Source organism: Zeus faber (assembly GCF_960531495.2).
Source record: "Zeus faber genome assembly, chromosome: 5".
NCBI lineage: Eukaryota > Metazoa > Chordata > Actinopteri > Zeiformes > Zeidae > Zeus > Zeus faber.
Window position 1 is genome coordinate 21,120,088 of NC_137192.1, and position 72,089 is coordinate 21,192,176.

General features: G+C 44.9%; 1 protein-coding gene across 1 annotated transcript; it reads left to right on the forward strand.

Annotated features, from left to right (window-relative positions):
• Positions 1 to 10,164: 10,164 nt before the first annotated feature.
• On the forward strand, positions 10,165 to 51,437 carry tafa3a (TAFA chemokine like family member 3a; the record flags this gene model as incomplete). The annotated part of the gene is made up of 4 exons (XM_080001034.1): positions 10,165 to 10,276; positions 47,424 to 47,573; positions 49,686 to 49,814; positions 51,361 to 51,437. 4 exons carry the CDS (start codon positions 10,165 to 10,167, stop codon positions 51,435 to 51,437), a joined length of 468 nt encoding a protein of 155 aa, XP_079857160.1.
• Positions 51,438 to 72,089: the final 20,652 nt, after the last annotated feature.

Below are 72,089 nucleotides of genomic sequence, written 5' to 3' on the forward strand. Positions count from 1 at the left end.
TCTGCCGTGCCGATTTTTTTTTCTGCTTCTTTTCTGCAGGCGCTGATGATACCACAAACACAGCGGATATCACAAAGTGCAGAGGGAAGTCTCAAGTCGAGCTTCCAGCCGCAACCCAAATCAAACTTTCCACCACGGCTGCTCGTGCCACTGCTATTATTTTATTATTTTCCGTGTCAGCACGCAGCGCGGGGCTTTAACCACTGAGTCTGTGTTTTCAAAACGCACCCTACGTCGCCAAGTAGAGCCAGCGTGGAGCTTATTTTGTGCCGAAAAACCTGTTGAAAGAATGAGCAATGTTTATTTGCTACCCAGGCAGAGCTTCCCCGCTGTGACAGCACTTTTCATCAAGGAAGGCTTGGAAGTTTAAAAAGGCGTTTTTCAAACGAAATAATGTTTGATTTTTATTTGAACCCAAATTGCAGTTTGTTTGTTTTTTTTTTCCCCAGCTGGATGCCTCCCTTTTACACCTGGTAACATCATCCGGCTCATATCTGTATTTTATCGTGATATCATTTTTTACAGATCATGTTTACATCCGGAAAAAATGAACAAAAACAAAAAAAACCCAACCCTAACTTGTGCGTTTCACATGAGTTTGGGTTTTGCATTATCAGTGAGCACTATGCACGGGAGTCATGTGTTTCTCATGTGAATCATATGTCAAAACAAGTACAAAAAAAATAAAAAGACATAATTCACATGTGGTTCTCATATGTGAATTCTTGTGACTATTTTTTGTACGTGTGGGATTCATCAAAGGGCAATATTGATATTATTGGATTGTGTAGCTTGTTGGGTTAGGCTGGGTTGAATAAACGATCCTTACTTCCGAAGCAGGCCAGGCTTGCCCGGTAGCATCGATACGAATATCTATCGCCGATGGACGATAACCAAGGAACTTATCGACGGCGAAAAAATTGCACCCCATCGCAGCCACGCTCTCTTTAGCGGGGTTTCAGGAACAGCCGCTGCCGGCCAGTGTTAATGCAGAGGGGTGTCCCGCTCACATTCACTTTGTCGCGCGCTCACTTTATTAGAAATCAACTTTTATTTTGGAGACGAAAAAAAAAGCCTGTCTCTCAAGTAGAAAGTGACCTATTTAAGACTCGATATAGTAACTGCTGTGGAGTGCAGCGTGCTGCTCACTGTCGTTCCTCCCAGAGAGATAAGAGGTTACCTCATGCATAATTGAATCTCGGTGCAAAACAGGGGTCAGCCAAAGTTTGGCTCGGCTGGATTAGAACCACAAGGATCTGTTAAAAGGTGCAAAGGGAGAGTGTTGGAACAATATTTTCTAGTCGGGCGCCGTTAACACGTTCAAGAATGAAATCGGCCCCAAGTAGAGGTTGGTCTCAGTAATCAGTCAAATTATGACTGGAATCGTCCACTATAAAATTAAATGTAGACTTTTTTTTTTTTTTATTAGTTTAATGGAGAGATTGATGAGAAGGTGAAGTCATTCTAACAGATTAGTTTCGATTCGATACACACCGCCATTTGATTTTTTTTTGGAGGGGGCAGAGAGGGTAAACTGCAGCTTTTGAAATAGGACCCACTTCACTTGCTCCCAAAATTGTTAAAGGGTAATGTTAACTACACATGCAGAGATTGTTAGCCTACTGGTATAGTGCCATCATTAGTCATTTCACTGAAGCACATTTTGTGATAGTTGTTATCTGCTCAGTCAGTCGTTGGATCTTAATTGTACGAATATGGGGACCTGGGTGCACTGTGTTTATTCTAGAGTGACTTGTATTGCTTTAAAGCGGCGGCATCATTTTCCGCCTCAGCAGACACATTGTTGGATCAAATATGGAAATAAAGCCTGAAGAGCCACTTAGCATTGCTTTGATCTTATTACAGCTTATGCCAGGCTCATGCATTCAATTTATGTCAAAGTTCTTTTCATGCTTTTGAATATGCATTAAAGTCATAAAGCGAAAGAGTGGAAAGCAACATTTTCTGTGTGACTTCATATCAGAAGTGACAAGAGCACCGTCAAGCAAACCTTCATGCACGGAGGATGAACAAACCTATCTCTGTAAAAATGTCACTGCTTAAAATGCAAATAAAATGTCCACGAAAGTCTGTTTAAGAATTTCGGAAATCACCTGCTTTCAGAATTCCCATCTTATTAATATGGTTTATATCACTCCATTTTATTTGTCATTGGTATCATCCCTCTCCAAAAGCCAAGAAATATAAACTCATTTGGTGATCAGGTATTGATTTGTAATCCTCGGAAACCGCACAGCAGACACTGAATGGGTGAGCCTTGTGTCCTGTCCGGAATCTTTAATATCTGTAAAATAATTTTCTGGATTTATCTGAAAGAATGAGAACAGAATGCTCTCACAATACCTCATCCCTCCAGCTTCGTTTTTATTTTATTTTTTACAATAATACTTGATTCCTGGGGAAATTCAATTTTTCTGTGTCAGACAAGTCAACCCAACTGGCAACCCAACAGCACCAACCCATGTATTGAGAAGCTGGATGTATAAGGTGTATTATTCACCTATTTTTTGGGGTTGTACTATGAGAGTGAGACAATTCAATTGTTCATTGCTTATTTAGCTGACAGTTAATTATCTCAGATGCCATAACCTAATTATTGCTTATTCTCATCAAGGAATTGTACACTTGTGTGATGCTTATTCGCACATGACCCCGGCAGTTTGTGTTTTAGTTCCTCTTTTCCACAATAGGACAGGACAGGACAGCTCCCTGATCCCTGCTGCGCGGCTCCGTGGGTCCAGTGGCACAGAACATGCTACGAGGAGAAAGGATGAGTCAGAGAGACGCACCTCAATGGACCGTGACAACAGAGAGAGAGAGAGAGAGAGAGAGAGAGAGAGAGAGAGAGAGAGAGAGAGAGAGAGAGAGAGAGAGAGAGAGAGAGAGAGAGAGAGAGAGAGAGAGAGAGAGAGAGAGAGAGAGAGAGAGAGAGAGAGAGAGAGAGAGAGAGAGCGAGGGAGAGCGCGGGAGGGAGACATAAAGGGAGGCTGGCCAAGCGTGGCAGTGAACTCCAGCTCGACTCGGATGACCTCTGCCTTGGCACTGGAGGGGATGTTTTCCAACAGGTCTGAGCCTGATGTTTGCTTCTGGAACTAAGCACTTGGCCTTCCATGTACTGCCACCATCAAAATAACATTACACCAATCCCAGCGGGCAGAAGCAACCCAAACCTCTGCCACGCTCTCCCATCCCGGCCCACTAAATTCGCTGCCATTCTTTATAACCCCAATTTTCCCCGTCAGACGTGTTAGACACAATAAAGGTTACGAGGCGCATCGCGTTTGATGGCTGAGAGCTGTTGAGCCAAAAACAGCTATGCAAATCAGGCTTTTACCAAATAGAATAAAAACATTTTCCTCTGTTTTTCACTTCCTCCTCTCCTCCTCTCCTCCCTGGCCTCCTCCTCCTGTATCTTTGTAACACACAAACACATGTGCGCACACACACCCACACACAAGCACACACACACACACACATCCCCAAGGTCTGTCAAGGGTTGGTCCTCACAAGTATAGCAACACACACACAAACACACACACACGCACGCGCACACACACACACACACACACACACACACACACACACACACACACACACACACACACACACCCACACACACACACAGAATACACACAGGCTAAATTTCTACATCTTCACACTCAGAGAAAATCTTTGCCTGTGAAAGCAATTCTCTTGAAAATGGTCTTAGTGCCAATATATTTTAAAGCGAGTTCACAGCGTGTTCCACGGAGCAACACCACGCTAGCTGCAGTTTATTGGTGCACAGACGAACCGAACAGGAGCCCTTTGCCTCCCAGTGTTCAGTCTTTGACACTGGACATCTTTCCAATTCCCTACGTTCTTAAAGACCAGTTTGGCATCAATCGGGAGGAGTGTAACATCTTTGTCTCTCAGTTGTGGCTTCAGCGAGCTGGAACCCAAACGTTTAATTGAAAGTGTTTTGAAATGCATTTTCCCCTTTGAAGGGAAAAAGGAAAATGATGTAATTCAGGGAGTGTAGGCTTGGCTTTCCAATTTGCTGGCAGCCGCTGTTTCTTTTTTTTTTTTTTTTTTTTTCTTTTAGGTAGGTTGCTGCTGGCATCCTTACTTAGATAGAGCTCTCCCCGGCTGCCAAATGAACCATATGCTCTTATGTTAATTGCATTTAAGCTCCAAATGTTTTGTGCTCTTGGTTACATACCATCGGGCGTTCCTTAAGAAGCTGATCATTATATTTGGGAATCAGTCCTGTTGAGCCAGGGCCAGGACCGAGGGGATTTTTTCGAAGTTTGTATCTCACTTGATCTTTGTTTTCCCACGGCAGTCAGATGTGTGATTTGTAAATCCTTTGCGTCCTCCAAGTTATCTGTAGGATTGCAGATTCGCGGAGACATAAATAATGCTCTGGGGGAAATCAAACATGGTCGTGTGGAGCTGTCTCGGGCTTTTCATCTCGCTGAGCGCCGTGGCAGAACGGGTTTGTGACTATTCATCGGAATCCTCACCAGGCGGCCGCGGTCTTCCCGCCGCCGCTTGACCGTTTATTCTGTAGCGGATAATAAATGCACGGCATCCAATTAAAATGTGCGCTCGCTTGCAAATAAACTCTCCACGAGCGCCGTCCACGGAGATATTTCACAGAGAAGTGAAGACGGCGAGGAAGGTATTACCTCTTGATGGACCGAGGGAAGGAGCACTGCAACTGGAGGAGACTTTTAAAAACTGCATTTCTATTGGCCCTAGAAGTCATGATGTCATTTCCTTCTCCCCTGTTTGCTTTTAACTTCTGTGTCAAAAAATGGGGCTTACGGGAGAAATTAATTCGGTTTTTCCTAAATCCCTCAGAATATACAGTATATGATGTGCAAAGTATGACATCTTGCATTTTTTGTGTGTGTATATATATATATATATATATATATATATATATATATAAACATTTTTACAAATTAGATAAAGAAAATATCACTGTTAAAGATCACTGGGTTGGAGTCATTGGATCAAGTTTAAAATTGCTTTAATTTGTATAACAAAAAATATAAAAATGAAGAACTGTTAAATTTTTTCATGTTTTATCACTTTAAAATGTGTATCCTTATTTCTCAATTTCAAGTTGAGGACAAGGACGAGGACAGCTAAGAAATTCAGATTGTACTAGTTTTAAAAATTCTCTCTCCTCATCAGACCATGAGCACAACCACACCCACAGATTTAGAGGTTTTCTACTCATTTGAACTCATTCAACTCTGATATATCATCCAACACCAGACCTCACTCTAACCTTGGTCACCAATCCAGAGGTCAGGAAGTGTGTGTGTGTGTGTGTGTGTGCGTGCGTGCGTGCGTGCGTGCGTGCGTGCGTGCGTGTGTGTGTGTGTGTGTGTTGTAATGGAAAAGTATTGAGCTAACCCTATGCCCGCTTGTAACCCCGTATCTGCTTTACTGAACAAGAGCGTTTCGTACTGCAGGGCAGAGTTGAAGCTGCTGAAACCGCCTTAAGACCAAAGGGGAAGTTGCCTCATGCACCCCACCAGATGGTCTGGACAAGAAACCAGGCTACACCCTCTTCTAAGTAACGCTCCATGTGACGTAGTTGATATATGCCCTCGAGCAAGTTGTTTTGGAGAAGATGCTCTTTGTTACTCTGTGTGACATGTAAAGTGCTTCCCGCTGATCCATGATCTATACGATAAACTTAGACTATATGACTGTGTGTGTGTGTGTGTGTGTGTGTGTGTGTGTGTGTGTGTGTGCGCGTGCGTGCCTGTATGTGTGCACAGGGGTTAAATTGCGGTGGGTGTGGGCGTGCGTGATCTCATACCTGACTGAAGAGTGAGACATAGCACCACGTGGAGATTTGACGGCTTTTTAAACCAACAAAAACAAAGAGGACGAAAAACACAAGGAAACAGAAATAAATATGTCAGATGTCTTCGCACATGCAGGCGAGGATTCCAGAGGAACTAATTAGCGGCAGCAAAGAAGCTGTGAGCGCCGGGTTTGCGGCGCATCGCACCTCCCGAAAATAAGGCGGCGTTAGATGCAGCAGCCAAGGAGCATCAGTTCATCACTGACTCACTGACTCACAGCAGCGCCATCTTTAACACCCGTGACTTCTTCTACAACACACACACTGAAAAGGACATTGTTTTTCCTTTTTCTCTCTGTTTTATTTTTTTGTCCGTGTCCAAGCTGCAACACTAATAAATCCAGTGTGAAAAACAAACAAAAAACCCTGACAATAAAATCCATAGCTGTGAGCCTTACCTACGTAAATCTATTTTACGAGAGCACTTTTTTATTTCTCATTATTGGGGGAGATCTCATTGATGTATTCCTGAATCTGATATACTATATCTGGTATAAATCAAAGTGTTTTAAGGCCCAGGTAATGGTGCCGTGCGGCGTGTGCCTCTGAGACGTCGATCCATTAAGTTAAATCAACATGAAAGGATTTGCGAGATATTCATACTTCTAATAATAGCTGTGATGATAACAAACATGAATTCAGCAGAAAGAAAGCCAGCCTCTGGAAGCGCTGGCTTCTGATAGAGTTTCTTAAAAGATATAGTGTCACTGTTTGATCCAGACCAAGAATTCATATCATAGTTATCAACGTCAAAGTTAATATTGCTACCATATTGATATTCGAGGTATAGATAGAGAGATAGATACATAGATAGCCAGACAGACAGATAGATAGATAGATACATAGATAGATAGATAGATAGACAGACAGACAGACAGACAGACAGACAGACAGACAGACAGACAGACAGATAGATAGATAGATAGATAGATAGATAGATATAATTAAATAAAACATATACACACAATGATCAATTAATATACAATAAGCCTAACAGTTTCAATAAAAATATACAATACCAAGAAAAAAAAAATAATGAAAGAAAATAATGAAAATAATACAATACCATTAATACCACGTAATTCAAAATGGGATGCAGAATTAATAATATAATGCATTTCGTTTTTGATTGTTCAATTTAAACAACCCTATAAACCATCTAATCACTGCGTTTCATGCCAGTAAACCAGATGTGTTGCCCATTGCTTTGACCCCGCCCTGCTAGATGACAGCAGGGGCAGAATACAGGATAAGAGAGGACTATGTTCTATTAATAACAACTCCAAGAGGAGCTGAACTCTGGATTGAATTCAACAGGGCTGACATGCTAGGTTTCACACCGCTTGTGATTTTGGCCATGTTTTGCATGTCATTTTACAGTCGTGCATTCATTATGTCTGTGAAGCGGCATCTTGGCCGCAGCACAGCCGAACGGTGTCACGTTTAGGGAAGACATGAACAAAAGTGCCGAACACCAACAACAGCGGCAGCATTTTGTTTTGCCCTCCTAACAAATGCCGGACTCCTGCACTCTGCAGCAGCACAATACATTCCTCTGTCGTATGGGTTCCATTAGCTCCTCTCTGCCATTAGGAAATAGCTGCTTTGGGAAAAGTGGCCTATGTGGGTTAACATGCACATTAAAGTTCCGATTTTATTACAAATAAGGCAATATTTTTAATATTACGGCTGTCTGAGCTGAATATTCATGGATGGTGAAATGATGATGCAGATGATCTCTGTAAAGAATGTACACGTAACTCCCTCTGCTCCTAACCCCGATATTTTCGACTGACGGCTGGTTGAAGGAAATGCGCACTGGTAATTCTGTGGCTAATCTCTGGCAATTCACCTTATTCTGATGAATGTGTGCATGTAAGCATGCGTGCGTGCGTGTGTGTGTATGTGTGTGTGTTGTAACTTGTGTATCAATATGCACATTTTAATTCTCTCCAGCTTTTAAGTGCATGTGCGTGCGCGTGGTGGGCACGTTCGGAGCAGCCCCAGCCCGATTCTAATGGGTTTTCCCTCCTCAGACCGCGGTGTGATGAGCCACCTGGTCGCAGTTTCATCTCCATCAGGTGGAATAATTTCTTCGCTAACCAGCTCGCTCCAGCCACCTGAACACGCAGCTCCGTCAGATGGCGGCTGGAGATTCCAGGGAATCGCCGGTTGAGATTTTTAAATCCTGGTTGGATTCGAGGGCCCTCAAACTGTGCCCCATTAATGCAACATTCCTCCAAAAGATTAGAGCGCATATAGTCTTAAAGAAACATTTTGACTTTGACGTTTTTTTTTTTTTCCCTTCTTCGGCACGTGTGCCTTAATGGAAGTTCAGGAAGCGTCAGAATCCCTGCGGAGACGCTGTCACTACCAATATCCACCCCTCACCCACCCCCCACCCCGACTCCCACCCCCACGTCCCCCGGAATATAGAGGCGGAATATGGATCCTCAGTGACGCGCTGTACTGTCTATTGTAGCGGGAAAGTACAGTGAAAAATCACTTTAATATTATCTAGACTTTACTACAAAAGATTGCACATGAATCTTTCTCTTTCTTTGCCCGGCCTTGTTGAAGAAGCAAGAGTTAAGCTCTTTACACGGAACCAATTGTCACTGTTTGAGTGGCTGCACTGGAACGGAGTTTAGAGGGGGACCGTGATTTGCAACTGTTCTCCCCATGAGAGCAGCGAGCTCTGTTGGCAATGAGATGAGCCGCTGATTGCATTGTTTGTTCAGCTCTCTCCGGGCCCCCTAGATAGAGCCACGGAGTATTACTGGACACAACAACCCTCCGAAAGTACATGAAGATTACTGGGCCGAGCGGGGCAAAGACAGACCACACAAACAGCATTACTCACCTGCCAGGTAGAGGAGGATGACAGCAAATGGCAGAGGAGGGACGCAGGAGGAGGAAAAATGGCCTTCATTTGTGCGCTTATTCTCTCCAGATCCAACATGGCCTTGTGTTTGAAATTTTCTAAACTCAAGGTTCAGAGTTTTTGTACAAATAACATAACACATTGAGTTATGAAAAAAAACAAAAAACGAACAAAAAAAAAAAAAAGCCATGGCCAAAAATATCTTCTTAATAAAGCATGAATTATCAGAGGTGGGTGGTAACTCGTTTTTTTCCAGAAACAGCCTCTTCTTGTTTGCAGGTTGTCTTTGACACATGCAAATTCAGTGTTGAAGGGGATCCATAAGGAGTGATCAAGTCTCAAATCTGTACAAACTCAAACTTTTTTTTTTTTTTTTGCCGCACATTGATTCTCCCAGGCAGTAAACGCCATCCCGTCAGTGTCCCCTGTGATGTAAATGTACTCACAGTGGGTCACCACATTTGGCACATGACGGCAACCCATGTTGTGCCCAGCTTTCCGCCACCGTATAACATAGGTTGCAAAGCCCGTTGCAAAGCTCTTCAGATCCCCGCACTCCCGTTCCCACAGTTAATGTAATTGACCATCATCATCATCATCTGCCCATCTTAGGTTGCTTGGGTGTGGTTGGCACTTGCCCTACTGCGTCAGCCTAAGTGCTTTTCATCACATGATCTTAATGCCGCATTGTGTGAAATTATGTCTCAGGTGATGATGGAACAAGAGATCAAAATATGTCATTTAGTGTAGCAGGAGAACAGAACGTGAACTAAATTAGGGAACCATTTAGGCCTCAGCCATCCCCAGACGAACTGCTGGTTGCCTGCCCATCACACCTTCAATCCACGGAGATGCAAATCAAGAGGAGGTGATGCCAAACGTGTGACTGTTAGGTTTGATACGTTATGTTTTCGACGTTTATCAGTTCCAGTTACTTAACAACAATACAACAATAAAATAAGTATAATAAAACAAAAGAAGCGAGGGGAAGCAAGGACAATGCTGAAATGGTGACCATGGCGGAAAAGCCCCGACTGTGCACTTACTTGACAAAGCAATTGAGCACAAATTATACTTTATGCTCAACATGTCATTATAAACAATATTCATACATTTCAGTTTGAGTACACACTGTTGCTCTCATGTCTGTCATCAAAATACACACTGCATTTAACAAACACTGCCCTCTCGCAGAGCGATGATGAAGGGAGTCTCAGGCCCTTTTGTCCGCACGTTTCAAAAACACGATTCCGAAAAAGCATCTCACATTTGACTTTTGCGTGGTCGAGCAGGCGTCTTTGTGCCGCTTTACATCAGACGTGGCGGTTGTTCCAGCTTTTCAAGCCTTTGAATGTGGCAGAATCTGATTGCGTTCCTTTGCTTTTGCAGAATGCGGGAGAGGGCCCTCCAGAGCGCGTGCAGACGGGTGCTGCTGCTGCTGATCTGCCTGGCGTCGCTGTGGGGGCAGCTGAGCAACGCGTCGTCACACAGGAGCCACATAGGTAGGACGCCTCGCCTGCACCGCTGTGAGAGAATCAGCAAACTACCACTTGTTTTCCATAAGTTTGATACAATGCGATGAGTAAAACCATCTTGGGCTGGACTGGGCACCATTTAGAAATGTTTAATACCTCCCATTACCAATGCAATACATACCATACGCGCCCATACCAATACCTTGACCTGGACCAAGTACCTTTTAGTTTTTTTTCAATTTGTTATTGCTGAGTTTTGTATATTGGCATTTCAACCTTTTTTTATGGTTATTGTATATTTTTACTGTTAACTTTTAAACGTAAAAGTAAACAATAAATTTAAAATAAAATCTGTATATTAATTGATTATTGTATATATGTCTTCGTTCATTTCTAATTCTATAATCTATCTATAATAATTATATCTATCTATCCATCCATCCATCCATTCATAATCTATCTATCTATCTATCTATCTATCTATCTATCTATCTATCTATCTATCTATCTATCTATCTATCTATCTATCTATCTATCTATCTATCTATCTATCTATCTAGATACCAATTTCTTTACAATACATTTTTCATTTTTTCATATTTTTCCTGTTGTTTTGAAACAAAAACACTGTGCTGAGCTACAAAAAAAGATACAACTTTTAAACAAACAGAAAATTGCTAGGGCTGCCCCCTGAAAGTTGACGAATCAATCTGAAACCTCTTTGTCGACTGAGACTCTTGAAGTCTTTTTTGTTTTTATTTGTTTTTTTTGTCATTCAGTTTGCATTACAGTAACAGGATAAATCAGGTAGAATTTTACAAAATGCACAGGGATAACATTTCAATGAGGAATTATAAATAAGGGGAATCAGAAATATATTTTTATGTGTGAATAGAACACGGCTCTCCATGCGCACCAATGGCCGATGGCCGTGCCCCGTCCCTCCAAATAAAACAACTAAAAACAGCGTGGGGACGGAGGAACGGGGGTGCGCAGGAATTATTTATATAACACATGGAGAGGGGTCGATCGGAGAGAGACTCACGGAAAAGTGTCCCCATTACGCACGGTTTCCTTCCATACAATTCCATAGGCACCGGTCTCATTCCATAAGGAGATGTAAAATAAAATAACCTACATCCCAAATAAAAACACAGTTTTGGCACGCCAGTCGCTGGCACCCCGGCGCTCGCCCGTCCATCGTCGGTACCATCGGAGATGGGGCAAAATGAGCCTCTAAAGCTCCCTCTCCACGCCCCGCCTCGGGATTGCGCACTGTGGGGCCGCCTATCTGGCCTACAGGAAGAGCCTGTATATAAGAAGAAGGAGAATCTTTAATTGTCACACAGCACACCACACTACAACACATGCACGCACACACACGCTGGTGAAATGAGGCCTCTGCATTTAACCCATCCTGGCTTATCCTTTCTCCGGGGGCACAGCCAGGAGCAGTGGGCAGCATTCGTGGACGCGCCTGGGGACCTGGTGATGAGTGTCCATCGCTGGTCAGACGATGATGTGTGCATGTTTTTGGTGGGGGTCCTTACTGACGTTAGGTGGAGGAAACCCCATGTGAGCACAGGGAGAACATGCAAACTCCACACAGAAAGGCTCCTATTTGGGAGATAACCCGCCCGGAGTACGGTGCCAACCCAGGACCTTCTTGCTGTGAGGCAACAGTGCAATGCACTGGGCCACCGTGCCAAGGATCAACAATGATGATTAAGGGAGAGCGAGGGATCTGGTCCGCTGCCCATCCCGGTTCCAGTGTCTCCAAACAAAACAAATAAAAAATGACTGTGTTCTTTTTATTATAGATGTATTTGTTTTCCTCTGTTTCCAAATTAATACCAAACAAAATAGCCCTGTGCGTCGCAAGTCGTGTCAGACACGTCTCCCTGTTGCTTTGGGACTTAATTGAGTAAAAACCAGATGAGGCCGAGAAGCCATACCCTGTCATTGTTTGGCTCCTTATTTGCAAGTTTCTGAACAGCTTAACCGAACCGGTAAATATAGAGCACCCCGTTTGCACAATTTTTAAGAAAATATAGCCCTGAGAGAAAACAAAGGCTTCTAACATTTAAATGAATGAAATGAATAGTAAGGGAAATTAAATGTTGGAGAGAAAACTGGCTGGTTAAATGGAGGGTGAGTTGAGGTTGCTTTGCTAAATAAAGGCAGATCGTTGAGACGTTTTAACGTTCACCATCTAACCATCTACATCACATCGCATCCCCCATACTCAGTGGCATCAATGCAGTCTAGTTGGCTGGGTCGATACGCAGCACCTGACGGCTGCTCAGCGTGAATATAATCTGCTAGTGCAGCCATAACAGAGAAGATAGGGCTGGAAGCGCCTTGCTCGAGGGAACCATGGACACGGAGTAAACTGGGACCACTTGATCATAAGCCACGTATGCAGAATCTTTGAACCCGCGATGGGAGTAGTTCACTCCAGAACAGCGCTTGAAGTGGAAAAAAAAAAGAAAAGTGCCGGTACTCCCCGGGGTTCTTTATAATAAAGAAATATATAAAAGTAAGCGTCCTTTGGTGTGTGTTTGGAACAGCTAATGTTGGAATTTAAAACACGTCTACTGTCGTCTGCTTGCCTTGACCTGACGCGAACTTGGAGCGCTTTCGAATCCACCTAAACCGGAGAGCGTGGGCGGCAGTCTTTACCAACAAGGGAACAGGACTGGTGGAAAAGATAATGAATGAAAACAGCAGTTTCCACCAAAAAGGTGCGAAATGGAAAGCTTTAGCAAGGACGCCCACGATCTGAAGAAAGAACTCCCGTCCGTGTCCATATATGGTCAATGACGTCATGGCAACCCTGTGCCAGAGCTTGCATATTGTCCCTTTATAATATTAAAATTAAATAAAATGGTGTGCGACGATTCAATAAAATACGATATATTTCACCATCTGCCCACTTGATTTGTCCACTCAAGACGGCAGCACAGACACCGACAGCTTGTGAGAAGTGCCGGTGCGCAAGAAAAAGTCACGGTAAGCCAAAGAATAAAACGTAGAACTACAGGTACTGTGGCCCACTTGAAGCACTGCTTCAGAGAGTTGGCACTTGACAGAAGAACCTATCTTAAGGAAACAAAATGTTGCTGCAGCCAAAGCTGCCTGGTTAAGTGAAACACAGAGACACATCACATTTTATAGATCCTTTATTTTTGGGGGGCTCTGAATCTTATCAGTATGTTGTGCTCTGACTGACATTTTGCCGGGAAACCGACTGACTCGGCTCGGCTGTGGCTCCATATTCAGGCAATGTTGAACCCTTTGTTATTCATTTTTGTTCTCTACATATATTATCCATCCATTTTCCACCGCTTATCCGGGGCACGGTCGCGGTGGCAGCAGGCCGAGCAGGGAGCTCCAGGCCCCCTTTTTTCCAGTTCCTCCTGGGGGATCCCGAGGCGTTTCCAGGCCAGCTGGGATATATAATCCCTCAAGCGCGTTCTGGGTCTACCTCGTGGTCTCCTACCAGTTGGATGTGCCCGGAAAACCTCCATTGGAAGGCACCCAGGAGACATCCTGATCAGATGCCCGAACCACCTCAACTGGCTCCTTTCGACGCTCTACTCCAAGCTCCCTCCGGATGTCCGAGCTCCTCACCCTATCTCTAAGGCTGAGCCCAGCCACCCTATGGAGGAAACTCATTTTGGCCGCTTGTATTCGCGATCTCGTTCTTTCGGTCACTACCCAAAGCTCATGACCATAGGTGAGGGTTGGGATGTAGATGGACTGCTAAATTGAGAGCTTTGCCTTCCGGCTCAGCTCCCTCTTCACCACAAGGGTCCGGTACAACCCGCGCATCACTGCTGACGCCGCACCGATCCGCCACACCACACCGATCCGCCTGTCCATCTCACGCTCCATTTTCCCCTCACTTGTGAACAAGATCCCAAGATACTTCAACTCCTTCACTTTGGGCAGCAACTCGCTCCCAACCCAGAGGGAGCAATCCACTGTTTTCCAGCAGAGAACCATGGCCTCAGACTTGGAGGTGCTGTCTCTCATCCCGACCGCTTCACACTCAACTGTAAACCGCCCCAGTACATGCTGGAGGTCACGGTCTGATGAAGCCAACAAAACAACATCATCTGCAAAAGCAGAGATGCAATTCTGAGGTTCCCAAACCGGACACTCTCCTCACCTTGGCTGCGCCTTGAGGTCCTGTCCATGAATATTACAAACAGAATCGGGGACGAGGGGCAACCTTGGCGGAGTCCAACACCCACTGAGAACTTTGTGCCAAGAATGCAAACACAGCTTTCACTTTGGTTGTACAAGGCGCGGATGGCTCGTACCAACGGCCCCGGTACCCCACACTCCCTCAGTGTCAGCCAAGACAGCCCAACAATGTCCAGGTTTCTCCATCGTTGCCAACATGAACGTTGAAGTCTCCCAGTAGAACTATAGAGTCTCTAGGCGGAGCTCCTTCCAGGACGCCACCCAGAGACTCCAAGAAGCCCAAATACTCTGAACTGGTGTTCGGTGCTTAAGCACACACAACAGTCAGAGCTTTCCCCTTAGCACCTTGTAGTCGCATAGTGGCGACCCTCTCGTTTCCTGGGGCGAACTCCAACACAGCGGCACTCAGCCGGGGGCTCGTGAGTATCTCCACACCCGCCCGGTGTCTCTCACCCTGAGCAACTCCGGAAAAGGAGAGAGTCCAGCCCCTCTCCAGTGCTGTGCATAGAGGTGAGCCAAACTATATCTAGTTGATACCACTCCACCTCCCGCACCAGCTCCGGCTCCTTCCCCTCCAGAGAGGTGACATTCCCTGTCCCTCAAACTAGTCTACAGTGCCGAGGATCAGCAGGCCCTGGTGCCCGCCTTTGCTTGCCGCCCGGCTGACATTGCACCTGACCCCAGCGCCTATCCGTGTAGGTGGTGAGTCCACAAGGTGACGGCTCCATGGTATATTTTGGGCTGTGCCCGGCCAAGCCCCATGGGTCAAGACCCAGCCACCAGATGCTTGCCGGCGAGCTCCCCTCCCAGGTCTGGCTCCAGGGGGGGGGCCCGGTTTCCCGATTCCCGGCAAGGTGCCATGTTGCCTTGATTGTCGTTGCATTAGGGTCCTTTGAATTGCTCTTTGTCTGGTCCCTCCCCTGGGACCACTCTGCCTTGGGAGACCCTACCAGGGGCTAATGCCCCCAACAACACAGCTCACAGGGTCACAGGGACACACAAACCCCTCCACCGCAGTAAGGTGGCGATTCCTCTCCTTCCTATACATATATTATACATCATATTATATATCATATTAAACATTATACATAGTTAACTGTTTATATCTTGTATATTTCCACAAAATATGCAAGCTTTTTCTTTGAGATTAGGAGATCTGCACTTTTTGTCAGTATGTGATATGTATGTGACAAATAATCTCTTGAACTTGAACAGATATATTGATTTGCAGAATATATATATTTGTATTGTATAATGTTATATAGTATATACAGTATATAGGTATATATATATATATAGAATATGCATTGTTATTAATAATCATAATAATAATAATACCATGCTTAATATTGTAAATATAACTTTTTATTGTTATTTCATAATTCTTATCATTATTTGTGCAGCCTCATTTTTCACTTCACACAATATGCACAATGTTTATTATAGGCAGATTTTATATTTTGGAAATATGTAATGCTCCTACTGAAATGCAGCAAGGAGTTAAAAAAAAGGAAGGGAATGTAAAAACGCCATTGGCCAGTGAGTCTGTGTGATGCAACATGGCAATCAATGAACAATTAAATTGTTATTCGTCTCTGCATGTTACTGTGTATTGTGTGTGTTTCAGGGTCAAAAACCTCTCAGTTAGTGTGTGTGTGTGTGTGTGTGTGTGTGTGTGTGTGTGTGTGTGTGTGTGTGTGTGTGTGTGTGTGTGTGTGTGTGTGTGTGTGTGTGTGTGTGTGTGTGTGTGTGTGTGTGTGTGCGTTCCTAAAGGCTGGAGACCTTTCAGTTAGATTTCTCTTGATGGAGAGATGGCCTGATCCATTGGAATTTAGGTAGAAACTGTGACTTCACATTGAAATAATGAGCCTTGTTCCTCTGGAGGGTGGAAGGCACCTACCAATATGCGTCTACAAGAAAATGTCTTCAAATTCCACAAAAAACATAAAAACATCCAACTCTTAATGTCTCTGGTGCGGTGCCGAAAAAGCAGGGTGACGAATTGAGAGCATCTGTGGAGAATAAGCATCATCTGGATAAACACACTGAATAATAAAGTGCATGCCTCCTATTCTGAGTGTTTCAAACCACCCGCAAGGTCAAAGGAGGGAAAGCAGGAATCCTTCCATCAACTTTCACTTTTCACGTCAGCAGGTGCTGATGGGGATGATTTTGACATTCCCTTTAGCATTAATCGAGGGCGCAGAAGGATTTTTCTGATTTTCAGCAGTTTTTCCTTATTATTCGATGACATCATACATATGATATCACTTATGGGGTTTGAATTTATCCATTATTCTAGCGATACCTACAGTATCTCGTGAAACCCTTTCCTCGTCGGCAGCCACGCCCGACGCATCAGTTGATCTGATGTGTGGCGCTTTTTGCATTTGTTCGATTATCATGGCTTCTGTGCTTATTCCTGTGATTCATTAGGGGCGAGAGACATCCAATCATTCAGCCTTAAGGAGCGGCACTTGATGCCTGGCCCCAGTTCCCTGCTCTCCTCGGGCCCGGGCTGACACTTAGGTAATCACACAGTGTGTCCCAAAGCGACGCGGGTCAAGCCAAGGTGGGACCAATAAACAAACCTCTTTAGCCCCCCTGTTTATTGAGGTGGTGGGCTTCAGCGAAGCAATTGAACCTTTCACCGTACCCTGACGAGATCACGCTAAGCTTATGCCATGTGCACAGACCCGCACGCTTACACACACACACACACACACACACACACGCACACACACACACACACACACACACACACACACACACACACACACACACACACAAAAGACTACTGCATCCCCCAGAGCACTATCCACATTCATTAGCTAGTCATGAAAGAGTGGAGAGGGAGAAGAAGGCATGGAGACGGTACAGGAGGGAGATGGGTTCTGGGGAAGGAAGGGGGAGATGTGGAAGAGAGCGAGAGAAAGAGAGAGAGAGAGAGAGAGAGAGAGAGCGAGAGAAAGATAACAAGTGCCTTTCGGCAATTCAATTTGTTTTGGTATCGTTGATACAATTTAGACTGATGACTTGACCGGGTCAAAAGACCCTGAGTACTTAACTCCACTATTCGGATCATTTTCTTTAACAGGAGCTCAGTCTAACAATCTCATAAAAAAAACAAACAGAAAACCCCAAAATGACTGGGTAATCAAGCTTCCTCTGCTTTGTTGATTATTTGCTCTGAGGCAAAATATTGAAATGCAGCAAGGAGTTCAAAAAGAAAAGAAAAGAAACGGAGTGTAAAAACGCCATTGGCCAGTGGGTCTGTGTGATGCAACGTGGCAACACTGTGGAGGAGCGTTTCTATTCTTGAGATGAAATGCTGCCGGCACTGCCGTTCGCACATTGTAAACTCTGTTGGATTTTTTTAAACGGAAGGCATTAGTCCACATAGCTCATGGATAGCGCCACAAATTGGGATACAAATGGCCCCGCGCTTCATGTCGATGCCAGCTTTAAACCAAGGTCCTCTTCTATACGCACACAGGCGCTATGCTGCCGTCTTAATAAGATAGAAACTGAGCACCGGCTCTCATTTGAATTTAGTGGGATATTTCCATATTTGCTTATGGTGGAGACTTTCTAAAAACTGTGTCATGCACACTAATGGCTCATTCCCAGGCTGATTTCCATGCTTCAGGGGATTTTTTTTTGTATTCTCTGCACTTTTTGTTCCCTCCCTCCATATTTCAGTGTCTTAAAATATGATCAAACTCATTCTTTTGAGTCCAAATTAATGGAAGGATCCAATGTTAACTTTTTTTTTTTTTTTTTGGTATTCTCCGCATGCTCCTTCAAAATTATTTTAGGAGTCATACTTTAAGATGCTGTTAAATAGGAGATGCTTACTAATCAAATTTGAATTGCAGCTGTGTTACTGTGTTAGTTTTGGACAAATATTCTATTAGAAGTTATTTTGTTAGATTAACCCAATTGTACCCCAATGAGTAGATAAATAGTGCTCAGAACACATTTTAGGCAATTTAAACTAAAGTGAGTTTGGTCAACTAGGTTAATAATGCACATTTTGGAGTGATTTTGTTTTTGGGTTGTAGAAACGATGGAATTTTCTGGCGTCCTGGCAAATCTTCTCGTCATTCATAAGTTGAAAAACATACATTAGAACAACTAAAAAACTAAAACAAGGAACAGATTCAGTTTGCTTAAAATATCAGCAGCATTTGTTGCAACACCTTGATTTAAAGATAAATAAATATTAATAACTTGAGGCAGCCAAGAAAATCAAGAAAATCGAAATACATTCTAAACTCTTTTTAAGAACATAAAAGGATAAAAGGATAAAGGATGAAAACATAAGGATAAGGATAAAAAATAAAATACGGTTTTCACAAGACGTCTACATCCGAGACACCTGCACTGGGTTTATCAGAGTCAGAATCAGAATCAGCTTCATTGGCAAGGAATGTGTTCTTCTGCCCTCGCCACGTGTAGCCGTACATGGCTATGCAGCAAGCTAAACACTCTCCCAATAAGTACCCGGAGGCAGAAGATCACGTTTGGTATCTTTAATGGAAGTGGTGTAAAACTATGGAACAGTACAGAAATATGTAGATTACGGACCAGTCTCTATGCAGATGTAAAAAGCCTGTTAATGCATTGTCATAGCTCCTACACTGTATGCATACACGAATAACATAAATAAACTCACAAATTGTGCTTTCTCAAGGGTAATGACGTGGCTGATGGAAGAGATATTAGTCTCAGTCTGAGACGTGTTTAAATTGACTAACTGTGTTTCTGTCTTGCTATCTTGAATGCCTGTGTTCCCGATACCATCAAAATGCTATGATGTCACAGCACAAACTGGGGGGACGGGACCCTACTGCCCAGCAGCTGTAAGATATCAAACCACCAGGATCCTTGACCTTGGGAAGTCGTGCTTCACCATCCTCTGGCTTGGAGTCATTGGACAGAGAAAAGGGCAACCTCCGAGACAGGCCTAAGGAACAGCTTCGCTGTACCGTCCTTGCTTATCATTACCTCGATCTTCCTCACCTTCCCATCATCGTTGGGAAAAACCCTTGTGACAGGCCCAAGGGGGGCCAGTCGTTCCTCTAGACTTGGTTGTCTCGCAGCAGGACAACGTCCCCTTCCTGCATATTTGGCCTCTCGCTCCTCCATATACAGGGTCCCTGCAGGTCACTGATGTATTCTCGTTTCCACCGTTCCTAGAAGGTGTTTGCTAGACTCTGGACATGTTGCCAACGGCAGTTGAACAGGGCCCTCTCATTGAACTGGCCCGGAGGTAACGGGGGTGTGTCAACTTTCTGGGTAAGCAGAGTAGCTGGAGTGAGAGTGGTCTGGGTCTGTGTAAACCAATGTCAAAGGCCTGGCATGACTATCGCTGTGACCTCCAGCATGAAAGTTGTAAGGAACGCGTGGGTTAGCTTCGCAGTCCCATGTTTGAGGAGCATGGTGTCCAGTATACGACGCATGACTCCGATCATCCACTCCCAGCTGCCGCTCATGTGTGGAGGATTGAACTGCCATGTGCATCTGCGCTCTGTCAGGTAGTTCTCTATTTGCTTGTCGCTGGGCCTGATGGAGTCTTATCTGGAGCTCCTTGCTTGCGCCCACAAAGTTGGTTCTGCAATCTGACCTGAACTGCCTCACAGGACCCCTGATGACGAAGAAGCATCTGAGGGCATTAATGAAGCTGGAGGAATCCTTTGACTCTCGCACTTCGATGTGTACTGTGTGTAAACTCATGCTTGTGAAGATGGTTGACGAGGTCAAAGCCTGCCTCAGGTGGTTGACCTTCCTGAGCCTCTGTGAGGAAAGCAGGTCAGTTTAGTCAAGAGGATAGGGCTAACTGATTGCTGGGATGGTTGTTGTAGCCTGATCAGCAGGATAAGATCTGTGGGAATGTAATGCCACTGACCCGCCTATGTTGATAGTCTGATGTGCTGGACTCTGTTGTGAACATAGAAGTAAAACCGTCTCGTCTCATTGGTAATGTAGCCTAGCACCTACTTGCTATTGGAGAAGAATCTGACACTGTCTAACTTGTTCAGCTACTGTTGGATGACTTCTGCCATCTCGACTGCTAGAACAGCTGCACAAATTCAAGTCTCGGGATGGTGATATCAGGTTTTGGGGCCAGTCTCACCTTGCCCAGGGTAAATCCCAACTCAGTCTGACCTTCCGCACCTGACACCTTGAGGTATGTGACAGCACCAATTGCCTTTGTGGATGTGTCGCAGAATATACACATCTCTCTCTCCTCTGAGCTCTAGAAATTGGCAGTCCCTGAAGATCTTGGAGCGAGTCCCTCCACCTCAGCCACTCCTCCTGTCTCTCGTCCGGTAGAGGGGTGTCTGATAACTCAGTCAAACGCAGGATTGACGAGATGGCAGAGAATGTGTCAGCAGAACAGCTGATAACGAGCGTATGAGAGTCGTTTTTATGCCCTCCAACTGGATGAATTGACAGACATCACAAATCTGTCAAACCTGCTTGCCTATGTAAGGTATGAAAACAATGGGGAGATAAAAAAAGAGTTCCTGTTTTGCAAATCATTACCGTTCAACTGCAGAGGTCATTTCTGACATTGGACATGGTTTCAAATGGGATTGATTGGTCCAAATGTGTGGGAGTGAGCACTGATGGCTCCCCTGCGATGCTGGGCCAGCAGAGTGGAGTCCTCACCCGAGTGAAAGCTGTTGCTCCACTCATAGCATCTGTCCACTGCAGTATACACAGAGGAACGCTGGCTGTAAAGAAAATGCTGCAGATCTAAAGACTGTTCTAGGTGAGGCGATCAGAGTCAACTTCATCAAAAGCCTCCCACTGCAATCACCTTTATTTCCCGTTTTATGTGATGAGATGGGCAGTGGCCATAAGCAGCTTCTGTTACACACCAAAGTCCGGTGGCTCTCAAGGGGGAAGGAAGGTACTGATGCGACTTTTTGAATTGCGTGATGAGGTGAGGGTGTTTTTTCTCAACACAAAGTTTGAACTTGCACATCGCTTCAGTGATTTTGAGTGGATGGCCAAAGAAGAAAGAAGAAGAAAGTCTTTATTTGTCACACAACACACCACACTACAACACATGCTTGCACACACACACACACACACACATGCTTTGGATGGTGGCCGGTGAAATGGTTCCTCTGCATTTAACCCATCCTGGCCTGTCCTTCCTCCGGGGCCACAGCCAGGAGCAGTGAGCAGCATACGTAGACGCGCCCGGGGACCAGGTGATAAGTGTCCATCGCTGGTCAGACGATGATGGGTGCATGTTTTTGAGGGGGGTCCTTACTGACGTGAGGTGGATGAAACCCTATGTGAGCACGGGGAGAACATCTAAACTCAACAGAAAGGTTCTTATTTGGGAGATAACCCGCCGGAGCAAGGTGCCAACAGCGCCCCAGGCGGGAATCGAACCCAGGACCTTCTTGCTCCGTGCCTAAATTGGGATACCTGTTCAAAAGACAAATGGATATGTGGGCCAGACGAGTTAACCAATCAAACTTTGACTCATTTGAGAATCTGTTGGATATTTGGAAGGAAGAAATGCGGCTTCCTGTCACCATGATCAATCATGTCAATGAGTACCTGCATGGTTTGAGGACCAAGCTGTGCGAATACATCCCCATCCCAGATGTGCAGTGCAGCTAGATTGAAAACCCCTTCGCCAGCCACAGTGACGAGACCCTTGCAGGCCTGAGCACAAAAGCGAAGGATAATCTTGTGGATCTCTCCTAAGACAGCATATTGAAACTGGCCCTTCAGACAGCGCTTACTAGATACCGTTACTAATGTTACGCGAAAGTTCCATAGATATAAGATTATTTTTAACCCACCTCTTTTTTGTTTTACCACTACTGCACTGTATGTATGAGAATGCATGGCTGTTCGAATATACGTCCTCTGAGAACACACTTGGCTCCCATATTACTTCTGGTCAGATGTGAGCCGCCAACACTTTTGAGGTTTTAAAGTGAGTCCGAAAAGGTTGGGAACCGCTGGGCTGGATGATGTTCACGAAACCACAAGAAACAAAGATAGTCACGGTGATCCTCCCTGACTAGGAAGCTTTGAAACATCTGCTGGATGTCAGCCATGATCGCTGTCCGAAATCAAACTGGTGGGAGAAGGCATCAGGCTTGATGTTCTTGGAACCCGGGCAATTCGTGATGGAGAAATGTAATCATCCCAAAAACAGGGCCCAACGGGCTTGACACGAGTTCAGTCGTTTGGGGGACTGAATATAGGCAAAGTAAGATACACTGTGCATCCATTTGTATTCTGTGCCCTGAAAAGCATATGGCCGTTTCTTCACAATGGGGCGCATCCCTTTGGCCGAATCTAGATAGCTGAGGCCAGCTAAATACCCTTCGCGCTTAATCAAATCTACTTCATGGAGCAGGTCCACAAGGGACCTCAGCTGTTCGAGGTTCCTATCCTGGATCACTGGGAAGTTGTCTAGCCTTACAAAAAGCGACCACTCTATGGCCTCTGGTGAGCCACCTCACCTCAGCTATGATCCGGCTGGCAGCTGGATTGTTGAAGTGGGCCCCTCTGACCCTCTTGACATACTCTAGTGCCTGACAGATTGACTGACCATGTTTCTGTCTTGCTATCTTGTATGCCTGTGTTCCCGATACCATCACAATGCTATGATGTCACAGCACAAACCGGGAGGGCGGGACACTCCCCACCTGGGAGTGGAACATGTGTACAGTACACAAGGAATTTGACTGACTCTTTGCTCTCAATGTACTTACACAGAATAGACATACATCTAAAACAAGAACACAAAGCTGAACCAAGGTAAACCTAAACATTTAACTACAGATATAAGAGATATTAATATATAATAAAAACTGTATATATATAAAAAAAAAACAATGAAAAGGGTAACATGAAGACAGTAGTGCAAGGTGCAAGGTGCAAAGATGATGGAAAAGATATGAATGATTAACAGGTTACTTTATATATATGATGTAAGTTGACATGATACAGTATGCATGAATGCATGCTTTGATTTATAAACTACAGAATATATAATTTAGAATTTGTAGGTATAGTGGATGTGGATGGATACTGCACAGGGATTGTTTTTGACATTGTATGACTGATTTACAGTAAGTGTTCAGAGTGAGTTTATAGTGAAACATGCTGGTCTGTTGTACTTTGAAACTCTTTTCTTTGCGTTAACAAAACCTTTTCCAAGGCTCAATCTGTCCTTCAGACACCAACTATGGCCTGGATAAGTGGTGAAAAATTGTACGAAATAAAAACTGCTTCAGAAAGTATATGGGTCCCTGAAGTGTCTGGAACAGTGGTCTCAAACACAAAAAAATGGCCAGGTTTTCTCGTGGTGCTGTGTTGAACTTAAAGTCACAACCAGCATGTTTTCTGTTTGGCAATTACTACTTATTCTGTTAGAAATAGCTCTCTTATGATCTATTTAATTTGGTTTGGTCATGAACACGGCACCCAGCTCTGTTCCTCAGGACCGTAGCCCTCCCAGTCCACCAGGTACTGGAGGCCCCGGCCGCGGCAGAGGACGTCTAGGAGCCGGGCCGACATGTGGGCGGGTGGTCCTCGATGATCCGGGTGGGTGGCGGAGGAATGGTCAAAGGGTGCTGGTGGAGACTGGTTTAACCTGAGAGATGTGGAAGGTTGGGTCGATGCGCATAGTGCACAGGAGATAGCGCTGGACTGCGGTAGGGTTAATTAAGCGGGTTATTTCAAAAGGGCCAAGGAACCAGGGAGACAATTTCTTGTGTATGGATTTCAAATGGATGTCCTGTGACGAGAGCCAGATCTGTGGACCGGGTGCGTAGTTGGGGGCCGGGACCCGTCGGTGGTCTACAAGGCACTGGTTCTGGGCAATCTGAAGCAGGGTGGTGGTATCCCTCCAAACCTTGTGACAGTGCCGGATATTGAGCAGCACCGAGGACACTGCCACTTCCTCCTCCTGGGCCGGGAACAACAGGGGCTGGTAACTGAGGGAATACTCGAAGCAAGAGAGACCAGTAGCAGAGGATGAGTGGGAGTTGTGTGCGTACTCCACCACACCCCAAAGTATATTTCACCCACGCTAACTGGGAACTCCAAGAGGGGGTGTTGGAGTGGACCAACACAGCGGAGAGCTGCCTGGAGGTCAGATGAGAAGCTGACTCTGGCTCCCAAGGCCCAACAGAATGCCTTCCAGAAATGGGAAACAAACTGAGGGCCTTGGTCGGAGACTATCTATAGGAATAGACATGGCGGACCATGAGATCGGTGGTCCCATGGGCGGAGGAAAGTTTGAGCACGGCGACGAAGTGGGCAGCCTTAGGGAAGCGGTCGACCACCGTCAAGACAACTGTGTTGCCCTCAGAGGGGCAAGCTGGTGACAAAGTCCAGGGCAATGTGTGACTAGCCACGGCTGGGAGTGGGTAAGGGATGGAGGAAGCCCGCCAGGGGACGGTGCAAGGCCTTACTCCGATGATGCACGCCAGGACAAAATCCCGGGTGTTCTGTAGCCAAAGAGGGCCACCAGAAGCTTCTTCTTAGAAGCTAAGGTTGCAACTCAACTGTAGTCCATAATTAAATGCCCGTAGAAGTTGGCAAACCCCAGGAACTGCTGCAGCTTCTTGCGGGTGGAGGGAACAGGCCATTCAGGGACCGCACAGATCTTCTCTGGGTCCGTCCTCATCTGCCCAGACTCAATGATGTAGCCCAAGAAGCCCACAGAGTTCACATGGAACTCGCACTTCTCCGTATTCACAAAAAGTAGATTCTCCAGGAGCCTTTGGAGCACCCGGCGGACATGGTGCTTGTCTTCTCACAGGTAATGGGCGAAGATTTGAATGTCGTCTAAGTAGAGGAAGACAGAGCGGTTCAGGAAGTCCCTCAGCCCATCACTGACAGACTGGAAGACAGCGGGTAGTTGGAGAGGCTGCAAGGCATCACTAAATACTCAAAGTGGCCTAGTGGGGTGTTGAATGCAGTCTTCCACTCATCTCCCTCCTGGATGGGGACCAGGTGATTGGCGTTACACAAGTCCAGCTTCATGAAGACTGTGGCACTATGCAGGGGTTCAAAGGCAGCACTGATGAAAGGTAGATGATACTTGTTTTTAATTGTGAGGGTCATAGGGACCTGTCCTTCTTATCCACAAAGCAGAATCCTGCTCCTACTGGGGAAGAAGAGGGTCGGATGATACCTGTAGAGAGTGACTTGGTGATTTACCTCTCCATGGTTTCACGCTCAGGACGGGACAGGTTGTAGAGATGGCTGGAGGGCAGGGAGGCACCAAGCAGTAGATGAATTGCACAGTCGTACGGGCGATAGGGTGGCATCTCCCATAAATACTGATATTCAGGAGGTACAGCAGACAGGTCATGAGTAACAGGAGAGACAGAGGTGGGCTTAACAGGGGGAAGAGAAGAACACAGACATGTTGAATGGCATAGGGAACTCCACCTTGCGATCTTGTTGGTAGACCAATCGATGTGAGGGTATGGTAGCTCAGGCGGTAGAGCTGGTGGTCTAGTGATCTAAAGGTTGCTGGTTTGATCCCAGGCTCCTCCTGCTAGCATGCTGTAGTGTCCTTGAGCAAGACACTTAACCCCTAATTGCTCCTGATGGCTGCGTCCGTCGGTGTTTGAACAATTGTAAGTCGCTTTGGATAAAAGCGTCGGTTAAATGTAATGTAATGTAATGTTATGCAGTCCTAGCCAGGGGTGTCCAAGGACCAGGGAGGTGTGAGATGAGGAAAACAACAAACAAAAAAGAAAGTGAGCAGCAGGGGTTTGGTCTGGTGTGTGACCTGTGCCAGAATGCTACCATCCAGGCACCAGCGTTCATGGGACAATCAAGGGGCTCCACAAAGATGTTGCGAGGCGAGAACTCTGTTTGGCACCAGAATCCACCAAAGCTAATAATGGAGGTGCTAGTAGGATGTGGCACAGGGGGGCTTGGATCTGCAACCTAGAAGGTGGGGTCTTAGATTCAGTAGTTTCACTCACCAGTATCCCCACAGCTACATGTGAGCGTTGTCTTTTGGCCGAACAGGACTGGAAGACCAAAGACCAACGTACACTCGAGGAGAAAACCCCGGCACCTCCGCAGATCCCCTGCATTGGGTTCGGGTGCAGGCACACAGGGCTCCCTGGTGGAGGAGGGTGGCTGAAGAGAGCGTTCTTGGGAGGGTGTAGGAGAAGGGGTTATCTTAGTTGACAGAATCTTTAGCATTTCCCCAAGTTGTACTCCCTGAGCACCAACAGCATGTGTGTCTATGAGTACTCGAATGAGCTGGTGGTGCCGGTGGAGGACCTCGTCCTGGGTTGAGATGGTCTGATGATGGGGTAGTGGCTGCTGGGTCCATGTTGGGGGTCTGATCGTTCTGTCGTGAACGAGGCGGATAAGACCCAGATGCAGCACACAGTACAGGGAAAGTATAGAAGGTTTATTTACAAAGGGGGAATAAGATGATGTGGGAATGTAATAAAGGGCAGGTGGCAGGATCCAGCCCTGCCTTGATTCCCTGTCTGTCTGCCTCTAGGTCCCTTTGCCCCCTGTCACTGTACACCTGTCCCCAGTTAGTAATCTCACCACCTGTCTTCACCTTCCTCGTCACTCCTTTTGTATGTAACCTAGTCCCATTCACTCTGTCGGGGTCTACGAGCCGGCTGACGGTGTAGGCAGGGTGGTCCTCTATGATCCGGATGGGTGGCTGGGGAATGGTCGGCGGGCAGAGGGTGCTGGTGGAGACGAGTTTGACCTGAGACACATGACACATGACACATCTGGCTTTGACCATGAAGTATAACGCTTATAGTAGACCACCAATAATTTGGAATTTGGCTTAATATCGAAGCTGTTATACAAACATATGCTGGGATATACAGGTAAAGATAGACTATGCATCTGTCGAAATATATGTATTTCTGTAATTGTTATAAATTCAGAGGCCAATGTTTTTGCTGCATCGGTCATGGGAAACAATGATGCACAGGTGTCAGTGCTTTCAAAAGATTCCATCCCACGGTGATGCCGCCGGATTTTGTCCACTGTTTCTTCTTGCTAACTGTAGACACTCGGTGGCAGCCTACTGTAGTTCACCATGTCCACCATTGATGTGACGCTATGAAATGGTCACGGTATGGTTATCGTACTACAGTAATCAAGATCACTTTTATTTATTCCTTATTTGTAACTGTATTGGTGTTTTTAGGAGCAGAACACCTAACAGTACACAAACCGCTAGGGGTCGGATATTATGTCACGGCAGTTATATCTCGTGAAAAAGAAAAAAGTGTCGCTTTATTTTTTTTCCAAACGTGTTTACATTTTATGTATGTTATAAAATTGCTTTGTTTCACTTCATATAATTTACAATAAAAGAGTAAACATCTAAAACTAATAACGGATGTTTTCCAACTTTTGACGCGCTACATGCTTGGCTAGCAGCTAGAATTGGGCGGCGGGCGCACACCACAACCACGACCGCAGGCCAGTGCTACTCCGTCCCTGGCGGCCAATTAGAGCCAGGGACGCGGGTGTGGTTGTATCCTGCTGCAGTTTCCACCTCAGCTCATGGTTGGAAAAAATAAAAAATTATTCCCCGTGAGAAAATAGCTTTTGTCACGTGATCTACTATCGCGTGACGAAACATGCTACAGTATATTCACAACTTTGTGATGTATTTTATATATTTTAGTTAATGGGATGTCTTTTGACAATAATGAAATTACTGCAAAATATTTCTTTCCATATAAAATCTTCCTTTTCTAAATGAAGTCTAACAGCCACGATATCTGGTCAGACTTTCAAGCAATACTATTTGCCCCTCATTTGTTGATGAATAAATCAAGCAACCAACCACCAATACCTAACCAAAGGTTTAAGTATCTTGTGAAATGAAATGTGTTTATTTTCATGGAAGAAAATTGTGGCTTTCAAACTTCAATCAAAGAAAATGGTATAAAATGATGGAAACACGTTTCAAGAGACTTCCATTCTTCTTTTCGCACGGTTAGTGTTTCCCCCTCGGATACGGTCAGCCAGCATGGAGAGGTTCATTTGAATGAAAAACCAGTTAGTCCAGTGACTCCAAGGCCTCCTCTGAATGCAGGAATCACAATGTCTCGTGAATTTAAGAACGTGTCTTTTGCTACTTAAAAAGACACTTATACTATGATAAACACTCTCTGCCTTCTTGACTTTACGTACAGTACCTCACGGTCGCTTTCATCATAATCTTCATAATTACTTATATATACAAAATATAACATGTGTCTTACTCACGACATATGCAGTCATTGTTACAAAAACACACTGCTTCAAAATCGATTTATACATAATAAAATAATACAAAATCATTAGAATACAAATTCTAGGAATTAAAAACTCTTTTTTTTTTTTACTCGTATCTCATTGAGTTTTTACTTTATATTCTGTACTTAAGTTTTGTCTTTAGTTTTGACAGTTTTTGTCTGGGCCAAATAGTATTGTTTGAAAGTTTGACCAGATGCATTTGTCGTTTGAAAGGGTTTGAGCAATTGTAAATAACTGAGTAAATATTACGCAACGTGTATAATAATTTGTTTTTGCTCCATTTTCAGATGTTTCTTTCTCTTTTTCTTTCTCAGAGATAGAGAGGGAGAGGGAGAGAGAGAGAGAGAGAGAGAGAGAGAGAGAGAGAGAGAGAGAGAGAGGAGGCGACCTGCGGGGGCCAAGTGCTAAATGCCATCAGAGAACTGCGGGCGGCTGTGGACGCGCAGACAAAGTGACGAGAACTCGTTCGACGAAGTTACATGTCTTTGTTGTTAGATTTTATTCAGAAAATAAAGTGAAAAATCTCCATTATACACTGAGAGGGAGACAGGGCGCACATTGCTTGCAGCCAATATTTCTCTCAGACCACGTCTTAAGGGAAGGTATACTTACACATAGACCATTATTTATTTATTTGGCGCATACCATTAGATAGAGAATGAAATAGGGATGTTCTTGAAAGGAGGACAAATGAGCGCTGGCTCAAGGCTGCGGTGGTAGACGGACACGGTATTTCAAAACCGTCTGTCTGACCTAAAAGCGGACGTATGGCCACCATACCCCTATTGTCAGGCTTATATGGGCTACTGTGATTTACGTTCAAATGTTTTTGCATTTTTTTCCGAGATGTGACATGTAGTCTGAACCAAGAATCCAAGATTCAAGAGGTTTATTTGTCACATACATATACATGCGTTCATACATATACGCAGTGAAATGTCTTAATTCTTGGTTTTCTTGAATTGGAGTTCTTGGTTTTTGGAATTCTTGGTTTTATGTATATGTTGATTATATTTATTGGTTCCATATAATGTAATCACACTCCATGTAATCTGACAAAAAAAAATCATCTAAATTAGGATCTGTCCGTATCTCTGTATCCCTGATGATACAGTGATAGAGATAGATATCGGGGGTGGTATCTCAGGAGGTAGAGCTGGTCGTCTAGTAATCTAAAGGTTGCTGGTTGGATCCCAGGCTCCTCCTGCTAGCGAGACACTTAGCCCCTAATTGCTCCTGATGGCTGCGTCCGTCGGTGTTTGAGTAATTGTAAGTCGCTTTGGATAAAAGCGTCTGCTAAATGTAATGTAATGTAATAATAGTGCTGCTGAGAACCAACCGTAAGCTGAACAGTGGAGCGGGGAGGCACAGCTGTCTGTCTCGACTGCTCACATGTGCCACCCGGTGGTGGTTGGTGTGCACTACAGCTATTGTTTTCTTTCGTCAAAAACAAATCTCAAGTGTTTTCGTGAGAATCTTGGCAACGGCGACAGGGGTGACAAAAACAAGTTTTTTAGTAACTTCTACTACAAATCTCTTCCGATGTGGATCAAACTTGGACCACAGTGTGTGTGGACTGCTCGTTATTCATTCGTGTCCATGAGTTTGATGGTTTCTGAGCGGCAGATACTTTGACATGTGATAACAGATCCGAACAAAAACAGTAGGGTTCCCGTCCTTCGGGCTGGACCCCCAACCATACATCTCCCTCACGTCGTGTAAAATCACAATATAACAAATTAATCTGAGCCCTGACAAGATTCGTAAAGGATGAATAAAAAAACAACCATAAATATAGCTGCGGGTAGCAATGCACAAGGTCGAAGTTGGTTAGTGTGACGTGTGTGACGGGGTGACATCTGTGACATAATGATGTTCAAGGCCTATTAGCAAGGCTGTAGATTTTATTAAGGCGAATGTTAAAACTAACTACAATTCAAGATGACATATAACTAAAGAAATTGTCTATAATGGAATATATATATATATATATATATATATATATATATATATATATATAATATGGAACAAATCTGAAGTTGTTGGTCATTCTCTCTTTCTCTAGCACCCTGGTGCATGTCGCATAAGTTATAAATTAATGAAGTAAAAAGATTATTATGTTACATTTTCAGCGTTTCAAACGCAACACCTGCCTCCTAGTAAATGGCGGGTATCCCTTTGTTTCATCTATTTAATTGTCTTCTGGTTAGACTCGAACGTAACTTTTTCAAACATAGTGAAGGTTAATAGAAATAAAGTTATAGGTGTCACTGTGTAATTTTGTAAGGTTTCCATGACAACTATTCAGGAAGGAAGGAAGACTGTAAACCACATTATCCATGTTCCCAACGCAACACCTACCTTCTGTGCTTCTTAGTTTGTGTAGTCTGTCAGAGTTTGCGTCTCATATTCCTTTCGTTCTAGTCCAGTGGAATAATGCAGTGGAAGTGAAAAATATCGAACCGGTGGAGTTGCTGCATCTGTGCGCGTCGCCATCTTGGGGAGGTGCTGATTGTTTATGACCAATCGGTAGACTGCAGTGCTATCACGTGACCTGCGTGCGCCTATAAATTCCCTTTTTAAAAAACCCCAGAGGACGACAGCTAGAGCTGCGCGCCGCCATCTTAGGAAATGACACGCTTGTCTGTGACCAATCAAAGGTCTGCAGGGCTATCGCGTGACCGTTGCGCAGATGAGAAACAAAGTGTTTTTTTTTTTTTTTACTTTTTTCCTCTACTAAACTGGACCAATTCGGATAAAACTCAGAAGAGGGCATGTCGGAACTGCCCCGAATCCAATATCGGTTCCAGGACATCCACTGACATCAATTTTTCATGAGCAAAAACACTAGGGGTCTCGACCCCTAGATATAGCTGCAGGCAGCAATGCATGGGACCCAGGTAAGTCGCAGCAACTGCACCAATGGCAATAATGGGATCAATTGAAGACATTTTGATAAAACCGTGGTTTAATTGGTTATTAATGCGCTGGGCTTTGGTTAATGGAGAATAAAACAAAGCGCAGCGTGAGTCATACTCTGCACATACTGTATATACCAAATCGGATGACTATGTCACAAGGCACTCGGCTCCGCGTCTTCCGGTTCCTTCCGCTTATTCAAAAAAACGTAGAGTTCTTCCTACCTCCTCCTACAGATATGGTCCGATGTTCATCAAACTTGGACCACAGCATGTCTGGACTGCCCCAAATACAACTTATTTGTTTTGTGTCCGTGGGTTTTACGGTTTCTGAGCGCCAGGAACTTTCAGCGGAATAATAATAACAACAATCCGCTGCATCGTAATGAAAAGGACCAGGGATGGATGAGTGGCCTCGGCCATCCCTGGTGAAAAGGCGTTGTTTGGCGAGTGTGAGATCCAACGTGTCCCCGCTGATATGATGTGTCACAAGTGGAATTAGAAGCTGCGGCTGCCACCCACAGTGCTTCAAATCTCAACATCAGCGACCGGGCGACAGAGAACGAAGCTGTGGAGATGCCGATACTCTTATAAATAAAATAATGCGGGAATTTTGATCAACAAAAACCAACGGCGGCTCCCTGCTGCTGTTGTTGTGTCGCCCGTGATTCAACATTTGAATGTGCACGATTGTGCTTCTGTCCAACCCAACACCTGACTTCAGACAGGGGAATACAGAACTAATACAGAAATATAATTTTAATAATTCTGGCTTTGACTATGAGGCATAACATTTATATTACAGCACCATCCATGTGGAATTTGGCTTAAGATCTAAGTACTATTACAAATGTGTGCTGGAATATGCAGGTAAATAAAGACGTAGAGGCGTTTTCACTCTGATCTCTAAACGTTTCTCGTCTTTAAACTCTGAACTGTTTTTAGTGTTTTTGGTATGATGTAATTTTGAACCCAAATACAATAATCCTACAAACGACGTAAGATTCAGCGTCTGTATGGTTTCCAGGGCTTATTACAATCACATTGACTTGCGCCGAGTAAATTAAATAAAGACGTAACTAGTCCAGGCACTCACGCAGCTCCTCCACTGCTCCGCTGCTCCACTTATTGGTTCTCCTCCTTGGTGCAACTGGTTTATGCAGTTTGACTCTCTGCCTGTACTGCGTGCTGGGATCAGGTGGAGCGAGACGCGCTGCGAGTTTCCCAGCGCAGTGCGGGGAATGATACGTGACGTGTTGTGGATGGTGGTGTAGCGGTGCTCCAGCGTGTTCTCCATATTTTTAGTATTTACTACACTGTTTGTATTTGGGGAGTCCGATATCTTAAATTCCCTTTTTTTTAAAAACCCCGGAGAACGATAACTAGAGCTGCACCCCGCTATCTTTGAACAATGACACGCTTGTCTGTGATCTGTACTATCACGCGGCCGTTACGGAGATGAGAACCACCGTGTTTCTTCACTATCTGCTCCTACAAAAATGGACCAATTTGAACTCAGAAGACGGCGTGTCGGAACTGACCCGAATCCAAATTGTATTCATCATGTCCATGGGTATGTTGGTTCCATCCATGCATCCATGGCCCAGGCACCCAGGCATCCATGACCCACTGACAGTAATTTTTCATGTACAAAAACAATAGGGGTTTAGGTTCAGGCTTTAGGGCCTAAATAAAGCTACAGGCAGCAATGCATGGGGTGCAGGTAAGTCGCAGCAATTGCACCAATGGCAATGATGGGATAAATTGAAGACAGTTCAATTAAGCCTTGTTATTGATGCCCTGCGCTTTGTTAAAAAGGAGAATGAAACAAAGTGCAGAGTCCTACCCTGCACATACATACCAAATTGGATGATGACGCCACAAAGCGCTCCACTCCGCTACTTCCGATTCCTTCCACTCATTCAGAAAAACGTTGAGTTTTTACTCACTCCTCCTACAAATATGGTCTGATGCTCATCAAACTTGGACCACAGCATGTCTGGACTGGCCCGAATACAATTTGTTAGCTTCGTGTCAGTAGGTTTTACCGTTTCTGAGTGTCATGCACTTTCGGCGGAGAATAAGAACAATACTAATCTGAAAAAAAACAGTAGGGTTACAACACTTCATGCTGGACCCTTAATTATAGGTATTACGTATTAAAGGTATGGATCCATGTGTTATGTGCATTTTTCTGTTTGTCTGTATGTAAATAACAATCCCATATGTTGATGTCATCGAGTAGTTAAAAGTAGGGATGGGTGGTTCGATGCTGAACTATCAATATTTCCGATCCTGGAGTTTCCTCTCAGAAATCGGTCCTCACATAAGAAATAATCAATACCAGAGTGTTTTCTTTAACCAATAATTACATTTAATCCATTTAAATGTTGTATTTTTTTTTTTAGGAAATGAAGCAAATAAAACAAAGGAAAACACAAATTGTAGCAAATACTTGTGTGAGGAAAGCAATGTCTTTTGATTGCGCCATTATCCTCCAGTTCCCATACACACACACACACACACACATGCGTGTGCATGCGGCGGCAGGCTAATCTTAGTTTGCATCTGATCACTGAACACTGTGACAGGAACAAAAAAAAAACTGTCTGGCAATACCTGTCGCATGGTCGAACACCTTCCTACATCCTTCCTCTCTTCACCTCAACCATGAATCCCAAGGATTGTCAGGTTGAAGTGAAGATTAAATTGTGCCTCCCTAAGCAGCGAGCGCTGCATCGTCAGAAGAAGAAAATTCACACTGTTGTGTAACATTACGATCTGGGTGTGTAGACGCCCGGCCGGGGTGTGGTAGACCCCCTCGCTGGGTTCCACAACTGCGTACCTGCCAACTGCTAATTGTCAGTAAAGCGTGCCAATTCTAACACAGGAGCACGTGTGTGTGTGTGTGTGTGTGTGTGTGTGTGTGTGTGTGTGTGTGTGTGTGTGTGTGTGTGTGTGTGTGTGTGTGTGTGTGTGTGTGTGTGTGTGTGTGTGTGTGTGTGTGCGTGCGTGCGTGCGTGCGTGCGTGCGTGTGTGTGTCAGTGTGTCATTTGGGTAGCTAAAACATAATAACGACTTGATGTACTTTTTAAGTGTTGGCCTCAGGAGCATCCTGCCCGGTGCTGCAAGAAGCAAGTTAGATTTAAGTGTTCCTGGAAGTCAGAGCAGCTGTTCCTATTTCAATATTATTGTTTTTATGGGATCCATTTTGTCGAAGTCACCGAAGGATATTTGATTAAACAAATTTAGACATTATGTGAAGAATAACTATTGAAAAGGGTAATTTGTTCACATTTTCTGTTGTTCACGATATACATGACAAAGATTTCCCCTTTCATGCCCACAAGAAGACCTTTAAAGGGATAGCATCTTCATTTGCTATTGGGATAATGATAATAATTGGGATAGTAATCTTGGTGGTACTTGGCTCCATACTGAACAGTAAACGAGTGTCCTCGTCCATCCCTAGTTAAAAGGCGTTGTTTGGAAAGTGTGAAATTCAACGTCGTCACCGCTGATATAATGTGTCCCATGTGGAATTAGAAGCTGCCACTGCCTCCCACAGTGCTTCACATCGCCACATCAGCGACTGGGCGACGGACAATGCAGCTCTGGAGATGGCAATTTCTTTTTTCTATGATAAAATAATGTGGGCTCCCTGCTGCTGTTGTTTTGTCTCCCCGTGAATCATCATTTGAACTGTTGTGCTTCCTGCACAACAGTGTCCAACCCAACACCAGACTTCAGACAGGGTTCTGTATCAAGAACTGATACAGAAATATTATTTTAAGTTTCATCTTCCGATTGAGGGAATTTAAATGAAATCTCCACAATAAAATAAATAAAGTTGAAATAAGAAATAATTAGACTTTTTTTTTTTAAAGATTTTCTCTACGATTTTTTTAATATAGTATAACTAAGTATAGTCCTTATCTTTAAGATTTGACACAAAATAGATCCTTAAAATAAGAAAACAAATCAAGGAGCCCAATTCAAGCAGCCCAAAATGAACGTTCATGAAGCTGTTGTCCAGTGAGGTTGACATTTTGAAGGAAATGTCAAGTGTGTTATTTTGCATTGTCACACATCTCAACGCATCGCAGAAAAAAAAAAAAAGATGCCGCTGTTGCAGATTGACTGCAATGAAAATATAATGGCACCGCCACAAAATACTGCATTCCCTGCCTGCTTGCCATCGCCTCCCTTTTTATCTCCCCTTCTTCTTTTTTTTTGCGGCTGTTCATTTCTATAAGTGATGAAAGGTTTATTTCGAGTTGGAAGGTAAAAAGTGTCATTTTGAAGACGGCGGCAGAAGACAGGGGAAGAAATGCATTCGAGTTGTCAGCGAAAATACTGCCAGGACTTGACTGGGGGGAGTTCCACTTCACTGGTTAGAGAGTTAGAGGCCTCATTCATCAATGCACTGATCAAAAATTGTGTTATTTTCTAAGATGGGTTTGGAAATAGCATTAAGGGCAATGTCGCCATTGTTGTCAGTGTCATGTGTCAGTGTCGTGTCTTTTGCATTTCAGCTTGTTCAAATCGCCTTTTGGTTACATTTGCAGAGGTCTCCGCCATTATTCCCCGTAAGAGATTGCAAACGTGGGAGCGAAACGGCGAGTCCTCTCGAGCTGCATTACGTGATTTGCTTTTTTTTTTTCAATCGTGAGCGACGGTTGAAAAGATGGAGCGGCGCACGTGTAACGTCTGACACCTGCATATTTTCAGTCTCTTCCGCGCGCACACACATAACAACCGCCGTCTTTGAGGAGCAGAAGCCGAAAGGCAGAGAACAGACGGATGCAGCGGTACCGCGATTCTCTGGCTGGAGATAAAGTAGCTCACGAGTCGGCCGCAATACCGCCGGCGGCCCCTCCACCTCAGAAGTCCACGCTCGCCCGCTTGCCGCTTTCTCTGGCTCTGCGGTCGGAGTTCTTCCGTCGACAACTGCGATCGCCATATGAGGCTTTGATACTCCCGCGCCAAATGATTATGGAAAGGCCAGCCCCGATACTATCAAACATGTTTGTCCGAATCGAGACCTGGCCAATTTGCCTTGCGTGGGGGGGAGATTCGAGTCTTTCGCTCACGCGCACACACACACATCGGTTACAGCTACGACTCTACAGTGCGGCTACCCTGCACTACCGAACCCTTGAAAATCACGTTATGTGGCCCTAGATTAAGCGGCAGCCGCACAGTCTGTCTCCTCCCTGGGGGGTCCCGTTGTCACTTTCGGGACGGTAAACACGGGCCAGTCCCGCCCTCCACCGGTCCTCTGTGAAGCCACCCCCCCCCCCCCGCCCTCACCCTGGGACGCCTGAAATTATGCAACAGGCGGTGCCAGTGGCGGCGCGGCGGGTCGCAGCCTCCTCCGGGAGGCGGGATGATGCGGCCGCGTAGCATTGGCCCTGACATTTGGAGAGCAGGTGGATGACACGATCCTGGGCAGGAGATAAGAGAGCGGGCGGAGATTGAGACGGAGATGCCGGAGCTGTTTGAGATGCGCTGCGGGGACGGCCGGGGTCATCCGGCCCCATCTCCCGGTGGCAGCCCACGAGATTAGAAAACCGTCAAACGTCCTCGGCGTTACACATCGGGATGGCAGCTGTGTGGACGCTCGGTGGAGGGCCGCGCGTGGCCGGATGGCGGCGGGACAAAAAGGACGCTGTGTAGGCCGGTTGGAACGTCATTATTTTCCGTGCGTCAATTTACAAACCTCGTAGGGAGTCGAGTTCTGCTCAGTTCTCTTGATAGTACGGAGCACTCGCTGTTATGTTCTACTCGCTGCTTGTATGCGGCTTCTGCCGACTGATTAGTGTCACCATTCTAATGCACAGTACATCAAAGGTTCCTGGGTGGATCCGTGGAATTCCGGCGCACGGTGATTAAGTTGTGGTCGCGGAGAAAATCTCTTTCGCTGTTTCATGGCGGCGGAGGACCCCCGCTGCATTCCAGAGGATCAGATGCACTCGTTGTCTTCCCTCTAAATTCCCTCCCTAATTACAGCTCAAATGTTAACCCATTGTCCCTGGCTGCATTTCCAGTTACCTCAAGCTATTCTGAAACTCAAAGAAAAAGAGATGAGGATTTTGGGGGTTTTGATTGAAATCGAAGGAGAGTCGGGTGATAATGATTTTAGTTTGTAAATGCAATTAGTGGAGGAATGCTAATGGTAATGCTGAGGGACGGCAGTAATTGGGTCTTACACAGAGAAACCCTGTCCATAGCCAGCAATTACAACAACCTGCTCTAATGTCACTCGATTGGGCTGCTGTTGTTAACGTTTTATGCTCGGTTGGATTTGACCGAGAGGTGGAATAGTCACCTTTAAATTGGCCATGGTCTTTAAACAAGGATTTGTAGAATTTGAATGTGCAAAAAAAAAGTGGTTTTGGGCAGTTAAATTCTACAATAACTATGTAACATAAGAACAGGGTTGTTATTGCATAATGCTCAGCATCGGCCTCATAAAGAACAGTTTCCTATAATGCCGTGTACGCCAAATAACAGTATGTGACATCTTATAGTTGCACCACGGCGTAGGCTTGAGAATGAATTTGAAAAGGCCCAAAAGGTTACAGGCGGAGTATTAAAGTTCATTTTCTGTATAAAATGTCAGATTTTCTCATATAGTGCCATAAGTGCTCCAGTGGAATATGGTTTAATCATGTTTAATCAGTTTCATTTGATATGGCAAATTAAATATCTCAAGGGGCAAAGAAAAAAATGAATCCTGCTTGCAAATGCTGACATTTTACACAACCCGTGAATTTCCTGAGACACGAATATCAGTGTTATTAATTTCTAGTAAGATGAAGAAAAATACAATTTTCAAAGTTTTTTTCATCTTTTCATTTCGTTTTTTTTTTTTGTTTATTTTCTTTGAGTTTTCTATTTCTTTTAATTTTTTATCATTAGCAACATCAGAGAATGTACAATCATGTTTTGATCCGAGTTACACTGTTCTCTCTGTGACTAAGTCCAGACAGGTATGAAAGTTTGGACTAAATCATATATTTATCATGTAGTATAATGTGTATCAAAACCCTTAATATGAAAAAGGTTGCGAACCACTGCAACGGATCACAGTCATCACCACAATACGTTTGGATGCACATGTTCTGTAAGAAATTTCAAAGCCATTGCATTTTATTTTTATTTAGTTAATGCTCGATCAGTAGGTCATTGTAATAACTTGAGATCTGGTCCAAGTCCATCTGTCGTTGGATTTCTCAGGAGGAGATATGTTTTACTCACCCTTTGTCCTAGTAAATGCATATTGCTTTGATGGCTCGATTCAGGTTATAAATTATACTCATTTGTCATTTCAAATAACTAGACTGTAGCTCTAGGATGTTTTTCTTCTGCGGGCTAATGAGGCTCCCTCCAATAGTTTGTCATCCGTGTGTGATTCGGTTTGGTACTATTTCAAGATGGCTGAGACTTTGTCAGGAGAGTTTAATGTCCTCTCTAAACGGTAATTTCCTGATCTTATTGCTATTGGGGATGGCCAGGACTCAATTGTAAATTATGGACATTTGCTGAATTAATGTTTTGAAACCTCTTCCGTGCAACTGCATTTAAATAATATAAAGCCTTACAGACGTTTAGGAGTGCTCATCTGTAGCTAGACTTGGGAAAGGCACTTGCCGAATGTTCAGCCTCGCCTAATTTCCCCTTTCTCTTTCAAAGTAATGTAATTCTTTGGCCTAGTAGTTATTCACCAGAGGGCAGATACTGACAGAATAAAGTGAAATATAAGCTTCTGAGATGTGGTCTATCAGTTGGCTCTCCCCTTCCCCCTGCTCGGCTCCACGACTCTCTGCCTTCCGGCTGCCGCTCCCCAGGAATGGAGTGCGGTGCTGAGTGTCCACGCCGGACCATAAAACAGCAACCAAGGCTGAGCAGCAAGTTTATGTGAATGGTGCGGAGCATAAAATGTAATGGCCGAAGCCATAGGAGTTCTCCCAGAATGTCTTTTTTAAAGGTTTGTGAGCATATATTTTTCAGCAAGACGGTCTATTAGACAGACAGACATTTATACTGAGCTGCCAGTCGGCGGGCAGGTTGGATGCTCATTTAATTGTGTCCTCAGGTTGGGTAACCAGCGACACGAAATGGGAACAGGTCAGCACGTCGCGTCGCTAACAAACGTACTTGTTTTTTGTTGCGCAATAAAGTATTATTCAGCATTATCAATAGGAATGCAATCTCAACTTAGCGCACTTAATGTGCTCGTGTCTCAATTGGACCATTTTGGGCAAGCGAGTCATTTGAAACAAACCGCCGTCGCTCAACCGGGGCCTTGCTACCCCTCGCCGTAGTTTTAATGGAGCCCGCCTTCCACGCAAGCATTAATGAAGACGTATCCGTCTACGGCTCCGATCGTTGTGCTCCTGTCATTGTTACAGGCAGAACAGTTTCACTGGCACTCCTTAAGTCGAAAGTGGACCCTTCTGCCCCTTTTGGACGCGCCGCTCCTCCGTCTCCTGTGACACCGTGCCTGTCATCCAGCCCTGGGAGATATTAGCGGAATCTGTTTTTGAGATGAAAACACAAGGATCCAGTCGGAGGGCCGGGGATGGCAGCCATTTAGAGCGGACATGATGGTTATTTGACATGGAGCCAGCATGTGTGCGTGTCATGTGAGAGACAGCTTCTGCCTTTTGTCCGCCCCTTAGAAAGCCTGTCAGAGCCTGGATGTGTACTGTAGACAGAACTCCGGAATAATGTATAAAATGAAACCAAAACTGTCGTTTTCAAAATCCGGGGATATTCCCAAAATGACACGACTTTTTTCCCGCTGCCGATTCCGAGTCGTTAGTCCTAAGTTTGGGGTTTTTAAAGTGCGTTCTATTGGAAACAGGTTTCTTTGTGTCAACAAAGCTTTCTTATAAAAGAAAAAACAAAATCTTTAATTTGGCTGTTGGTATTGTTTTTTGTATTGTGGATATTTTGCAGTACTGATACCCTACTTTTGTCTGGCATCAGGTTGATTGCCAACTCATACTGTTGGGGAACAGTTCATGCAATGTTTATTATGGGGGAAAAAATCCATAACAAAACAAGTATTTAAAATGTAGCTTTACTCATGGTCCATATCAAAATCCCCAGGGCCGAAATGATAATGTGCCTTAAACTGCTCTATAACAAGTATCAAGACGACCCTTTATTCGGCGAAGGTTGTGATTGCGTGGATATATTTCCTGGAACTCTGCTGCTTCAGCTGCTGCCACTGCCCCCAAATTTAATAACTTCGGCGGTGGCCATTCACTTCTGAGGGTACACGATTCCTTGAGGGACTCCAATTGATCAGTCAGCGGTGGCCTCTCATGTTGTGGCAGCCAGATGAATGGCGCTGACACCGGCTTCATCTAACCCACCACACCATACATCCAGGGAATGTCAGCGCTCGCTGCTCTCTTTCCACACCCCTTCTCACTCTCAAATCTTCCGTGACCAAAGCTATGAATTTAGCCCCCTTGGCAAGGATCTGAGCTTCGAGAGCCGAGGCCAAACAGGCAAATACTACTGAGACGTGCATTCGGTAATTGAAAGTTTCCATATCACTCCCATATGCTCGTGTCAGAGCTCCATACTCCTTGTTCGGTTGTTGTACTGAACCTAGGAATCGCTCGTATACCATCTCTGAGTCCGCGGAGCCGCCGTCTCCCTCTCTGATGTGGGCTTATTTCCTCGGCCTCGCCGAGCGTGATTGTAATCTCGGCAGGTTTACAGCCGGGCAGAAGTGAGCTAGTCTTTTTTTTTTCTTTCGAATGTTGTAATCCAATTAACACATGTCTTGGGAGAATTGCATTCGCTCACCAGGCAGGGGAATGAATGTTTCATAAACCAATAGTTGTGTATGTCTCCGGTTTGTAAGCTCCGACATGAAAGCCTTCCTTAGACTGTGCGGCGCTGGGTATTCAATTCGGCCGTTTTTAATTGGATCGTCTTTGTCATGCTCCGTCACTTTTCCTCCTGATGAAATGTGCTTAGGCAAATGTGAGATGATGGCCGCCGTCACGAGCGCAGACTTTACCTGGAGAAGGCTCGGCGGCGTCGCGGCGTCCTCCGCTCGCCCTCGCCGGCCCTCCCTAAATGAATCATTCGGCATCCAGAGCATATAGTGCGATTTTGAATCATCACTAATTCATGGTGTGTGTCCATCGTAGCGTCTACCGCCTCCGTTTTTACGTCCGCCGCCGTCTCTGTGCTCCGTCCTCTGTGGCGAGGACGTGACTCTGTTCTGCGTGGTTTGATCTTCCTCCGCATTAGTGGATTGCGAGCGGCCGGCCGGCTCCAACCTGCACCCGGCAAGATTGGACCGCTAAATATGAATGTTTTGTTTTCCCTCCTTTGGTGGTGGAGGCATGCGGTGCCTGACTCAGAGGCATTGCGCCTCGGCGGACAAACAGGTTTTTGTTTTTTTTTGTTTGTTTTTTTCATCCCGTCAGACGGATGCAACCACTGCTCTTGTCCACGCAGCAGTCGGGATATCGCATTTGATTCGACGTTAATTCGGCGTAACCTTATCGGGCGCCCGGCGAGGCGTTCCGTTGTTGGGTAACCAAGTCCAGCCAAATGAGCTTGTTTGATCCCCGCTCTAGGCGTTCAGTTGGCCAGGTTCATCATTAGCTCACAGCAATTTCATAAGTGACTTCCTCTAAATTGCTGGGCCAGTGCTTAAGTATTTGGCCTCCTGTCGTACTTCTGAGCAAAAGCCCTTTTCCCTCGCCGCTCGTATTTCTACCTCCTTCTGTGAGCGGAATGACTGATAGGTGATAACATTACTGTCCTGCTTTGCATCTCGTCTGTGATTCACGGCGTGTTGATCCTTGTCTGTGCCGCTGAACACAGTCATTAATAAAAAGTAATAATATTTTGTTTCCTGCCGGCCTCTTATCAGTCTCAAAGCATTGTGTTTTCGTTCCTCTGATGTCGGTGGATCAAAATCAAAGTGGTGTAACTAACCGTGAAATGGCCTTATCAGAATATTCCCTCTGCGTGAAGTTACATAACAGGTCATTGATATTCAAGACATTTTGTCTGTCCGTGTAGCGGGTGCACGCCGAGCATCTCAGTCCACAGGACACCTTGACGAAGCCTATGGATTTTAACGGGGTTGTGGTCCAGCGCTCTTAAATGATTACTGTGTATTTGGGGACGGACTAATAGATGATCTTTACTCTCCGGGAAGACTTCTTTAACGATGCGTCTGTGACGGCTGATAAGGTTTGTATTATACATATTGGATCGGTATATCAAGAGTGTAATGCGGTGTGCCGTCCCCCTGTGAAGCGATTAAAATTTGGTAACGTTCTCGACGGCGCGCCGGTGCACGGAGCGCCGCGTTGGAACCGCGCCGTGCAATATTTATAACGAAGGCGAGGTACCTTTGCTTTTGATTTGTTGCAGACAGCCTTGTAGAAATAGTGTCAGTAATAGACTGAACATCATGTTTTTCTCTTTCATAAGTCTCCCCTTGTTCTGCCGGCGGTGCATGGTGTGCTTCACTGGCCAGGTGATCCTAATACGCCCAGGCAAGCAGCTGACAGAAGGTTTTGTTGCCTTTGATATCGCGCTACCTGAATTTTTTTGATCAATTGTGCGATTACCGTGGAACCTGAAGACACGCTGTAGCTTTGTGTACGCCATTTGTTTAGTTCTACACTGTGAGGATGTGATGTGCAGCAGCAGCACCCAGTGAATGGCAATAAGGAATGGCAGAGAAAATTCATCTTCAGCATCGCCGTAAAAGTAGCAGCCTGACCGTTTTTTTTGGCGCGTACCATTCGTGAGTGAGGTGGAGGTTATCACAGTGAAACCCTGGCGTCCGGGGTTCCCAAAACAGCCGGGCCCCATTCCTCCTATATTTTATTTTTCGGAAATCACACCCGCTCACGAGGCATGGCACAAGTTATTCCAAAGTTTTCAGCCTCATTCCGCTGGTTTTCCTTGAAGGTGTCCAACAAAGACAAGACTAAGTGCTTACTATTGGGTTTAATAGGCCAGTTTTCTCAGCCCCAGGAAGGTCAATTAAACCCTTTGCTGAATCCATTTGTGAAGACCTGAACAAAGACATTCTGACCTTAAATAAAAAGCTTTGAGACCGGCTTGTTTCATCATTGTATTCATCGATGCTGTGGCATTTCTTAAATGCTGCTAAATTGCCAAATATAGCGTGATGACAGTAAGATCAAGACATTTTGAGTTGGATTGTTGCCTAATTTGATGGCGTCATCGGTACGTTTGTCAACCATCCAATCAGGAAAGTCGGACTCAGGGAGGACAGGTCCAGTCCCAATTAATCCATTAATAGCTGTATAATTTAAATAAGTGTGCACGGTTACAATTAATGGGGACTGTATATATATAGATATATATATATCTATATATATACAAAAATAAAATAATAGCTTGCTTTTCTTTTTTGCTCCCTGTTCAAAGACGTTGGCTGCCTTTTTTGTTACAGTTTCATAATCTGAACAAGGAACGGGTGAGCCGTGTTTTTTTCAAAAACAGAAGGTCTACCAAATGCATTGTGAATGCAAATGTCCCCGTGCACGGATTTCAGAAATAAACTCAAGGGAATGGCACTATTTTCTTGCCTGCCGTTTGTCAGCATGTTACAAAACTCCTCGTGAAGAACATGACATCAAGTGAAAATGAGTGCATCGGGCAATGTGAGGTATAAAATAGGCAAATTGAAAGGAGAGTGCCTCCATGAAATGTTTATTTTTTTTGTGTGCCGGGGGACGCATATATCATCTATCATCTTATTTATAAATGCCCTATACGCTCAGGAAACAAAATGACAGGTTTGTATTTTCTACTTTTATATATCCCTTATAAATGACATTAATGCATGGTGCTGCGTTGTTCAAAGCACCTGACTAGTTTGTCTTGCAAATTCCCCGACTCGTTTTGAACCGTTGACTGGTAACTCATTGTTTTGCACCAGCCGCATTTATCATTTTGGTTGATTTTTTTTTTTTTTTTTTTTGTCCGTCAATATAACTGCTTTACATTCTGCTTGGAGCTGCACATTTATTGCTCACATGCGACGTAGTATGTTAGTGTGAAGACGTTTTGATCAAACACATCGACAGAACAAAATGTTATTTAGGTTTTCTTACGCCTGATCGCCATCATTATACAAGCTAAAGAAATAACACCCCAACTAGAATATACGGTTTCTGGTGTCGTGTAACCATGCCAGCTACAAATAAAGTCATTTATTTAGTTATTTACACTCACAAAACATGCAAATGTTCAGAGTCTTTTTTTCCTCCTCCTTCCACATCACCCAGCCTTACGGGTGCTAGTTGCACATTGGAACTTATCACTCAGGGATCAATGAATATGATTGCAGAGTGGAGGGCTGTGATTTAGAGTGGTATTGATTGGCTTACAAGTGGGGCCTCTGCCAGTCCTCATTAGTGATCTTTGTTCTTTTTCACTTTGACTAACTCTCTCTCTCTCTCTCTCTCTCTCTCTCTCTCTCTCTCTCTCTCTCTCTCTTGCTCTCTCTCTCCATCTCCCCATCCAGCTGACCCGAGTGACTCGTGGCTCTGAATGATGACAGTCCTAAGTGCTTTAAATGAAACTTATTGATCACAGGTGTTGCGAGGCATTAACACAGCTGCCCGGACACAAAGACAGCTCCTCACCCACACGCTCCATATTACCCTTGGAATCGGTCTTCCGCCGATTTCAAAATAATGAGGCTTTGTTAGGAAAACGAGGAAGACAAAGAGACGTAACGCCGACATATTTCAGTATTTCTGACATGATTGTATCTCAGATATCATTAATTGTATCAGCCTTTGTCCAAACGGTCAGTTGCCTTTCACCACATTCATTGGAATGTCTCCGTGCGACCAAAAAGAGCAAGCTGGCAGCTGGCGCAGGTCTTTCTTTTTCCGCTTCTGATCGAGATCGAAACCAGGCGGAGCGCACCCTGCACCCTGCTCTCTGAACTCTGGCCCGGCCCACACCGCTCGGTGGGTTTAGGCTCGGCCCACAAGTCCCTGACCTTGGCCAGAAACTCCGGTTTTTAATCAGCGGTTCAGCCCGGAGCCTCTCAGCTCCTCGCTGCCTCCTGCGCCGTAATGAGCTGGAAGCCGCCGCCTGGGCAGCTCCTTCTCCTCACGAGAGGCAGAGTGGGCGTCTCTCTCTGACCTCACAGGACCGGCAGTCACGGCTCAGAGGACTGTGAACGGTTCCCTAAAAAGCTCCGAGGTTCGATGGCTTTCGCCCGGGACGCCGGGGAGAACAGCGTTGCTTCTTTATTTCCAGACGCTAATTAAATCCCCGCGAAGAAACAAGGTTGTGTTATTGTCTGGTTCGCTGTCTAGCCTCCCATTCCTGCCGATGCTCTTTAGAAACCAGCCAGCGTGCTTTCTACGATATTGGCGCTGAAAGACATATTTGTTTTCCCGTATAGTGGACTAATTGAGAGTGATTGTGTATGCCGGTGTCCTGCACACAGCTGACTCTCTTCCTTAAACAAAGTTTGAATATTCTATCCAAGCAATTCCAACTTTTGAAATTAACTTTGACCTGGGGGTGTTCTTGTGGCTTAAAGATAATCACATCAAGGGCAGAGACCCTGACCTGTTTTTGCATCAGCAAGTTTCTGTTCGGTGAAAAGCACTCAATCGGCAATTGTTGTCTGGCCTTTTGTTGGAATGTGAATAGCGCCGTATTGATTGGAAGCAAAATGTTTTTAATGTTGTAGATGAGATTTCTGGATTGCTAACTAATGGGAAGATGGAAGCCCACTTTAATCTATTTTCAAGTCAAGTTCCAAATTGAAAATCTTTACCGGCATAATTAAGGCTGATCCGCAAAGAATGCCCAAACTTTTCAATGCTTTTCTTTTTTTTTTTTTTTCACCTATCCAACCCCGGCCGCCATGTGCAAACACACAACGCGCGTAGAATGAAGAGTAGTCTATGCAGAAAAGTAATGAATATAAATGGACAGCAGTATTGATATTTGATCTAACTTAATTGGGAATAAAAAAGATGTCCATTTAATTGTAATTGTAATGTACTCTTGCCTAAGTAAGCAGTTAAGTGATGCTATTTATTTATTTATTTATTTATTTATTTAAAGACTGGACATTGCATGCTGATGCACCCGCAACATAATGGGAAGAAATAATTCAGCGGCTCTTGTCGGACTTGCAGAACAAGGCAGGAAAATCTAGTCCGGACACATTGTGTATGTCTTGTTCAATCAACGTTTTATTTATACACGGGATTAATGATTAAGCAACACAACGCACATCTCAGAGCACAAAATAGGAACCTACCTCATCGTAACGCAATCACTATTGACCATCTCCTTGCCAATGTGTATGCTCCGCGGAGTGTACTACTCTCTTAACTTTAAAAACAAGGTCCTTGGCTCTCCATGCATAATGCATGGAGGAACTGCGGCGAGGAAAGCCCCTGTGTGCTGAAACCTTAAGTATGAACATTCACATTAGGAGTGAGTCACACACTCCTCGGGAGGCCTCTGCAGCACAGTTCACCCACTTTATTCTCGGTCATGGCTGCCTCGTTAATTAAAAACATGTGAGTGGTGACAGGTCTGACGTAGAATTGAATCTGTTTACCACACTGTTTCATTTCAAACGACGGGTAATAATTGGGGAATCAATATTTTCACAGGGGAAGTAGCGACGGCACTGCTAAATATATGTCTCTGTGTGTCTGCAGTGCACGTGAAGGCGGGAACCTGCGAGGTGATCGCCGCGCACCGCTGCTGCAACAAGAACAAGATCGAAGAGAGATCCCAGACGGTCAAATGCTCCTGCTTCCCCGGACAAGTGGCGGGAACAACGAGAGCCGCGCCATCTTGTGTGGACGGTACGGCCGGCTTCTACTTGTACCATTTCGCCTTTATTCATGCCACACAGCACGTGGCATAGGTACAATGGATCGTGGCTGTCAATATGCTTTGGTGTATATTTGCAGTAGGAATGTATGTACAGCATTCTGGATATCAGGCTAAAATCATATCTCATATCTGAGAATTTCCCCAAAGGAAAGGAACTGAGAGGTGTTTCACACATGTAATATACCAAATAAAAACATTTTGATTTGACTATGTCAGTCATTATGTTATACAATGGCCCCAAACTAGAAGTCATACTGTTCCTTAAAAGTGCTGGAGAGGGTTTCTACACTTAATTTATCCATCCTAAATATCTCATATATTTTAGAACTGAACCAAAAATACTGTTAATTTAAAAAAGGAAACATTGGGTTCCCTTAATCGAAATGTATGAATATAACGAGTCCCTGCCGCGTTGTTTCCAGGGAATTCCAACAAGCCCGTATCAGACCTTGTGTTCATTGAAGGAGAGAGAAGGCCAGGTCATTTCATATCATGTCAACAGTGGCCTCCGTTACAGGTGAATCGATCCCTATCTGCTCTTTTCTGCCATAATGGCTCTGACGGGGGCTTCCTCCGTTTTGACAGTCTTCGCCACGCTTTAGAAATGTCAAGGGAAGCTGTCTCTCTCCCGCCCAGGCCTCCTCAGAGCATTTTAAGACCTTGACGTGCCAACCTGTGCTGCTCACTTTATTACCCCTCCTACACACCGTGCGCCGTGCGCACGCCGCTCGCACGCCGCTCGCACCTGCTCGCAACACTCTCCGCTTTGACATTGACCCGTGGCCTGTAATTCGCTCCTGAAGGAACACAGGGGCAGAAGTGACGGCTCTCGGCTGTTGGCCATTGATCAAGAGATGCTCCCTTCACTCTCGCTGACTTGTACGTGCACATAAAAAAACTTTTGTGGGTTAAGTTGCACCAGCCAGGGCCCAATTGTCATTATTTTTTCACACATTAAAGGCAAACCACGCCATATTTTAATTTATTAGAAGGCCGTTTTTATTATGAACTTTTTTCTTTGACACTACTACCTATGCTCTGCCCTGTGCATGCAGGGAGTGCATGTAATTAATGGGGATGGTAGCTCAGGCGGTAGAGCTGGTGGTCTAGTGATCCAAAGGTTGCTGAATGCGCAATGAATAGTGTCCAATCCAATCCAATGTATGAATATCCATTAAATGGAGATATTTTAAGCAAAACCAATGGCACAAGATGTTGTATTGTGACATACTGTAGTGCTGTGTAGGTTGCACACAATTCCTTCGGTTAACTTTATCGGAATGATGCCCACAATTTGCAACCTTACAGACAATTGAACCAGAGCTGCCAAACAAAGATTTTCAGTTATACTAACCTGAACAACTATTCTATCTTTCTCCTGACATGCCATTATGTTTCACTGATGTTGTTAAAAAGCCTCTGCTAAATTAACCACATGGTTTTTACATGGTACTTGGATTTTCCTCTCTTTCGCTGCTGTTTTCACTGCCTCAGCATATTCACAGTCTCATATTGGAAGGAAGATGTGCCTCCTCATCTTGGCCCATCTCTTTATGTGCTGCAAGGGTAAAAGTGACCAATTGTAAGGTTAGAAGAATGGGACAGGAATTTATTCTAGACATTCTTTCCTAGACGTCAAATATCAACTGAGTGACAGATTTATGGAACATTTCCATGTACAGGTTAAGGTTTTTCATGGCTTTTATGATAATAATTCAGCTTATTTTTCAAATACTGTATATATATATATATATATATATATATATATATATATATATATACAGTATATACTGTATATATATCAGAATACTCATTCATATATTTATCGACCCTGAAAGAATGTGTCTGCGGTGAGTTGCATTGACAATTGAAAATGTCAGCAAATAAAAGCAGAAGCCGACGGATCTTTTCTTGTGAAATAGCAGAGAGTGAACCTGTGGTTTCCTTATTAATTTGATGATGAGAGTTGGAGTGAAGCTCTCCTGTTTTAGAATGATGCCCTCAATGTTGAAACAGAATAAAACAATCAGGGAAATGCTTATAACTTGCATAACTGTCTTCCCTTGTTTTTCTGGTTGCAGCTTCTATAGTTGCACAGAAGTGGTGGTGCCAGATGCATCCATGCATGGACGGGGAAGAGTGTAAAGTGTTACCAGATCTGAAAGGATGGAGCTGCAGTACGGGAAACAAAGTAAAGACGACCAAGGTGGGTGCGACTGGCCACCGAAATTCAGTTTCGGAAAATGCATCAATACTATAGATTATTGAAAGATTCCGGGCCACTCGATGCCCAAGTGGTCTCGTCAGCGTCGGTCAGGCAAATATGAAGCTCATAATGTTCAGCAAAAGTGTAAGAGTCTCATGTCAAAATGTCAAAATGCCCTCACAATGTTGTAGATAAAGTACAACAAAATCTTTCCAGGATTTTTAGGCAGAGCCAAGCGATAAACCCTAGACAGGAGGCTTTTAGGAAAAAGACGAAGCATGTCGACGTTCGGGCAGATTTGGATTTGCGGTATAATCAGAAATGTATTTTCCAAGATGTGAGTTTTCAGTGGAGTTCGTGCCGTTCCCTGTCTCCAGCACAAGATAGGGAACGGCATTTCTTTAAACAAGCTGAACTCTTTGGCGTTAGCTCAGTGGAGGTTCATGGTTCTTTGTTTTCCTAACACATCAACTTTGTTCAGTCCAATGAGTTTGGTGGTTAATTAGAAAAAGGCTTCCTTAAAAAGTTCCCCGCTCCCCTTCCAACAGTAGTATGTCGAACCCAAGGGATGAGAGTTCAACTTCCAGCACCGTTCCCCTTGTAGCGGTGATAAGATGCTGACATCATCCATGATCCTCCGAATTCAGGTTCTTTTTTAAGATTCCTGAGCTTTTGTAGAGCGAAGCCGAAGCACAAAGCAGAATATTCAGCAGCATTAGGATTCATGAATATACATGTGTCTCATTAATGTATGTCACAAGAAAAAATCTGTCTTGTTCTACCATTGACAGATTGTACGGTTACAGAAAATCCACAATCCCGGAGTTGAAGTTCCGTCACTGAGCTCTTGTCAGAGTTCTTGTCTTGAACAGCATTAGATCAAATACAATCTGTTCTATAAAAAAAAAAAGGATGGTGTAAAAATAGAAGCATTATTTTCACAAGACACAATTGTGCCTGTGGATTATGTGTAAATTTAAATGTTCTATGTACGTATGTGAGAAAGAGAAACCCACTGACAAAACTCAGCAACTACATCTTACGGTGGAGCGCACAACCAGCCAGCGCGCATCCACACGGCTACCTCACAAGGTGCTGCAAGGTGCTGCTGAAAATTCAGAACAGGCCCGGGTGTTGCTTGAAAAGTGTCAAGCCAGAAACAAAATAAAGGCAAGCCGAGGGAGGGAAAGACAATAAAAAAAGAGGCAACAAACAAACATCCCGTCAGGAGGCGTCGGTGCGGTGGATGTGCCGGAGTCAGGCAGGAGGGTCAGCCTGTACTACATCCAGAGATTAATAGAGGTTACCGCAGATGCTGTTTTTTGGGGTTCCAGGGTGTGGCGAGCCCAGAGTGGATCTTAGGTGGGGGGGGTTCCGTGGTGACATGGTGGCCCCCCCCGAGCCATCCATCACAGCCCCAGTATTTGACTCACCAAACGCCCGTTCTCGAGCTGCTTCTTCCATTATTCATGGCTACAGGAGGCCTGGACGAAGCACAGCTTTTTATTTTAGCCAGGTTAATAATTCATGGCCCCTCACACTGCCCCCAGGAAGGCAGAAGGAGAAGCAGAGGCAAGCAGGGGTGCAGGTGGCTAGTACAGGCCGTCAGAACCTCGAGTCTTTTTGATTTACGACTCTGCGGGGTTCCCCCGTGTTCGCTGCCCTCCTACCTCCCACAGAGCGGCCGTCAGCGGAGGGTCAGTGGATGCTGGAAGCATGCGTGCCTCCGCTCAGCATCATTAACATGATCCTCCCAAACAGGTGGCTGCAGTGCAGAGAAGCCTTGTGGCTTCTGACTGCTGTGACTTCTACGGCCTCGGGTACAATGATTGTTTCTAAAGGTTGTCGATCCGTGAGGGAACGGGCGACTTTGCTGACAAAATATCTCAACAAAAATGAGTTATTATCAAAATCACTGCCATGCAGTCACTATACTACATGACCACACTGTTAGAAATAACGTCCAGTGTTGTACCTTTAGGGCTACAATGGCTTGTCTCACCTGCAGTACCCTCTCAGATATGCTCGTTGTACCCTTGGCACGGGTACTTGTTTGCAACTTTGCACCTCTGGTGAGACATTTGTACCTCACTGGTACCAAAATGGTCCAAATTTGGCACAAATCTGGCCTACAGGCTACTGGCAGCATGACAAGCCATTGTACACCTAAATGTACAATGCCGTACACACATCAAGCCACTTTTATCTGAAATATTTAATGGTGAACTGTACTAAATAAGAGCAGCTCATATCAAATATCTTCTATGAACTCATACAATGTACAAATTTATACGCTGCATGCTGTGCAATAAATCTCATGTCCATTGATGACATGGCTGATGAATGACCCTGGCAGCCCTTCATCTCACGATGAAGTCGCATCAGTAAGTCAGACAGCGTAAACCCCTGCAGGGCTCGCTCGAGGACTTCAGTCGTTCTCCCTATTTGCCGTGTCAAAGAGCAGCCCGTTTTATGGCCCTGCTGATAATGTCAGGAGTTATAACCCCAGAAGATCCCCTCATCGCAAAATGGACCCGATACGGGTCTGATCTTCCGCAAGAACTGTCCAAGAACTGCTTTTCATTGCCGATACTGTGTTTCTGTGGCAAAAGAAGTGACGGAAAATTTATTTGAAGTTCACTGTATTCATAACAGTTGTAATATACAGTATAGTGTAGCCTTCCCGCTGTATGTACTGCACTTGCAGCTTGAAAATGAGAAATGTGATGCTTAGCTGTCTGAATCACATTGGAACTAATAGCTTTAAATGCAACACTTCATTAAAAATGTATGGTGTTTTGTTGTGCACCGACTCCCCCGAACTCCTCCAAACAAGATTGCAGTTCTGCAAAGTTTGTGACGGTGGGAAAGGGTTAATCTACGGATCATCCGATTTCAACTTTGCAGGCTTTGCAGCCTTTCCGAGCAGGGCTGCATAAAATTACTGTATGCATCTGCTCAATATGGTGCGTTGGCCCTTTTTCCTCTTCAACAATCATTGGAAAATCTAAACATGCAACTTATGGCTTTAAACGTTGCAGAATACATATAGAAATCATTTTATGTACATTTCTAGTCAGTCCTTTGGTCTGGTGAAATGATATTGGATTTAAAAGATTGATAAAGCATGTGACGTATTGAGATACAAACTGAACTGTACTCAAACCTTGAGTCCAGACTCAGACAGTGTATTGACATAGACTTTTCTCGGTTTAGGACAGAGCTGGCTCTCGATCATGTCAAAACGGTTTGAGCCCAAAACTGCAAGTTGTTAATCTGTTTTGAAATGACTATCAAACATAATGAAATTAAAGGGACGTTATGTTTAAACAACGGAGCTCAGACAAAATGTGTTCACATTTTGTCTGAGCTCCGTTGTTTAAACGTTGTTTAAACCGTCTTCGCCGGTTCTGTGTGTAGTTCGGTAGTATATATTTGCGATTTTCAGAGGCAAATCATAATTCACTGAATGGATAAAAGCTTAAAGGTCTCAAGGACCTGGTTTTGATGGATGACCTGGAAAGGGGTAAATATTGATCATTGATTTGTTTATAACAGCCCATTAAGACATGGCTGGAGGCTGTGTTTGACCTTGTAAGTTTGGATATTAATCATTGTGTAGTGTAAAATAAGACCTTTCGACTTCAGTAACTGTCTGAAAGGATGAGGGTGGGCGAACAGCCAGAGGTCCAGAGGTGTTCATAACAAAAATATTTCGACAATAATAAGGAACAAGTCATCTCTCTCACACCTTCAATGCTTGCAGGGACTCTCAAAGCTTGTTTGTCGATTGGACTTTGAACCTGGAACTGACCAGATAAGTGTGGTCTTTTGTCCTGGAACAGCTTTAGCATTGAAGCCTGAGGAGCTGCTTTCTCCCGATTCCCCTTTGTCTGTTTACAGACCGATAACCCTCATAGTGACATCAACAACAACAGCCTTGCATACCAATTGCCCAGATAACGTTTCACTGGAAAAGCCACTTTGTGTGCTTTACAATAAACTTGGGATGGGATTGTTTTCATTTTTTGTGAATTCCAAGTATTGTCCTGCAGGAACTAGTCACCCAGACCGTAGTTGTAATACTTAGATAGTTGGAATCATGCCACTGGGTTTTGAACAGTCAGACTGAGTAAGTGAACCCTTAAAGAGCATGATAAATGTTCTCATCAAAGAGGAGCAGTCAGACATATCTACAAAACTTTCAACTTTCCAAAACTTGCATACTTGATTGTTGCGTACTTTGTTCTATAGTTATAAAAACTAAATAATAAAAATAATATTTTTTTTAATAATTAATTTATTAATAATTTAATTTAATAATTACTGCATTATTTATATATATATATATATATATATATATATATATATATATATATATATATATATATATATATATATATATATATATACAGGTACTCCTCACTTAACGACCAAGTCTGTTCCTACGACTAGGGCGTTAAGCGAATTGGTTCACAATTGGACGTGCACACGCCCGCTTACCGTTATTTCAGTCTTGGAGATTGCAAACGCTAGTGTAGTAAATACTGACTGCCTGCGTGAACGAGACTGCGAGTGAGAACGGTGATGAGAGCAGAAGTATACAGTGTATAAAGTGGATATAGTGGATAAAGTTTTTATAGTATCTATAGTGTATATAGTATAATATACTATATCACGCATCACCCTTTATATACTATATACACTGTAGTGTGTATAGTATATAAAGGGTCATGCGTGATGAGATGTTTGACGCTGAGATGCCGTGGTATTGTATGCAGCGCACAATACAGACTGGTCAGAGAGCTGCTGGTAAGTCCGAACGGTCCTTAGACAGGTAGGTCGTTAAGTGAGGACTAGCTGTATGGGGTGGTTTGAGCAGCCCACCTGACCTGGATCTAGGTGATCGGGATAAGTGTGGCTGCATACCTGTTGCTTGTTGGTTGGTCGAACGGGCAACAGGTAAAACCATCCCCACACTCACTCAGGAGAGGAGCCCTTGTCATGACACATCTCTATCTGCTCCTGAGCTTATTCCAACTGGCCCACTCTCTACAATAAACTGGTGTCTACAACCCCGTCTTGTGTGTCTCTGTGTGCTGTAGGTCCCTGAAACGCCACTTGGGTGGCGGGTGGTAGGCGAAACTGCCACGTATATATATATATAATATTATCATGCATTTTTGACGTTGCATTGTTTGTCCTGACTGCCAAAAAGACAACATTATAACAAGACCTTGGTTGAAAAAAGAAACTGTCCTTTGTGTTTAATGTGTTTGCTCTGCCTGAACTTTTTACTTTCACATTATCAGCACATTGACTTACTGTCTTGATGTTATTTGCAAACACATAGCAACGGGGCTAATCACCACCCTGAGTTGATTGTGAATTATGGCTTGCATTACACCCATAGTGCTGCTGTTGCACTGCCAAAAGAATAAATATGCAGCGGGCGGGCGGGCGGGTGGGAGCCATGGCTAATCTTAGTTTGCATCTGATAACACTGTGACAAGAAAAAAAACAAAAAACTTGGCAACACTTGTCGCATGGGCGAACACCTTTGGCTGCTGGCTTTGTCAAGGCTCCTACATTCTTCCTCTATTCTTTTTTTTTTTTTTTTCCTTCCTCTCTTCACCTCTACCATGAATCCCAAGGATTGTCAAGTTGAAGTGAAGATTAAATTGTGCCTCCCTAAACAGCGAGCGCTGCATTGTCAGAAGAAGAAAATTTACACTGTTGTGTAACATCTGGGTGTGTAGACGCCCGGCCGGGGTGTGGTAGACCCCCTCGCTGGGTTCGACAACTGCGTACCTGCCAACTGCTAATTGTCAGTAAAGCGTGCCAGTTCTAACACAGGAGCACGTGTGTGTGTGTGTATGTGTGTGTGTATGTGTGTGTGTGTGTGTGTGTGTGTGTGTGTGTGTGTGGTGACTTGCCTGACAGTACGTGACACCTCAGAAGCCACGTTAAAAAAAAAAAAAAAAAAAGTCTCCTGACATTCTAGTTTTTAGGAAGAGGCGGACGAACAGAGGGCCACGTTCACCTGCTAGAGTATTAATAAAGATAACGTGGGAACGCTTTACAGAGTCACAATACATTGAATAAATATTCATGAAAGCCGCCTAAGAATACTTGTGGCAGCAGAATGTCATCATGAATATTAATATTAACCAGCCGCTTATGGAAATGAGTGGAATTATATAAAACTGACTTGTGCCTTCTAGTGTTTCAAGATGACGCCTGACAGAGATGTCTTCCAATTTATAAGATGTTTACATTCAATCTTAGTGATAAAAAATATATATAATAACAATCTACGATAATAATCTCAGAGCTCAATGATTTCAATGTGATGTCACACATGCCCATTTTGAATGTCATTCTAAAATTTGAATGTCTTATTTTACTCCTTCGTTGACTATTGTAGAAAGATTGTGCTCCTTTGAAACGGTCAACTGTCACATAAATGGGAATTTGCATAAATAGGCAGGAAAGGATTTTAAATCTTCAGCCAAAAACTTCATCGGGTGACACGGTCTTTGAGTCCTTACGAGACTGAAAGACAGGCCTACACTGCATTTTGTGAAGTTATTTAACTATGTCACTGAAGAAATGATGATTGTTATTTAGAATTTTTTTTATTTTGAAAAATTCATTAAATAATAATTGAATACTTGCATACAGTGGTGATTGGCCAATAATGGATCTAGGAATTGTGGGTTCCATGTGTCCAAACACCAAAAAGAGTGAGTCACTATGAGTGTCTTTCCATTCCTAAAATCCTTAGTTAATTAGTATGTGAATGGACATAAAACCAGTGTTTTGGATTTGTGCGTGCACACACCCAGGTCAGACTATTCCCCAGTTCACCAACGGTTTGTGACCTGTCCGCAATTTGTCGAAATATCTCACGGTTTGTTGTGTCGCAGCCGGTCGGCCAGGGGGCGGAATTCAACTCTTTATTTTCCGGTTCATTCCCTCTCTGTTCTTCTCTGTCCTGTTCTTTCTTCTTTTGAAGTCTGCTGCCTGCTTAACTGATTGTTCTTTTGTTTTTTCTGCCGTAGGTCACCCGATAGTGTCCTCTGTGTCCAGCATAACCTCGTTTGGGACCGGCTGTCTCCCCCGAGACCAAAAGACTCCTGGACACGAACCACTTTGAGAAATTGATGGAAGCCAGGGACCAATGAGGATTTAAAAAAGCACTGACATTTCACTGAACATATGGAGAGGAACCGGGGACATCCAATGAGACGACATGTCTAAATAGGACTACTAATATCGACATCAACAGTAGCTGTATATGAACTGTACTGCCCGCCATTCCCTTTTTGTGTCATAGTTTTCTTCTTACGGACTATAGAAGACTCAACCCCAAAGCTACAGTATGTATTCAGTGAATGACTGTGGGTTACAGGAGACAAAAAAAAAAAGATGAAAAAAAAAAAAAAAAAAAAAAGCCCTTAAAGCAAAATTATGTGACGTGATTCTTTTTGTTTGTTATTTTCTTGCCGCAGAGAGCGACGGGACTCTTGATGCATATCTATGTTAAGGATCCACAAAGATCATGAGCATTTTACTTCCTTTGAGCCTTATGGAGCAGATCTCTCTCTTTCTAAGGTTTTGTTGGTTCGAGCCCACCTAGTGTTTTTTCGCTTCCGGCTTAGTTTGTCATGGCGCCGAGTCTTCTTTTCAAAGACTTGACGAGCCAAAAGGAGATGCCACAAGGAAACAGTGAAATACAGAAAAAATTGGTGACGCTTTATGTGGATGGTCCAATGGGAACACTCAACTCAGTATCAACCGACGATCAGTTGAGTCTCATAATTGATGCTTAAGTAAGTGTTGATGCTTACAGAAACTTTGTGTTAGTACAAACTTCTCTGTGCATTGGCAACTCCCTAAATCTTCGACATTGATATGCGTTTTGCTTTGGTAACATCCCCTTCCAAACTAACCCCGACGATAACCACGCCAAGCCCATACCTAACAAATCCTAAGCCTCACCCTAACCCCCTAATTTCTAACCAAAAAAAAAACCTAGACTTAACCGTGATTCGCATATTTCGCATCGACTGAATCGTCAGCGAACTTCAATCGAGTTCCCACTGAGTTGAATGTGAACGTTGGATGATCTTGAATGAAGTGCAGCTGAAATAATGAAAGGAGTCGCCAGGGAGCCACGCTGCATTTCAAAATGACACAGGTTGAGTTCTGCCAAACTTGTTTGAAGGAATTTGCTGTTTTCAAGGCCTGGCGACTTACATTGATAACAAATGTCAGTATTATCTCAATAAATCTATCAATGGATATCACTAAATGGAAAGCTTGTGTTTTTACGGGGAGAATTTGGACATTAGTCTGTATAAGCGTTATATGGCGCTTTGACGGGAATGGTCAAAGTTCTGTTTGTGATGGAACAAACATGGTGAGGATCCGGAAAAGCTGAATTAGACTGTTCTCAGAAATATAATGGGGAAAATCCCTGGGACAACTCCTCAAAATCTCACTGCACAATAATATACCGGAAATCTGATCTTCAGAGAAAACCGATAATTAGCATTTTCCACCTAAAACAACTCTAAGCCGATTTGATTAATTTTCGGAAGCTAAACGTCATTATCCGAGCGAGTGTTTATCGTGTGGCTATTAAACGAAATCCTTACCGTCATCTGCATGAACGTTCCATTTCGCTGCTGTCTGGGTGGTTTCCCGTTCGGGCTCTGCCTGCGAGAAATCCCAAAAGCGTTGTTAGCGCATGTCATTAAAAGCTTACAGAAAATAAACCTTCCCTTGGATTCAGGCCATGTGATGCAGCGTTGAGCGCCGGGGGGGGGGGGGGGGGGGGGCGAGGAGGCTGAAAGCAAAGACAGAGACCAAAGCGCGGCAGCGGCGGCGGCGGCATGGGATTAGCCGGACCCGGCGGCCATGCTGTTTGTGAGGCCCGCCACAGTTAATCTGCAGGGGCCAAGGGCAAATGACACGTCCCTCTATTTGGACATGGATATATACTGTGGGCATTATCATTACTGATATCCTTATCAACATGCAGCTCCATCCACCTCCTCCTGGAAACCAAACACAGGTTACCGGAAGAAACGGAGAGGATTTTGTTTCGGCCCTGGCAGTCCTGCATGCGCCGTATCTTCACCTTAAAACAAAATCGATAAATGCATTTAAAATATTACGCAGTATATAGACCCTTCCACTGATTGGACAATAAGTCAAATCCCTGAAATGTAAATCTAATGTATGCCTGTTGTGAATAATGAGTATATTATATAACTCGGTACTAATATAGTTTACATTGATTGACACAGCCAAACTAACAACCTATTAGTGGCCTTTAGAGCCCAAGGCCACGACACGAGCCGTTTCTTAATGGGAAAATTCACAATTTGTATATTCATATTCTTCAGTAATTTCAACAGCCCATTCACCACAAAAATGTTCCCTATAATGAACATAATTAATTAGGCAAAAATGTAGTGTATACGCTCGCAAAGATCAGACCCTGCGGAGCATCTCTTTAAGGGAGCGGAATGGCGCTCCCATGGTTGGTGATCCAGGTTGCCTCTTGTTTGGTTAGAAATCATTAAATTACAGTAATGACTAATTTCTCATTCCTGTATGCAATCCGCCAGAGACCACCAAGGATTTAATAAAGAGCAGACGATGAATTACAAACACCACAAGGCTGAGAGCGACCTACGTGATTATACAGAGTAATTCAAAAGTGCATTAATAAAACAATACAGAAACATCCCTAAATCATTTGAGATAAAGGCTATTTGCATAATTCATTAGGATTAATCAGACCGGCAATTCGCCGCGGCGCTCGGAGCGAGAAAAAGGGAACACATGAATCCAAGTCCCTGGGAAAGAAGAACCCTTTCAATCTACAAACAATGATACAAATCTACCCTTGGATCTGAGAATTAACCTCTGTGCCGGGCGTAGCCCCCACGGTGTTGAAACACAATCCTTTAGTCATTTACCTTTATGTGCGCTAATATTCTATTACTACCAAAATGTCTTTTCAAAGCCTGGATCCTTTGGGTTTTGCATCGCGGGCATAATGGGCCTTTGAAATGACGTTTTTGAAAATCACAGTCGGACGTTAAAAGCCTTGCGTTTTGGCGCCTCGGTGTATTGCTTTGGGTCGTGCTCTTCGTGCGACCGCGGTTTGTCCTCACTCCACTTTTGCTCCCACTGACACATTTTTCTATCAAAACCCGACTCCCGATGGGCTCTTGTATCGGCTTTTTTATTACATCAAATCAAAATCGGATAAATTGTATCGAAAAAAAAATATATTTTGGAAAGCGCCTACCGGGGTGCAGGGTTTCCGAAAAAACTCTTGATTTACATGCGTTCGCGCGGACAGGCAAAACGGGGCTTCCAAAAAAAACGCCGACATCAGCTGCGTCTCGAAAGTTTTAAAAGTCTCCCCAGCTTTAGGGGCCCATACGGCATCGTGCACGAATATGAACCGCGATGCTGAGGAGGAAGCTCGCTGCGCGCGCCCCTCGTGCTCCCCTGCGCTGTTTGAGGTCGAGTCACCGCGAGGTGTCATCGCCCGCCGCCGGCTGGGCGCGTGCGGGCGTTTAAGAGCGTTGCCCTCGACCCGCGCGTGTACGGAACAATCTCTATACGTGACGGCGAGGCCTCAGGATTCTGTCAAAGGGTGAGGAATATGCTGCAGGAGTATTTTGTTGCCGCCTTCAATCAATCGTGTGACGTGAGCAAGGCGGCCGCATTTCTTTTTCGGTGCGTTACTGTATACAACGTTTCACTCGCCGTTCAAAGCCCAGAATGTCTATTCAGATCCGAATCAAGAGAGGTCCTGCCCCCTCGCAAACATATCCGGGGAAAACAAAGCTCTCATTTACACAAGCGCCATCTGGCAGGTTTGCCAGGGCCGTGCGTTGACAGGATGAATTAGTTTGAAAACTGTCAGATACAACGGGCAAAATTAGATTTTCTCTCTTTGTAATGGAAGCTGACAGACTGTAATGAAACACTGCGGCATTCTGGAGCAAACACACCCAAAGATGAACTGTAGAACACTGGCGGAATCGCGAAAGTTCTCGCGCTTGTTTTTTATCTAATTGCATCGCCTCGCTCTCCCCTTTTCAATAACCGCGGGTTTTCCCGTTCCAAAAAAATAAATAAATAAACAAAAAAAATCGTGCCTCGTAATTCACTTCGGGTGGGGAGCTTGATGTTATTTCTGACGGCCGTTTGTATTATTCCCGTCAAACCGTAAGCAGTTTATTTTGAAGTTAGTCGCGCCCCCCTCCCCTCCCCCGCCCGCCCCCCTCTCACTCTCTCTGTACACACTGCTGTGACCCAAGGCCTAATGGGATTATCCTGCTCTGGATGACTTGTAGACGCCTGGAATTTTAATATCAAAGTGTTCCTCCCTGTACCTGACACCTCGTCCTCCCTGTGTTTCTCTTCTCGGCGTTACGCCTGATTGGACTCAGAAGCGATTAGTTCTGTTTGGGCTTGTGTGAGTGTGTGCGTGTGTGTGTGTGTGTGTGTGTGTGTGTGTGTGTGTGTCAGAGCTCGCGGTCCACAGCCCACAGTTCCTCCGGCAAGTCACTCAAACCTCCTGACAGCCCCCACCCCCCCGTCAACACCAAACCTTCCTCACCGCGCCTTCTCACTCACGCACTTGCGCGTGGTGCAAACGCGGCCTATCGGAAATTTGTTTTAGCGGAGGAATTTCGGGAAACGCAAGGACCCCGAGCATCACCCGAAAAACCGTGAACCCCTGTTGGCCGGGGGTCGTGCGGTGTCATCAGACATCCCAGCTCCAGTTCCTCATCAGAGACACTCTGAACTCCCACACTGCATTAGCACAAAGCCCCCGGGTCAGCGGAGAGGCCCGCTGTAATTTGAAAAAGGAAATTATCTTTTGTAATACTTACTGAGACGGACGGAAAAGAGGCGGTAGAAGAACGGCGGCGGGAAAAGGAAGGGAGGGAGGTGGCGTGTGTGTCATCGCGTGTGCATGTGCGTGTGTGTGTGTGTCTGTGTGTGTGTGTGTGTGTGTGTGTGTGTGTGTGTGTGTGTGTGTGTGTGTGTGTGTTTGTGTGTGTACAGGCAAGGTGGAGTTTACAGAAAATGAGAAAATACTACTTCCTCTCTTGGCAACCTCTGAACAGGTTAATGGGAGTGAAGCTATCTATCTATCTGAATGGGGAGAGCGCCGCGCGCACAAAATGACATTCTGATGGTTTTCTAACAACCTTCTTTTCTCCTTGGCCCCATTTCGGGATGCGTGTGCAACTATTTATTTATTTATTAACCTACTTATTTATTTATTTATTTATTTATTTATTTAGTGCCAAGGTGTCAATAGCTGCCGTAGGAGGAGGTGGTGGCAGAGAAGATCTTATTCTTCGGACCCGCCGCCGCTGCCGCAGAAGTTGGGTCCGCGGCGACGAGGCGTCTGATGGGCTCAGGGGGGGCAGGCTGACGATGGCGGCGAAGTTAAGGCATCATTCCTAAATATTGCTGTGAAAGGAGTCTGGCGTAAACTGTCACATGGCTGAATGAGACTCGGCGACGTGTTTCCCATGCAGGATCCCCCGCCCCACCCGCTCATCGTCCTCCTCCGCAGCGTGTGTTTTTCCCGTCATCCCGACAGTCTCTCAAGCTGATGTTCATTAAACGGTGACAGGGCCGAATCGAGAAATCCAATCTGGCGACAGCTCGGCAGCGTTCCTTCCACCAGGAGGAAACTGCAGCGCCCACAGTATGGCACTGTGATATGCAGATACCATGCCGCACTTCCCTGCGGATAGACTGAATAAATCAGCAAATATGTTTTTTTCTTTTGATATAATTTGCAGAAATAGGATATATATATATATATATATATATATATATATATATATATATATATATATATATATATATATATATATATATTTAATTTTTTTTTTTGACCAAGGCTGAGATGAGAGATTAAACTTTAAATAGGTTACAGATAAGGCCCGGCAAAGTTCAGATTTGGGAAATGTTTAATTCTCTTCCAACTCATTTAATATTCATCTGATAGATGTTTTTGTATCGTGTTTTGATGTACCACCCTATGCTTACCCCCTGTACGTGCCCGTATGGCAGAATACATGTACAGGGGGATCCTGTAGATTATTACAAATGATTTACAAGAGTAAATAAGCGCAGGAGCCCGTGCCTCTCACCAAACAGTGATTTAAGATCCGTGATCCACCGAGGTAAAGGAAACTCCTCCAACAGATGTTCCTGACTAATTATCTATTGTTGCCCGGATTCCACAATCCCTCTGTTCCGCTGTTATCTTCCGGTGGGAGGCTGGTCATCCCGGCGTCATATTGTTGGCTTTCTCTCTATTTACCTGGGGCACTCCTCTCCATCTGTGATGGGAAGCAGGGAGACACAGACTAGCCCACGAACAACATAGAGCTCCGTGCGCACACCTCTAGCTGTCAAGCGCAAACATCACTCTATCCCGCTGTTTGAGAGCGACGGGAGCGGAGTTATTTAAAGTGCCACAGTCAATGGCTGTTTTGTTTGTTAAGTGTGTTAACCAGAGAATAACTGCCATGGAGCATTAGCCGCCATTAAGCCTCGCACCATGAACCAAACCTGTAAACAAAATGTGGGAGAGCGTTTGCAAACGGGCTCTGTCCAGCCATGATGTAATTCAGTTAATTTAAAAACAACACCAAAAAAAAAAAGGAAACCGACTCCAACCATTTGCAAGTCAAGATGGATTCATTTATTGCAAAGTGCTGCAACTCTGCGTGGAAGTAATGCGATGTGAATCTCCTTTCAGTATGAATTTCGGGTTCCAGATTAAAATGTGTTTTTCCGCTGTTTACACCGCCATGCACGGCAAGCGTGTTTGCACATTTATGCAGATGAATAATTTAACAAAGGAGCATTTACAAGAAGTGCAAATTGAAACAACGCCCGCCCTTTCACAAACACCGGCTAAATATTTCAATCGGGGCCGGACAGAAAAACGAGGGGCTCTGCTAGACGACGCCGTGGCTCTGATTCCGTCAGATGCCCGCCCCCCTACCAAAAAAAACCCCACAAAAAAAACAACCCCTCTCCCTTCTCTGGTGTCTCCCACTCGGACTAATGGGCTCGAAGGCGCCGCCGCCGCCGTCCCCGCCAAGCCGGGCCGGAACAAGGCGGAGCTGGAATCGTAGATTTAGAGACGTCTGGCCGCCTTTCGCAGCCCTGTCAACTTTGGCTGGGTGTCTGCGCCCGAGCAGATCAGCGAGACGTGGGAAGGTCATCGCCACCGGGGAAAAGGAGGCAGCGAAAATATTGTCCTGACAAGATGTGAAGTGACTCCGGCAACCCTGGGTTTGTGTTTCAGATTAAGCCGTGTTTGCTGAGAGAGGAGGTGAAGTCGGAAGGAGGTGTTAAAGGGGGGACTCGAAGGGTGTCGACGTCGCCGGCTTTAAATTTAACAGTCTCCCGCTCTGGTCCGCGTGCGACGCTTCCCGCCTGATATTTCCGGAGGACGTTCCGCGGCAGGATACGCACAGAGGTGAAAAAGGACGCGTGAAGGTGAGCCGCGGCGAAGGCTTTGGACCAAAAATGACAAATAACACTGTTTTTATTCAGGTGGGTCTCGGATTTTGAGCTTGGTAGGCCTTTACATTATGTGTGCAATTCTCGTCAAATAAGCTAATAATAAATCTCATATGTAACTAATCACAGTGTGTCACACTTCTCTCGTGGCGTCTTTTTGAAAGCGCTTCCAAGCCGTTCCGTTCTCGCGTGCGTCAGAATATCTCCACGACACCCCGCTCCCGCTATTCCCACGGCAGCCGAGTTCCTTGATGTATCTCTGTCTGATGACAATCATTCAATCAATCGTTGTGATCCCCGGAGATCCCGCCTCGAGGAATGAAAGTCATTTCAAAGCTGATGATGTTCTTAGCCCCCCCGCCCCCCCAAAAAAAATCATATGCATGCTACATTAAAGTAGATGGAAAATAGGTTTCTTCAACCACAATGTGTTCCAATCTGATAACATCCTCAGGGATGACACATGGAATAGTAAGTATAAAGTCCAAACCATAGTTCGGTTCGAGTTTGGAAGAGCTTGGATTCATATCATCTTCATCATAGATGATAGAAAGGAACTCCCTCAGGGCCTGAAAACATTAGACTGATGAAAAATGTCATTTTGACGATACTTTATTTATACACATATATATACATATGTACTTTAATACTTTAATACAATATTTCATATTTCAGCCCCATGTCAAATGTCATAATATCGGATCATGTTCACCAATTTTCATGATTTATTACCGATAAATCATATTCAATAGTTTGCTTCCTAATCAGATAACGGTCTCCTGGATACACAAAGAGCAGGTCACAGCCTCCACTTCTGCCTCCTCTTCCACCTTGCCTGTCTCTCTCTCTCTCTCTCTCTCTCTCTCTCTCTCTCTCTCTCTCTCTCTCTCTCTCTCTCGCTCTCTCTCTCTTCTGGCTGTGTCTTTGTGTGTGTGTGTGTTGCGGGCGTGTCTGCTCGCCGACTCTCTCCTGATGACGTCATTCACCTCACTGCTCTGCCCTCTCACTCACGATCCATCTACTCATCACCTGGCAGTATATCAACCCTGGCTTTCCCTTTTTTTTTTTTTTTAAACCTGTGCTGTCAGCATGCTGGCCATACAACACAAATGATTTATATGCCATTGCCATAGTTATGACAGTAAATGAGGACGAAAAGGAGAGGGATGTGACCAGGAGGGTGTTGGGGTGTGTTCAAAGCAGGTGCTGGTGGTGTGTGTGTGCCTGTGATGGGACCGCCTGTATGTGTGTGTGTGTGTATGTGTGTGCGTGTGTGTGTGTGTGTGTGTGTCTGTGTGTGTGTGTGTGTGTGTGTGTGTGTGTGTGTGTGTTTCTGCGTGTGTGTGCGTGTGTGTGTGTGTGTGAAGGGTCCACTGGTGAGTGTACAGGACTTGTCCCACTTGGTTCTGGTGTATAAGGTTGGTATTATAGCATAGCGCCTCCAAGCAGTGGGAAAGGGCCCCGAAGCCACCCCTGAGGCCGCAGGACGCACCTGTACAGACACCCCACGGCCGCAGGAAAGCCCCCAGCACCCTGCCCTGCAGCCACAAAAGACCCCTCAGCCCACAGAGAAGCCGGAAGACCGCGGAGCCACACCAACGCCCGGCCCTGAAGAGCATAACCCAGAGAGCACGAGGAGATTGCGCACCCGTGAGGTGCACACATACAACCCTTCCCCATGTGCAGGCACAAGACGCAGCCACAGGCGCGCAACCCAGGCCGCGGGCTTCAGGCACAGACCCCAGGCACGGAGCCAGGTTGCCGCGCCCGCCCGCGCCTACCCGCGCCCACCCGCACCCTTTCGCAAGGGCGGGGCCCGCCCCAGCACAACTGACCAGACCCCCCATCCAGCCGATGGCCCCGAGCTCCATTCTACATAGCCGAGTGTGTTCAGCGCAGGGGTCGCTGAGCCCCCAGGGACCGGCCAGCTCAACCCAGGGACAAGAGCGGGTGCCACCACCTAGCCCCCCTAACACCCTTGTGGGGTCTGGGACCCCCCCACGGCCACACCACTAAGCGCCAGGGACCACAGCTTTCCATCTGCTCATCGCCAGATCGTTGTTAAGACTACCATGTTAGGCTTGCTCTCGGCTGCTCTGTGTTTATTCTTATGTCAGAGGATTTTCAGTGTTGGGTTCCCGATACTTATTGTAATCTTTCCCTGATTTCCCATTTACCTACTCTCCGGTTCCCAGCCTGCCTGACCTATCTGTCTACCCGCCCGCCTGTCCTACCTGCCTGGCCTGCCTTTCTGCTCGACCCACCCCGCCTGCCATCTTCTTACCCCCTTGATGCCTTCAATATACTCCTGTTCATATTACCAATTTCCTGTTTCTGTGTCTTGCACTTGGGTTCACTAGTCTCAGCCGAAACAGAGCACTCCCTGTTCAGTCATTTTCTCCACTCCCCGCTGGATCGCCATGTTTCTTTTATCTTCTTCCTTAGTATTGGCGCTCATTAGTCCTGCCAGTTATGGAATCCTCTTGCACTTGGTCCTGTTCTCTTCTGTGCGCTCTGGCAGTTTCGGTGGCGCTATGACTTGGATCAGCGGGGCCCCAGCAGCACTCCACATTAGTTTGGCTGATTCAGGGTTGTTAGCCATTTTTTAATTTCCCATTAGAACCATGAAAGATCTATTCACCTTCTCTCACAGGTAACTCATTAATTAGCTGTTATGCATATGAGACGATGAGTGGGGGCCTCTTGCCAGGAGTCTGTTCGCCTTTTGTGCATAAGAGAAATTCAGCGGCAGGAGCAGATGGTTACAGACTCAATGCAGCATGTGTGGATGACATGTTTCACATATTAAGTCGTATATCATGTCGTATATATATGTATGCAATATGTGCTACTGTAGATTAAGGCATCAGTTACTGAAGAAGTATACTTAACGTGTGCTGAATATACGCCTTTACGAATATTTATATGCATATACAGAAATTGCCTCCAATCACAATTCTAAAAAATGATACTTGAATTGAGCACTGTGTAATTTCCTTTTAGAAAAATATATTGACTGCAACAATTAAAAGTTCAGGGAGTTGGAGGATTTCACAATGTTTCGATGGAAACGCCATGAAAGCCCTGAAATACTGGGCTTGACCTCATTATAAAAGTATGAACGCTTCGCCCTTGTTAAGACTTCAATCCCAACAGAGCAACTCCTTTTCATTACTTTAATATGGTTCGAATGCCCACTGCGTGATTTCTTTCATTTAAATAAGTAGTTTGGTTGAAATAAGGCCACAGAAGGAAATAAAAAGAACAAAACGCCAAATAAATCTCCTTAAGTTTCATTCAAAGTCACTTGAGTTATCCAAATTTTCATGATCCTTCAGCGCACACATAATTTGGTTCATGCGGTGGCATTGGAGGCCTCTGTTTATATTTGTGGATTAATATAGTGTTATGTTATTAAGGGGCGACAGAGAGGAGGAGGGTTGACTTTTTTTTCAAAGCCTGTGTACGGGAAGCAGAACCATGCGGTAAGCCTGTCATTCAAAGCTCCTCTAAACTCAAGGAGTACGACAACGCTGACAAAATATTCAGCACGGAAATACAAATCGTGAGGAAGAAGAAAAGGACGGAGGGAGCACAAAGTGAAGAACCTCTAAGGGCCCGGAGACATTGCAATTATAGAAACTATTGACTTGGTGTTTCCCGAGGTATGATCAATTGCAGCGAAATAATGACATCTCTGTGTTGTTTTGACCCATTCACGGCGAAGGCAATTTATTTTATGTGACAGGAGGTTTGCAAGGTACCACTGCGCTGATGTGTGCCCGGGATCACTGGAAAAGAGAGCCCCCGTGGCAGACGGAGGGAGAGGGGGAAAAGGGAGGAAGGTCATTACATCGTCTTCATACGGTGTGTGTGACCCCAAAATGTTCTCAGTCGTGATCCTCCCTCTCGGTGTTGCAGGTGGTGGATATCTCTGACACGTGTCAACCTTTTAATAGCCACGGCGCAGATTATGCACAGCTGCGGTAACAGAGTGAAATAGCCCATTCTCACGCTGCGCTTTTGTAAATCTCTGCAGGCAGCCGCTCGAGTCAGCGGCCGGAGTTTCCCCACAAGGACTTAATTTTGCAGCGGCAGCGAGCCACAAGTGGAGCTTCTTGGTTGGGATTAGACAACAGATTGAATTGATGATTGCAACGGGGTGTGCTTTAAACCAAACCCTCTGCACAATGAACCCCTCGCTCGCGCCCGTACATCTGTATTTGGCCGTGACACAGACAAATAGGACGAACGGGGACAGTAGAAAAAGTACTTCACGTCCTCTCCCCTTGTTCACAGAAAGTAATCCATCACCGACCTCACAAGCCCTCTGCCTGTGCCTTGTCGGACAATCTCTTGATTCCCAATCCCGTTTTCTCCCCAGCTTCATTACAGCTTCCTCCCAAGACTGAATGATGCATTTTTGGGCCACACAGAACTTCTGGTTCTTCGGCAGAAACTCCCTAGGGCTTGGTTTTTTTAACTTCTACTTATCTTCTCTAACACCCTCATCTGCCCCAGGAGGTGCATTGGGATTTGGGAGGTAGATGGACCAAAATTAAAAATTTTAGCAAACCAATTCAATTAATTTAAAGGTAGAACATTTTAAATGTTCTGCACAATAACGATTGAGAAACATTTTTCCATTTATATCAAAGTTGTCAGTGAATTGATCCCTTCTGTAAGGCCCACATAGAAAAATGTCTTTCTTAATAAATAAGAAATATATGTATACATTTATATAGATAAATATAAGGTAATAAATATTTTATTACATATATATATATATATATATATATATATTACAATTAAGTATGTATATGTATGTGACAAATAAACCTCTTCAGTATATATATATATATACTGTATAATTAGAAATAGATCATTTGATATAATTTGATATATGTATTGTGATACATTAGGGCTGGGCAATAAATTGATGTAATAAGACAACACTATAGTCTGTGATTTTGGCTATTGTAATATCGAGATGTAGTTAAATGTTGTCTTTAAGTCTGGGTGACAGTAAAGAAATAGAAATGGCTGAACTTTCACAGAATATTCTAGCTGTTCTAATCAATACTCGCTTGGTCATAATAATCACATTACTAATGGTTATTTCTCAAATATTTATTGTGTGTAACAGTGGTCGTCCCCGAAACATCGTCAACAGTCGATAACGAGATGTTCGCCAAAACAACTTCAAGATATATCATTCTGTCGATATCCGCCAGCCACAGTTCATAGTTTTCACATGTAAAATAATAACTGCTGTAAATGTGAGCATTCTCCGCCTGCGGCCCATTTCCAGAATCCACCTGTCAAACAAACACCGTCGTATTTAATCAACACTCATGCCGCTCCGTTGACCCTCTCACTGGGCGGCGTTGTCTCCCGTTGGGGGTCAAACGATATCTAATTACGTCTGTGTGCAAATGTTCCCTCAACTCTGTTCGGAGGGCTGACGCGCCCTTTGTATTTCGTCGCCGTTTAATGGCGTTGCGGCTTTGGTACCGGCTTCCGTCTTCAGCTGCGAAACTTGTGCTTTCAACTGGGAATGAAAGAGTCGCAATTCATATCCGTCCGGACTTCTACTCTCCTCGGCGTCTACGGAGCCCGGCGGCCCTCTTGACCCCCGGCGATCGCCCATCAAACACGTCCGTCGGAGAGGGAGCACATAATAGGGACAACATCATTTCGTTGTCTTCAAAGTGATTGACAGGGAGAGATAAGTGGGAAGCGCACATTTCACCAAGCATTTTTTAATTAGACATCAGCAGAGGCGCATCTAAAGAAAACAAACAGAGGGGTTTGGGTGGTGGTGGTGGTGGGGATGGGGGTGGGGGTGAGGTTCTTGCTAATTCCGCCGCTGTCCGCTCGCATTTAAGTGGTCATTAATCTGAGACATGGCACACCCTGTTGTCTTACCGAGGCCACTTTTGTGAAAACCGGCATTAGCACTTCTGCCGCATTGAGAAATTGTCAGTGATGTTTCAAGGGAGGGATGTGCTGAGGGCGAGAAAGGCGCGGGAAGAGAAAGAAACAAATCAGGCGAGAGACAGTGACAGAGAGAGAGAGAGAGAGAGAGAGAGAGAGAATGGACGCCGGTAGCATACTGAAATTCTCCACTCTCCCTTTTCAAAACAGTAGGTCTATGCAAAACTGTCCACGATACCGCCAGCCCCGCACCTGCCTCGTGACCTTCAACGTTTCATCCGGATGACCTCTCGGGGGTCTAACCGGTTGATGACTCGATCGGGTGCAGCTCTGTTAATTGCGCTATTGTTGGAAACGATGAATTATTCTCTCTTATATGTTCCGCCATTAGTGCTGATTTAATACCCACAACGATTAAGACATATTTTATTTTCCCTTCATTAGACTTATGCAATCCATGTTTACAGAACACATCTCCATGCGCTGGAAACATCCATTGTAATTTCAAGTCAGACAATTAATCTGCTACACGGGAAGTCAATGGAAATTGAACAAAGGGTTATGTTTGTGTCATTAACTCGGAGCAACGGGCAATTCATAAGCTCTGTGTTGAATTTGCGAACATCATTCGCGGACACATGCATATTCATTACCACGGCCACTGAACTCACGGAGCAGGGAGTGTGAACAAAGGTGAACAAGATGCTCAACCCACTAACCATCTATCATTATGCCGGCTTCAGCATTTTGGCACGGGGTTCAGCGTCGTCTCTGCACGTGCGCGCACTCATGCCGACGTGTGCGGGCGGGGGTAGTGCGTGGACGCTCTCCCTCCCTCATTTCTCTCCCTGCTCCACCTGGGGCATCGACAGCCCCCCCCCCCCCTCTCTCCTGGACCCCCTGTCGATAACCCCTCTGCCTCCTCCACTCTGCCCAGAGGATGGCACCACTCAGCCGGGTGCGGGGCGTAGCCAGAGCCCGTCTCCTGCCTCCATTAATCCACTGCTTTTACTAGACAGAATCCATCCCTGCTCGGCACCTATTTGACAGAGGGTAAAAACAGGGATGAGATAGCGGGGCTCGGATCAATCCCTTCGATCCCCTTCTCCACCCCAGCAGTCATTCATCAGTCCCTGTTGTTGATGCCGCCATTGTTGTTTCGCCCTGGCTCTGCCCACGGCCAGAGAGCCACGATATGGAAGACGGAATATGTAAAATCGCACGCGGCACCTCGTACCCCTCATCACCTTCACCTGCTCTGGCAAGATCAAAGCTCCATTTTCCTAATTATTTAGCAGTTCGCCATAAAATATAGATGGGGGTATTTTGTCGAGGCTTGTCTGCTTGTCAGACTAACTTTGGATCACCCAAGGAGAAACGCTCACCTTTGTACATTAGCAGTAACCTGTGTAGCCTAATGTCCCTGTCCCTGTCACTATGCCCCTGGAATTTAATGATACTGTAGCCGTGCTACAAAGGACACAAAAAAAGCCGTGGCTGACAGACCTGGGCTGTAGCTTTGTCCTTTGCGCGTTCCCTCCTCATGCATTTCATCCAGAGAGTGATGGGTGGAGCAGCAGACCTCTCCTCTGAATTGACTCAAAGGTGAAAGTAGGAGGCAGCAAGGACGAGCATGAAGAACAAGAAGAGCAAGAAGAACAAGAAAGAACAAGAAAAAGAGGAAGGACAAGAAGAACAAGAAGAACAAGAAGAACAGGAAGAACAAGAAAGAACAAGAAAA